Source organism: Astatotilapia calliptera, chromosome 7 (genome assembly GCF_900246225.1).
Source record: "Astatotilapia calliptera chromosome 7, fAstCal1.2, whole genome shotgun sequence".
NCBI lineage: Eukaryota > Metazoa > Chordata > Actinopteri > Cichliformes > Cichlidae > Astatotilapia > Astatotilapia calliptera.
The window spans coordinates 14,726,296-14,789,122 of NC_039308.1; the positions used below are offsets into that span (position 1 = coordinate 14,726,296).

General features: G+C 42.1%; 2 protein-coding genes across 6 annotated transcripts; one reads left to right on the forward strand and one right to left on the reverse strand.

The window, feature by feature from the left end:
• Positions 1-6,397: 6,397 nt before the first annotated feature.
• Positions 6,398-17,830, forward strand: egfl7 (EGF-like-domain, multiple 7). 4 transcript variants are annotated; one of them, XM_026173302.1, is made up of 9 exons: positions 6,398-6,607; positions 9,813-10,070; positions 10,625-10,747; positions 11,682-11,794; positions 13,435-13,530; positions 13,614-13,826; positions 15,506-15,582; positions 15,907-16,069; positions 17,319-17,830. In XM_026173302.1, exons 2-9 carry the CDS (start codon positions 9,991-9,993, stop codon positions 17,336-17,338), a joined length of 885 nt encoding a protein of 294 aa, XP_026029087.1. In that variant the 5' UTR covers positions 6,398-6,607; positions 9,813-9,990; the 3' UTR covers positions 17,339-17,830. The 4 variants fall into 4 exon arrangements, with proteins under 4 accessions (XP_026029087.1, XP_026029091.1, XP_026029090.1 ...); XM_026173305.1 differs by lacking the exon at positions 6,398-6,607 and adding an exon at positions 6,627-6,646; XM_026173304.1 differs by lacking the exon at positions 6,398-6,607 and adding an exon at positions 7,316-7,854.
• A 2,753-nt stretch (positions 17,831-20,583) lies between these two features.
• agpat2 (1-acylglycerol-3-phosphate O-acyltransferase 2 (lysophosphatidic acid acyltransferase, beta)) lies at positions 20,584-36,281 on the reverse strand. 2 transcript variants are annotated; one of them, XM_026173307.1, is made up of 6 exons: positions 35,821-36,280; positions 29,589-29,722; positions 23,400-23,575; positions 23,194-23,289; positions 21,861-21,933; positions 20,584-21,741 (listed from the first exon to the last, which is right to left on the reverse strand). In XM_026173307.1, exons 1-6 carry the CDS (start codon positions 36,003-36,005, stop codon positions 21,584-21,586), a joined length of 822 nt encoding a protein of 273 aa, XP_026029092.1. In that variant the 5' UTR covers positions 36,006-36,280; the 3' UTR covers positions 20,584-21,583. The 2 variants fall into 2 exon arrangements, with proteins under 2 accessions (XP_026029092.1, XP_026029093.1); XM_026173308.1 differs by having other exon boundaries at positions 21,635-21,741; positions 21,861-21,898; positions 35,821-36,281.
• Between the last annotated feature and the right edge of the window lie 26,546 nt (positions 36,282-62,827).

Sequence of the window (62,827 nt, forward strand, 5' to 3'; positions counted from 1 at the left end):
CTGTTAGAGGGAAACCAAAGACTATGTTTCCAGTTGGTGGCGATATAATTTAAACAGGTATGTTTAAAGCAATGCTGAGCGAACTGTTAGTTTAAATTTGCCTTGGTTTGCCCTCCATAGATGCTGTGAATGGTCACATTTATCCTAAATCAATGTCAGGGACAGTGCAGCTTTAGATCTTGTGTAAAAACAGAGGCAGGCAAGAGCTCAAATAGATGTAATGTTGAGACTGTTGTGCAGAGTTTCCGAGGTTCAGCTGCGGTTTGACATAAATCTCCCCTGTTTGATATGCCATAACTGCTTGTCAGCCATCTGTGCTTAGTTAGAGAGCAAGATACCTTTTTAATGAACCTATCATTAAGACTTTAGGCGAAAGCAACAGCATTCAGCTGGTATTCCCTCTGTGGTTTGCTGATGGCTCTGTAAATACAATATTTCAGACAGCACTGTATGTCATTACAGAACTGCACTGCAAGACTGCACTCTCCCTCATAAGCTGTGGTGGTCCACTTTAATGCTCAGTTCACATCAATCAGAATCAAGTTGTAACCTGACAGAAAGAGCACGGCGGGGGTCTCCGAGGTGGATTCTCATAAAACTCTCATCAGTGCAAGAAGTCATTCTGCTTCACTGACAACAGTTGAGTTTTAACTCACACTGATACTGTGTTTTGTCTGCACCAGCTAAAAAAAAGCAAACCAACTCCCCCTCCAACCCCCTCCCAAAAAAAACCAAAAAAAAAAACGTCTGTGGCCTGCTGAAAGGAAAGTGCCTAAAAGGAGTGCGTCGCTTTCTTTTTAAGTGCACCATGATTTTTTGGACTTTTGTTTGCAAAAGTTACAAAAGAAGTGCAGTTGGTAAAACATTTACCACTGAGATTTTGCTAATCTGTAGTAAACACTGGGAAGCGCTGATGGGAACGTATCGACAGAATCATCGGTTTACTTAACCTTAATTCAAATATGCATGACATATTATTATATACATGACATTAGCATGTTGCTAACTTGTTGAAAGTAAGCAAGAGATTGTGTAGCACATCTTAGGAAGAAACCGCCAACATGTTGGTGGTCTTGCCTTTAATGAACCGTGGACTTTGTCTCAGCGCAGGAACAGATGGCTGCCTGGCTGAGCAGAATCCCCCCCTCTGCTCCAGCCTGATGTCACTCAGCCTTTTTGGTGCAATATCCCTCCACTCAGCAGTGCAGACAAAATCCTTGTGGCTGTCATCAAAGCGGCTCCAGACTGGCATCAAAATCTATAGAATTGACTGACTTGGCTTCTTTGGTTACTGCAAGAAGGGAATCGATTATGTTGAGCCTCTAACTTTCAGAGCAGAGCTCACCGTTGATGGCAAAAGTTCAATTAAATTTTGCCCCAATTTTTACAGCGGAACAATAAACAGGTAGCCAACTAGTAGAATTGTTCTTGACCCAAGTGGAGCTTTCATACCCTTTTATTTAGTGCATCTATAATCTGGCCTGAACACTTGCTCTAAGCTACAACCCTGACCATGTTAGTGTAAAATTTAAAAACTGAATACAATTATTATGAAGACAGTTTTAAGTCTATAATATTGAAAATTGTAAACTTGAAATGTATCAAATATCCAAACTCAAAACTGTAATTTTAAAAAAGGCTCATTTGTATATAACACCAACAGTTATTTCAAAAACATTTAGATGTGGATCTAAATTGTTACCACTGTGTTCTATACTTAACAACTCTTTGTAAGTCTTTGGAGAATTTAAAATAATGTGGTGTAGAGTTTTACTTAAACAGCATGGTCATTCTTAAAAAAGGCAACTTGGATTTATGGATGTAGCAACAAACCCTGTTCACTGACAGCAGTTTTCAGACATGTCCCTGTCCTCCTTTAGTGCCTGTTCTAATGCACTTTGGTGCCTGACGATCACAGCCATTAATTATTGGGTTTCAGCCTTGATTTGAGGGTCTTTTCTGACACTTTGAATTTATTGGACCATTGATAATGTTGAAAAATGCTATTTACTGTTGAACCATGTCTCCACACATCTTTTTTTAGGCCTATTAGTTGCTATATATCTTTACACACCTTTTCTAGTCTTGTTGCCTCTGCCCCTTTTTGGTGCTGGCCTAAAATTTCTCAATTACAACATTTCTGTTTGTCCTAACAAGAAGACAAAGATAGCTAAGGTAGTAAGCATTATCTGATGATGAAACTATAAGCACGTCAAAATCCTGCCAAAATATCTAGTTTGCTCTTTTCTCAGTAAAATATTTGTACACAAGCAGCATGAATTAGGTAGAATGCCATTCAAGACTTTAAAGTCATGTAGAGGAATCCTAAAGACTTAAGCAATCTCATCTTGTCCTCTAGCCAGGAAAATGTACTCTTTAGAAATCTTTATGAGCAGCACTCTTTGGAAAGAAATTACTATTTTAATGTAATATTCTGTAAAGATCATGCCTATTCATCCAAAGAGAAAATAAAAAGCGCTCCTAACGCTCCTATTTCTGCAAAAGTTTGAAAAAACAAAACAGAAGGTAAATCTAAGAATAGCGGAAAAAAACCCATCAGTAAAACACCAAATACATCATTAGAGCTGGCAATGGTATCGTGGATCTCATATCCAGGACATATTAGCATTTCTCTTCATAAAACATCACTCCTCGCTGTGACACCTCACCTAGGCAATAAATATCTGTGTGTGAACTAACATTAAATCATGCTGGATGAATGGAGAAAATATTTTAGGATTTGTGCGGCTAAGCAATGACAGCACCCACACTTAACACACAACAAGAACAAATGTTGGATCGACTTTAAGCCACAACTAACATGGCCACTGTTCAGAATATCCTCAGAGCAGGAGAATGTGATTACTACGGTAAATAAACCAATCAGACTCACGTGTGTTTCTGGGGAATGTGCTTAAAGTCCACACTGTTGACAGACTGACACAGAGAGCTGGCAGGAGGAGCAAAAAATTACTCTATGAAAAAGAGGCCATAAAAGGGGGTATATCAATCAGGCCAGAAAAGAAACATGAAAGCAACCCTTACAGAATAACAGTATTATTTGACACCTTTTCTGCAAAACAGGGCAAGATGAAGAGATCTTCTTGTGGCTGATCTAACAAATAGTGGTCTTTTTGTTGAAAACACACCAATTCAATTCAGTTCAGCTTTATTTATATAGCACCACATCACAACAACAATTGCCATACATTGTAATGTCAAGACCGTATAATAATTGAGAGAATTATTAGATAACCCCCTGTGAGCAAGCACTTAGCAACAGTGGCAATTAAAAAGTCTCTTTTAACAGGGAGAGGCAAGTAACTGCAACAAGAAGTTGGGGGTGATGGAAAAAGAAGAGATCAGAGGATAAACAAATGAATAAAATAAATGAACAAATGTAGACAATACTCTACAGGCCTATGCCCTGTTTCAGAAATTAAATAAAGCGGTTCCCAGATCTCATTTCTAAAGCACAACAGTGAAACCTTTTTCTTTAGAGTTTTTTTTAAAGTGACAACCTAATTAACTTATTTCAGTAGAATAGTGTACCAAATGTGTTTTTCAGTGGACAAATACCAGAATATGCCATATTTTAGGAAGTGATTTTTAAGGAACCATATGGAAGTTTGCAAATTTTTCATGAATTTTTTTTGGGAGATCTCACAGAGTAAATAGAGTTGTTAAGAAGGACTAACACTCGATCAATATTTTCCTGAAACTTGTTAGAACTAAATAAGACAAATTTTTCACGAGATATTTTATAGTTTTGTTGGGTCTGTAAGAGTTCACAATCAGTCTGAAACTATAGTGTGATATAGTCTGGCTCCGGAACAGAGGAAGCACTGAGACCACCAACATGAAGTCATTAACACGATGGTTTTGGAGGATTGCATGCTTTGGCTTTGGGGGTGACAGGGGAGTGATGGTACTAGTGGCAGGACTTGGACAACAGGATGTCCTGCTTGGCTGCTCAGCATGGAAATCAGAGCAGAGACACTGGCTGCACCTCTAGTCTTGTTCAGCAGAATGAATCAGCAGGGCTTTGGCAAAATCAAATACTTCGCAACTCCTCTGTAAATTCCAAGGTTATATTAACACAGAGATTGGAAATAGAGAAACTATGTGAAACTACTGCATCTACATACTGTCATACTGACTATTTAACAGTAAAACCTAAAACACAATCAGTCACTACTTTGGCGTCCCTTTTCTAAAATGTTAGATCTCACCCTAAAAGTGGCTTTTATGTTGATTATGTTGCTCCACTGGCACACGACACTGATTAAGGATGACGCAAGCTTTAAAAAAAAACTTGAAGTAAAACTTGAATTTAACACTTGGTAGGAAAAGGAATCGTCTCCACACTTACGTTTCTCTAAAAGGTCTGCATGCTTTTGCGAATGGCCTAACAGACTAGCAGGCTTGCTGGGAGCAACAACTCGCTGCTCTTTTAATAATTTAGATTTTCCTTGACTCCCTTTTTAAGAAGTATCTGATGTGCACGTATTAGCCGTGTATTCTTGTAAAAGTTTGCCCATTACTCCCCATTCTCTGCATTCATACTAACGCAGCTTTCTCCTCAGCACTGATTTGGAATCTGTGTTTTCAAAATGCAAGTAATAAGTTATTGAGTTAAATGAGTTATTGTCGGGGAACAGCTGCCCTCTTGTTCATGCCCCATCCAGGGTCACTGCTACTGCCCTTTAGTAAAATCTGTCAGGCCTTCTTTGACGCAGATCCGTTTCCTGTCAAAGTGAGATTTTTATTGTTCCAAGGGAGCAGGCTCCAGAATCTCACTCCCCCAGCCTTTTCCTGTTTCCTTTTGAAGAGGAAGTGCTGCTTTGCTTCTTTTTTTCATCCCCCCCCCCCTCCCCCCACATCTTCTCTGGGACAAATCTGGAACAGTAGCTACATGATTTTGCTTTTGTCAGCCAAGTCTTGATTTCAAAGAATGAAAGTTCCTTAAAAAAAAGAAAGGAAAAAAGAGGCACCCTCCCACTTTGTTACACAAGCCTTAATATACAAACACACACAAGCTAATGCGCTGACAAACAAGCCCACGCTGATTTTTGCATCTTATTCTAATGCGCCCCCTCTGAGCAATCAGAGCTGAAGGTGCATGCTCACCTGCGACCCCAAAGTCAAAGGTTCCCATGGTGCCTCAGCACGTAGGCTCTTTGTTATCGGAGAAAATAGTTCTTTGTATGCTGGGAGGGTCTGATTTAGTCAATATAAGCTCTTGAACAAACACTTAAAAAAGGGCCAAACATCCCCATTGCATAACAAAGAGAAACAAGCCAGAACACAAATACATATTTTTTAAAAATCAAGGCATTTATCATTAGTGCAGAAGGAAAGTTCCGGTTTCTGCCACTTAAAGCTCACCCTAAATGCACACACTGAAGTTGTCTGAGTGTGCACGCACACATAAATGCATGTGCAGCAGAGCAGCTCTGCACACTAAATCCTTCTCATCGGATTTGTCAAAGTTAAACTCAGTTTAAATGAGAAGGTTGAGGAGCCTGTTGCTGATACAATGTCAGCTGCAGCCACCGAAATGCACTTTGGTTCAAATGAGATTCCTATGAACACAGGCAGGAACACATCCAACACGCTCCAGGAGCTTTACAAGACTGAGCGCGGCGATTTAACCCAACAAACGAATGAGTTCTCACACGTCAGGCAAACAAACAAGGATTCAAAAAGTGAATCACAAGGAAGGAATTCTAAAGATGGGAATTCTAAAGTGAATTCATGCATCTGGAAAATGTCAGGAGAAGTTTGGGGTTTGCAGTTTATCAAACTGTTGGTCATTACTGTGGAGGTGGGAGTGAGACATATAAGGGAGGTGATCAGGAAAGTCTCTTTTTTTTCTTAATATAATAATAGTGGTCTGACAATGAGTTACAGGCTACCATTTGTCCCACTGCACTGCACTGATCTACAATGGATGCATGCAAGCAGGGAAAAGAATCTACTTACTTATCATGTAACAAGCTGCAATTTCACAGATTTGATCTGGCAGTGACCTTAAACAGTTGTAAACTCGACTCTACCCTCTAATGGAATAGTAGTAAGTGCTGTTGCACTGGGCCTAGTGCGAGCTTCACTGTTCTCTATATTTGCATAGGCAGCAGGAGGCCGTGAGGTGAGAAGACTGGAGGCACTTGCCTTAAAAAAAAAACTAAAAATGTCACAATGGACGTGGTGGTGGGGGAGAAAAAAAATGCTTCAAAATCAGATTCGCCAAGCGGTTTGAGCAGGATGGAGAGTGTTTGTGCATGAGAGGGGGTTTTATCAGCGGCAAACACTCACAGGAATTCCGGTTTGGGATTGTCCATCCAATTCCTGCGTTCCACAGGAAGCTTTGCATAAAAAGCAAGTGAAATACGCCCAAAGACATTTCATTTGCCGCCAGTCGACTCAGAGGGAGCACCTCGAATGAAGAGCGAGGGTTTTTTAATTCGATGCACCAACGCTAGAAGCTCTTAAAAGAAACTGGCACCATGGAAATGTCTCGTTACCCGCCGGTCCAGCGGCGCGTGCTCATGGCCGCCGCTCAGCCTGCGCGCGCACACGCACCTGACGACCTCATACTGCAAGGGTAAGATTTGTGCCTATTTCAAAGGTCACATTCCTGCAGGTAGGACACTGCATTAACCCGTGTTTCAAAGTTAATGATAGTTTTCACATACTACAAACAGTGGGCTCGTTACTTTTCAGCTCACTCACAGGAAGAAGGGAAATTCGTAAGGCTAGCTAGATAAAACAACCTAATTCAAATTCAGCATTGGCTAGCTGTACTGAGAAGAGTTGCTTAGCAAAATTATCCATGTTGTTGTTAAAAATCTATACAGGGTTAAAAGTGCCGCAAATCACAAGAGAGTAGTGTATTTTGCGGATCTGTAGGATCACATAATTATATGTGTTATTGCACCGTGTGTGCTTAACTATCGTATAGAGTAAAACTTCAAATTGGTGGGGTTTTTTCGTTTAAAATCACCAGAGTACATGCAAATACCGAATCACGGGCCTGTACAACTTACATACATTAAAAGAGTAATCTGGTAGATAGACCAGGTCCAACACTTTCTGACCTGGATGAAAAAATACGCTGTTTTTCATCAGTGTGGTGACTTTCTGAGCTCATTTCCATTGGTTGGGTAGGGGGGGTGGTAGCCATTTGTTTTCACATAACAGGGTTGTAATGTTTAAAGTCTCAATAATAGGTTACATGATTTATAAGTATTGTTGATATAGATTTCCTTGGACTATTTTATTTTTTCAGCTTTAGCAGTTAATTAAAGGATTGGATTATTTTGTCCCTGCAATGAGCTGTTTGCGGAATAGGAAACAGCGTGATTCTTGCTTTGTGCAAAACAAAGAAAAAATATTTATTCCAACAAATGTATCGTTTCACAAAAGCAGTGGACGTATGTGTGTGTGAGACAGAGCAGGAGGAGTGATCCCAGCACCCAAAATCTGCCTCCTTGTGATGGGTAAATTGCTTGAAGGGAGGGGCAGCGTGCCTCTCTCGGGTCTCTTTACCAACCAGTCGGCAGTCGATAGTTTATGAATGAAAAAGCTGAGTAGTCTACCTACTGATGTCACACACGAGTGAACCCCCCCCACCCCCCACCCCCAGTGAAGGCAAGAGTGAGCTGCGGGACACCCAGCTGGAGGAGTGGGAGGAGGTCCTACCATCGCCCCCCATGCTCTCTGACAGTCCGAGCTCTAGGACAAACCTGAGTACTGGCGGAGTTTTATCACTGGACTCTCCCCTCACTTGGCGGAATATAAGGAAACTTTTATCAGACCTCCGGCTGTTTCTCTACTACCAGCAGTGTACAAGTGTGTGTGCTTTTTAATTTTTTAAATTGTTTTGCGGGAGTCATCTTAGAGGAGCTGATAGTTTATTGCACGGTTTGTCATTATTCTTATGTATCCATGCGGGCGCCCCGGAGTTTGGCTCGTGTTTAATGGTGTGTCCGGCATGCCCGCTTGTTCTTTGATGTAGGACTCTTTGGTTTTTCTTTGTATTTATTTCCGATTCTCTCGTGAAACCATGCGTTTAACGTGACTCTGTGTGCGTGAGAATAGCGCGGAGGAGAGAGGGTCTCTTAGACTTTATATACAGTGCCTGTAAAACAGCGCCCTCTCGCGGTGAAATTAAAAATGGTCCGATTGCTTTTTAATGTGTCAGTAGGCCAGGATTGATTATGCTTTGAAACATTTGCATGTGCATATACAAACACGGATTAAGTCTCTGGTGTTCCTGATGTACTTCCTGACACCCAAAAGACTTTAAAATAAAGCTGATAAAACTCCAATGTCCTAACCGACATTAACTTTTTGGACAAGTGTTTCCCCCTGTGGCGATCTTCCCCTGCCAGTGTAATGATGCTGAATCGTTAACACATATCATCTTGAAAGTGGCTACCTGCTGCACAGCGTCCTGCTCTCTGAAGTGATTTGTGAATGAATGCAGGGCTTTAGAAGTGCATGTCACGTCTTCAGGCACAAAGCCAGCCAGAGATCAGAGAGACATGCAAACTGTCATCCGTGGCTTAGTGTCACCTCCAGGATAACTGAGGACTCTCCAGCAGGCTTCGGTCCTGAAAACTGGTGATACCGCCTGGATGGATTTAATGTGCTCTGAGAGATTTCCCAGGGGTTTAGTATCGGCTGTGTTAAAACATGCCTGTAGGCTTACATTAGGGCAGGAGCGGGTCCAAGCTGACTGTCATGCACTCTGACAGTCCTACTTGGGAATGGGTGGCTCAGTCTTTCTTTTAATCCTCTACAGTATGTTATAATCTAATATGGTGTGAGGGTGGATGAACATATCTGTGAAATGAGAGTGCTCTGGCTTTTTTGTCTTTTACCCTGTGACCTCAGAGGCAGGGCAGGTGCAGGTCATCGATGCCCCTCTATGTTCTTATTGGATGCATTCAAACATCTGCCTAGCAGCGAGATCTCCAATATCTTTCCAGAAGGCTTTTCTGTGTCGTTGGGAATGTCAACTGGACATTTAGGGTTAGCGCAGAAATCCAAATGTACAGTGGGAGCAAATGAACTCTTTAGATACATGTTAGGTCTTTATTGCTGTTTTCTCATTGCACCCTGTTGAATAACTTTTAGAAACATTCACTGAGAAAAAACCCAACAGCAACAACTTTATTTGTGATATAAAATACAAATCAGGGATGTTAAAAGTTGAAAGTAAAAACTGAAAAGAGCTATAAACGATCCATTTTTTTAATTGGGATGTTTCCAGATGTGAAGTCTCCCATTTTTATTTGACACAATCGCGTGTCTCTTTTGCCCAGACCCATACTGCTCAGCTCAAGCTGCTCCCTGCCGTACAAATGTGACCACTTTCCAGTTTCAGCTAGTTTTTTTTATTTGCTACTTAATGACTTCCGGGTTCAGTAATCTGCTGTTTCTCAGGCTTCCCCTTTACCTGTCCTCAGCGACCCCACTAATCATAAGTGACAGAGCTTCTCCAGACCCATTAACATTTTCTACACAGATTTAATGGGTGCTAATCCTTTTTTGAAAAGGAGTGCAGAGGCTCTGGTGTGGTCGCCTGTAGAAATCTGCTAATGCAGACATGACACAGCTGACACTGACACCAGAGTCCTTCCCTCTAGTGGTCCATGGCTTCAAAGGAAGTAGGATTTGCTCTGTGGCTGCAAAAGAATGAACTGTATTCCATTTAAGTTTCTTTATTTATCCCCTTGTTCGCATAATTTTTTGTTCCGTTTTATTGCTTTAACACATCCTCTCCCCATGCCCTCTCCTTATAGGTAGCTGGAGTGGTCCTCCTTGAAGGAAACACATAGATATTCAGCGTGAGGAGACTTTGGATTCAATCCACACCCTTCCCCCCGTCACCCCTTCTTCATCCTCCTCTCCTCTTCCCTCCGACTGGCACGGAGAAGAGTCCAAGAGACCCAGCGAGGGAACGTGGGAAAGAGGAAGACGATGTACCAAATACTGCTCCTTTCCTCCTCCCTCTTCATCCTTCATGTGATGGCCACTCCCCAGTTCTTCGCTCACCACGGGTAATAGCTCACTTAATACTCTTCATGTGTTTGTAATGGCCTGTCATTTAGTCAGTAGCTCTGTCCTGATTTCAGCTGCAGATCTCCCCTTTAGCTGTCATTCATACTGTGACATTCTCAGCCAATGTGAATGTATACAGGTTGGTCAAATGACCTCAGTCTCTGTTCCAACTCTTAGATGCACATCAGTATGGGCAGGCTCATTTTGTCCTTTTCAGTTGATTTGTACATAGGCCAAAATTAACTGAAAGGTGAATGAAAGGTCAAGTGGCAACTTGGAGGTCGAAGATCAGCTCTTAACTCGGATACATTCAGGAGTGATTACATAGGTCATTCAGGAGCAATTAGACTCCAATCTGGAGTTTTTCATGTGAATTGGGGACCACTTAGGGCTTAAATATCTCAAACTGTTTGAACTTGGGTCTGGAATGACTTAAAAGCTGTAAAAATGTCTCCATTTAAAAACCAGCTCAGCTTCCGGTGCAGCTGGAGCGCCTACAAATGTGCACTTCTGGTCAGTTTTTAACATCAAATCTCACGTCTGCCTTTCACAGGAGAAGGGTGTGCGGCAGAGACCTCCGTCACAGTGTTGTCACTACGACAGAGTCGTTCGTCCAGCCAGTGCACAAGCCCTACCTCACCCTGTGTCAGGGGCATCGCCTCTGCAGCACATACAAGTGAGACAAACTCTCTCAGCCCTCCATACACTGAATCAGCACAAAGACACAACAACTAAATCAGACATCTACAGCTTTTTGGGGGAGAAAAACCAGCCGAACTGCACGGTCAGTTTACATCGAGAGTCAGCCTTTATCTGAAGATGTTTAGTTTATTAAGGAGTAAACAGTGCTTGACATGTTTAGGAAGGGAAAGGGTTAGGAATACAATCATAAATAGATCTTGACTTCACACAAACACACATATACACATACATGTGCATTTTTCACAGAACTGGGTCATGGTGGCACATATTTGGGTAGAATCTAAATATCGAATACTTTGTGTAACGACGGGAAATGAACTGCTTGCCCACAGAGACTGGTCGTGTTTATTTTGGACTCTATCTCCCTCCATACTTCTCTCTCTCCCTTTTTCTAGCTCTGACCCCCCCCCCCCCCAACCCAACCCACCCCTACATTCTCCCCATTTTTTTCTCTTTAACTCCTCTTGCCACCAAAATGGAGCTTCACTTTAAAGTATTTGTAACTTGTGTGCTCATTATGTAGACGATTACAGCCCTAGAAAATAGTTCCTTGTTTTGTTTTAAGAAAGCACATCCCAAACGGGTTCCTTTAGCTTTCGGTTCATCACCCCCTGCAAGCTAAACATACCAAGCTCTCAGCAGGCTGCAGCAAATGCTCTGATTTTCGATACGATCTCCAGCCCCTCTCTCATCTCTGACACACTCTTGGAAGTCAGTGGTCCGTGGTTCAGTATTCCACCAAATTACCATCCTCTCATCAGCATTCCTGCTGTGTGACAGATCCTGGAAAAGGCCTCACAGGCTGAACCCCACACGCACAGACACACACACTTACAGATGAGAGTGATGACAGCATGAATAATTAGAAATGCCTAAACGCTGTGGGTGTCTGTACTTCGTCTCCGCAGGACTACGTACTTGGTGGCATACCGACAGGTGAACAGAGCAGCTTCTCCTTTGCATTTCTACCCAGATTGCTGCCCGGGCTGGAGGAGATTTTACTCTCACAACTGCAACCAAGGTATTTCAGTGGGATGTGATGAGTTTCAGGGTTGTTTACCTCATTTTCTTTCCCTGTGTAGCATCAACTCTTAATAGAGAGTTTAGAAAAATGCCAATTTGTTTTCTTGCTGAGAGTTAGATAAAGAGCTCGATCCCACCTTTATATGTTTAAATGTAATATGAAGCTGTAGGCTACAGCTAGCTTAATGTAGCATAATAATTAGAATAATGAGGAAAGAGCTATATTAGCCCAGTTTAAAAAAAAAAACTGGATCAGCAGAAATTCCAGGAAGTCAAAGGCCCTGTCCAAGCTCCAGTCTTGGAGGCAGTTAATATAAAAAATACAAGTGACAAAACTGCAGTTCCTCAAATGTCCACTTTAGGCTTGCTTTTAAAACTCCACATAGATACCCAAATTTAAATGTTCACATTTAGAGCAGAAATAAGCGTATTTACATCCCGCTACACTATTTGTAACTGATTTCTTACTCTATTAGAAGTGTAAGGTTGGTAAGGCTTAAAGTTTGCATTATTTGGGGTGTGGCAACTTTTAGTGACAACTGTCATGGCTGCCTGCTAGGCTTCATCTCTGCATTTAAGCTCTGTGTTTATGCTCTGTGTTTATGCTGTTTTTGCCTTTTAGAGCATTTTATTGAATTTAAATAATAGCAAATCATATGGGAAGTCATTCTGTATGTTAAAAAGTTGCAGTTACCAACACAAATGCAGAGTTGAGCAGATAGCTTGCTAGCAAGCTCTCTGCAGATGGAATGCAGCTACATTTTTTTTGTACAATATTAACTCATTCACTGCCAGCCATTTTCAAATCAGGTAACTCCCCACTGCCAGGGTTTTTGAGAATTTTACTCATTTTTGAAGAGCCACAGAAAACTGTGTGTTATGATCATATAAACGCTGAACCTACCAAAATGAAGAACAGACTCTCTTCTTTCATCCAAAAAAAAAAGCTTGTTTCTACCATTTTCCATTCTTTAGTAATCAGCTGTAGAAGAGAGGTGGGTTCCACCAAAAATGCCTGTTTTGACCAAAAAAAAGGGAGAAAACGAGCTTTTTGTGAAAAATACATTTCAAGCAGAAAAGTGCCTTTGACACTAATATTTCTTGCTTTGTGACACCTCTAACATATAAAATAGTTTTTCACTTCTATAAAACAGAAATAACACTGAGAAAGGTTATGTTTTATCAAAACAATTTATTTACAAATATATGAAAAAATAAAATTCACTGACAAGCTGCCCGAGGTTGTATTCTGGCCCCTCCCATTGAAAAACGTAATTGACGTCTATAGACGTCAATGGCAGTGAATGAGTTAACTGGTTTTTTTCTGAAGTTCTGAGGTGGTGTATGTTTTATTGTTTGTATTAATTTGCTTTGATTTATTATTTTGATGTCGATCTTTTTGTCTCTGTCTCAGCAAGAACATCTGTTTCATCTCAGTGAGAAAGTGAAACTGCATATTTCCTAGAACTTAGACAGGTCACTTGTACAGATTAAAACAAACTACATTAAATTTGACAACAATTAAAATGTTAGAAAGCCAGGCTAGCATAAACCAACCCTTGCTAACTGTGATACCATGGATCCATATACAAGAGTGATCTCTTAACCAAATGATCGCTTCATAAATGTCTTTCACAGCTGTGTGCGGACAACCCTGTTTGAATGGCGGTACCTGTTTAAGACCCAACCAGTGTGCTTGTCCATTAGGCTGGACGGGACACCAGTGCCAAACAGGTACATGTGCTCATACCATTTACCTGCAAAGCCACTCTCGGGTGTCTGCGTGTATATTCACAGTGGTCTTTCTTGCCTGTCAGATGTGGATGAGTGCAGTGAGCGGCAGCGGTGCGCCCAGCAGTGCGTGAACACAGCTGGCAGCTATCGATGTGCATGCAGAGAGGGCTTCGCCCTTGCTGGAGACGGCCGTTCCTGTCAAAGCCTTCCTCCTCCATCTCCTCCTCCTGCCACTCCTACCTCCTCATCACAGAGCAGCCAGGCAACAGTGGGTGTGAGTCATCACACTGATGCAGGTAAATGACCAGGATAGGAGTGTGTCTAATTTTGTGTTACGCAGCAGCAAAGTGTCTGGACAGAAGAGAGGAACATGGCCAGCTTCGCGGTCCATTATTACTTTTGGTACGCGCTATGCCACTCTCAACTCGTACCGTGAGTAATAATGCACTGCGACTGGTGCCGACTCCAGACAGATGTCTTGCGGTCTGGCCCCGTGCGGCGAGACTGGGACCGATTGGGCTTTGATAATGACTCCTATGAGTCCTGTGAGCAAAGCAAACATCTGCCTCTAATAGAGCTCCCGTGCTAATACAGACATATTTTTATCCCACACACTCCATTAGCTCTCTTAAAAAAAGTTTAAATGTTATCTCCTACCAAGAAAAAGTCATTTTTCCCTGTGTGTGCTTACTGTATCTTAGCAACAACAGAAAAATACAAACCCCCCCTCCCTCTCCATGTCTAGAAATGTGGTCGTTGACCCGAGGATGTTCCTTTTAACTCCAATTCTGTGTCAACATTATCTGCTCTCTCAGAAATTTATGTAACATGAAAGTTTAAAGAAGACGTACCTCATCCTGAGCTTTCAAACTTGGGGGATTTTTTTTTGTGAGTCACCACATTGTTAAAATCCAAAAGGAGAGAGTGTCTCCTGTACTTGCAGAAAAAGAAATATTTCTCTGTAAAGTGTGTGAGATTGCCAAATTTCTCAGGCTCTGCTCCAGACTCCCTTCTGTTTATCGAGTTTCACACTGAGCGAGTTTTCTCTGTTCAAAGGAAAGTGCTCGTCTCCGTGACTCGGCGTGATAGATCAGTGGAAGCATTGCTGAGTCTGCGAAAAGGACAGAAAAACACTCAGAGGAAAGGGAAATAAAAAGCCAATATGACAAATTTTTGTACTTTAAGAAAGCAATGTGTTCTGTGTCAGAGGCAAAAATAATTATTGCAATGTTTTTGTAAGATGTCTTTCCTGAGACAGTTTTCTGTTATTTGTGTTCATATGCACATATCAGAGTGATATTATGCCAGGGGTGTTGGACTACATTTCTATGCTGCAGTCTTTACCCCCCCTCTCGCCTGCATTCTTTTCACCCTGTTCTTGGCCAACACTTGTGTTCTCATTCCAGCCACATCAACCCCGTCTGCTGGGGGCCATCGCCAGCTCCCCCTCCCCTTTCTTCTCCTGAACCTCCACCTCTTCATCACCCTGTTTCTCAACTTATTCTTGTCTCAGTAATGGGCCACATCTGGCACAGATCGAAGGCCTGCAGCAGACACATTCCCCTTCGAGTGGAGACAACCAGGCTTTTCCTCACAGTCAAATCACAGGAGGAATGAATATTTGCCTGTATGTTTCTCATGATCTGTCTTTGAGCTTATCTACTGGCTTTTTGGGCCATTCCCCCCTCTGTGCCCTGCATTCCCCCTCTCTCTCAGCAGCCCTGCCGTCTTCTTCCTGGTTTATACTTTGGAGACATTGCAGTGGTCATGAATCATTCGAGGAGGGACTGAAGGGGGCTTCCTAGATGCTCCAAGGAATCCAATGCAATATATACTCTGCATCATTCTCACGCATCATCACATCCATGCCCTTACCCCTCTCTCTGTTCTGCTCCTCATCAGTTTGTTTCTACAGATTCAGACTGAAGTCACCACACTCTGATGTGTATGTCTGCATTTTTGTGGTTTTCTATAGATGGAAAGTTTGGCTTGGTGGAGAATGTGACAGAGGAGGTACAGAGCCTGAGGAACCGAGTTGAGCTCCTGGAAAAGGTACACAGGAAAACTCAAGAACACATGTTCAACCATATAAAAGCCACCTACTCTGATACCTCCCAGTCTGGCTCACCAGGAAAACCTCTGAGCCTTGTGTGTGATCTGACGTCTTAGCTGCTCTTTAATCCCCCAACCAAAGATTTTTAGATATGCCAGGCCTGCACAGTGGCTTTTTAAAACTTGCACGAGTTTACTAAAATCCTTCTCATGTTAAACAATTATAAAGAGCAAATGGATGAATATATAAAATAACGATGTGTAATGGTCCTCATGTGGAACATTTTTCTCTTTTTCCTAACTTCCTCTCATCTCTCTGTTAAGAAGCTGCAGTTGGTGCTGACGCCCTTCAGCAGCTTCTTCCCACTGTCATTGGATGAGGGCATGTCGGAGAAAACCACCTTGCTATCCCACTCTTTCCAGCAGCTAGATCGCATCGACTCCCTCAGCGAGCAGATCGGCTTTCTGGAGGAGCGCCTTGGCACATGTGAGTGACTACACAGACTGACCCTTTTTATTGTTCATAAGTTAAAAGCCAGTATTTTGTTGAACTCCATGGGAACTTGGTTTCCTGGGAAAGTAGGATCTGTAACAAAAAAAGTCAAATTAAAGACAAGAGGCCACACAAAATCTCAAATGTAATAAAATTCACAATCCAATCCATCAATATAATACAATCTTGTGCCTCTAATGTAATAAGCTTTGATTATGATGTAATACAGTAAACTGTACAAGCTAAAAATGACACATTTGCTCTTAAAGTTTAACCTAATTAGGCACAGCTGAAGCTCATGGACAGCCATGTTAGACAAACTACGTTGCAGAAATGTTATAATTAATCACAAGTTGTGTATTGGTTATACGGAACTGCAGTCTATCCAACTATCATAAAAAAATACAAACAGTGGCTCTAAAGGAGTAACCAGGGGTTAAATTCAGTTTTAGTATATATCACTGAATCACAACAACAGTCACTAAAAGGTAAAAACGTATCAATGATACAGAGAAAACCTCCCATGAGCAAGCACATGGAAAAAGTGGGAAGGAAAACCTCGCTTTTAACAGGAAGAAACCTCCAACAGAACCAGGAGCAGCAAGGAGCAGCTGTCTGCCACAGCTGGTTTGGGCTGTTGGGAGGGAGACGGGATGTAAAAGACAATAAGGGATTTTTGGAGAATGGTGTTCTGTTGAAGAGCTGCTGAAACAGCGTTAGCCGTGCGGCAGACATGCCGCTTTTTATTTAAACACTCCAGTCTCTGCTGTGCTCACTAAAAAACACTTTCTTGCTACTGTGCAGCCACACGAGCCCACATCCCATTCGGCTTAACAACCTGCACCGTCATGCTGGTATTTTAAAGTAGATGAAGAATAAATGGCATACAAGATGAAGACAACCAAGTCTTCTATCAAATTTAACTTGTTTTTAACCAGAATATATTCATCAACATTAGTGTAAATGTTTAATTATATAAACAAACTTAACCAAATTTAGATTGATTGCATTTTAATAATAGCTACTTCGGGAATCGAAACACTTAAATAAAAGCATTTGAAACCAACCTCTTTTCTATTCTTTGAAAAGGTCTCCCGAGCCAGGAATACAGTTCTATTTTTTTTAAAAGTATCGTTCTTTTAATGGAAATCCTGTCGGATAGCGCCCAGTGTTTTCAATCATATTTCAAAATCCACAGTTATAAACATACTTGTGGTAAGTCTTTTCATCTTCTTCCCTGCAGGTTCATGTCAGGAGAATTAGCCTCTGAACAGGGCCACCATTGTTCCAGTAAAGTTACCTTCCACGCAAACCTGCCAGACTGGACGTGCCAAGACTGCTGGCATTTGCAGCAAAGAGATTGCAGATGTCAGAAAGTGCCTCGGTCCTCGTTATGCCGTGATGTAATCGCCTCGGAAATCATTTGAGATTTTTACTATTCCTGACAGATTCATTTACTTTTCTCATTGAATCACTGTCACGTTGTTGATTTTCTAACAGTACCTGTGGTAGGGGGAAGTTTCACTATTACACCACCCCAGGAACGTCTCAATTAAACTCCCCTGTTAGAGTCAGAGGTCAAACTTGCTACTTAGTTTGTTTTTCACCAGTGCAGCTTTGTCCCAAAGTGACCTGGGGCATCTGTATTTATGTATTTAAATTATGATTACTTGTAGGTCTGTCTCAGTGCTCCAATAGACATTTATAACTAGTTTTGTAACATTTTGTAATAAAACTTCCTAATCAAAAACACGACTTACTGATTAATGTGTGCAGATATGTGAGCTTGTCTACAATGCTGATGGAAGAGTGCAATTACAAACCTGCTGACCTCATGTGTGTACAGGAAATACTGCAATCAGTGGTAAAAGTATTCAGATACTTCCAGTAAAAGCACACCAGGAAAAATGGGATTTGGAAAAAATATATATATCTACAGTCCACATTATGAGAAATGATGCTTTACATAGATACAGTTTTGTACAATGATTGTTTTCTGTAGATAAATGGGATCATTGCTTTAGAATCAGAAATCATTCTAGAAAATTCATAATTCCCTAAAAGTACATCAATGCAATGTCTTTTCCCCCCTTTTTGCTCCATGAAATTAAAAGGTTTTAGGTCTCAGAACACTTTTTGTGCTTCACAGTGCAACATGTCTGCAAACACGCAGTCAAATGTCACAGAGTTAATGTGGAATATTAATATGAAGTAGCAGAAAGTGAAAATAGAAACAAAGTACCTCCAGGTCGTTATGCCCCAACTTTAAGTCGGAGCGTAGTTTGCTGCAACTGTACGAAGCTTATGTGTGGATCTGGTCTGATGGTGTGCGGTGAACTTTGAGAACTTCTAGAAACAGCTGGAACAAACTAAGTTCTGTCGTGCCTCAGATTAAAGCCATTACTGCCGAGTCTCATACAGTAAGTACCTTTTCCACTGTTGATTTTAAAATGAGTCCCAGAGGAGGGCAAGACAGGCATTTCAGTACACGACCAATTAAGAAAAAACAAAAAGAATTTATTTACTTAATGTTATGCAAGGCATTCACATTTACCCAGAATATGTGAAATCAAGAACACTACATTAAATATTAACCAGATACTTATAATGGGCATCTATACCATGTGTGCATATGTACACACATACAATAAAGGGCCACACGCGCGCACGCACACACACACACGGCTCTGCAGGATGTCAGCTCTGTTTCTCATATCCATCTAAATTACACATTAATAGCTTTGGTGAAAACAAACTTTTTTCGCCCACGAGAACTCGGCATGAAAAGTGCTTTAAGAATACTTTGAATATTTTCCAATATCTTACATATTAGTTTGTAAACAACGGCCCTATTGGGGGGGGGGGGGAGACAAAAGATTTTATATATATATATATATAAATTTAAAAAAAAAAAAAAAAGGGGGGGGGGGGGGGAATTAAACAGGCAGGACTGTTGCAGAGCCTGTTAGCCAAAGCTAACAAAATCACAATCTGTTGTACAAAACACCCCCAACACACACACACACACACACACACACACACACACACACACACACACACACACACAATGAACAGGGAATAAATGGATAGCACACTCCACTAAATAAATGTATATGGTATAGATTGTTTTTGGAAAGAAACCGATTTGGTAGAGTGCTTTTTGAACATTCGAAACACCTGCTGCAAAGGTATAAACTGGTCTTAGACAGCCCCCCCCCATCCAAAAAAAAAAAAAAAAAAAATAGAAAAAAAGAATAGAAAAAAGAAAAATAACAAAAAATGATAATAATCATAAAATAATAGGAATAATAATAATAATAATAGAGAACAGGTTGGTGAGTTATTAGTATTGATTAATAGTAAGGGCTTATGATCCAAACTGGATTAGGAACTTGTCTGAAATCAGACTCTCACATGTCATCAAAGCAGGGCTCACTAAGTGCACTCAACTACGAACAGCAACGCACGTAGCAGGGCATACTACCAAAGTATCCATAAATCCATTCACATGAGCTCCTCAGGAGGTCAGTGCGCACAACAAGGTTAGACTAAGCCTAATGCCTTGTGCTCAACCCAATAAGTCACCTACATTTGATGCCAAGTACATGCAAAGCAACGTCACAGTTTTAATAAAGAAAGCAAAAGTCATTTTTTTCAAAAATTGCAATTAGTAACAAACAACTGTCCTGAATGCTGTGGTACATTCTCAGATTGTGTTTGATGGGCAGAATTAATAATTTTTGTGGCTGCACTCTGAGCGAAGTGAAACTAAGACCTGGGTGTAAACGAAAGCGGTTCAGTCAGTGGTCCGAAGACATTTTCAGTACAAATCATACAACAAATCCATTTTAACCAAAACTCACCCAATGATGCCAACAATCAAAATTCAGGCCAAATTTTTGCACTTTTTCCTGTTTAAATAATCTAATAGTTTCCAGTGAGGTTAAATAATCAGAACATCATAACTAAATATAATAACTTATTCTCATAGGATTTAAAAAAAAAAAAAAAAAAACAGGCTTCCCATCACACCCAATCAACATAACACATCTTCAGTCATTAGATCCTTGAGTTTGTTAGTACTTTGGGATTCCTTGATTTAATCCTAATAAATGAACAAATACTAGAGATCTAAATCATCTCATAGGTTTCCTCCCCCTGTTTATGGCAAGAACTGCCTTAAATAATTTCAGGGGTCACCAGTTAAGTAGACCGTAAGGAGATAGTAATTAAAAAACAAAAACAAAAAAACAAAAACAAACAACAAACAACAACAACCCAAACAAACAAACAAAAATAAACCACCCCACGCACATTGGAAACCTCCCAAAACATCTTTGTCATGGCACAGCAGGTAGCTCGCACTTTGGAACAGTAGTAACGTTGAAACAGTTGGACATTGCACTTAAAGAATTCACTTCTTTTGACACTTTGTATATGAGTAGGAGCATAAAGGTGATCCTGAAAAAACAAAACAACAACAACAAAGCAAGAGTGTGAAATTAGAGTTTGAGTTTAGAGCACTGCTGGAGGACACTTGCTGCAGACCGGTTGCTTCAATTCATTTTTGGAGAGAGAGACAAACTGGAAGAATGTACAGGGATACACCAACATACGACACTGAGAACTGATCAGTTCACTGAAGTCCATAAATCCAGTACAGATGGGTGCTGTTGTTATACACGGTATCTTGCATTCCTTGCCTTCTGACATCATGAAGCGTGTCATGGAGCTATTGGTCATTGGGTTGATGAGCCAATGTGGATACAGAGTTCAATCTAGAGCGACAGAGCTATAGAAAGTCGTGGGTGTCCTTTCCTTCCACACGCTCCGCACTTTGTGGAGACCCGCACTCATTTTTGTCTTTGGGCAAAAGACTGGAATGCATAAAGGGGAGAAACAGAAAAGAACTAAAAGCGAAGAAATGAGATGGGGTACTTTGATTTTGTGTATGTCTGTTTAAGCATCCGAAGAGAACTAAAACCAAGGCAGCATGAGAGGAAAACATAAATATCCACTGACATTTATGATCAGGAAAAAAAAAAAAAACACCCCGCAAAGTTTATCTGCTGAACAGAAGGCAAAACGAACAAAAGCAGGTGAAGATAAAAAACCAAAGAAAAGTAGAAAACAGCAATAAAGTAAGACAATAAGAAAGCTGAGATTTCCAAAGCAAGGATGAAAGGTGGACAGAGCCATCCAAAAGGCATGCATGAACAACACACACCCAGACTGTTCGGCTCGCCGTCCGTCACTCCGCTCACAAAGTGCAGAGCAGCTGCTGCTGCGACAGTGAGGGTCAGGACTGACTGTGCTGTGTGCTCAGGCCAGAGGTGGACCGGACCAGGCGTCAACTAGACATGAAGAGCTTTCGTCACAAAAAGACTTGTGTCACATTGTTTCCTGAAGGCGGTGGGACAACCTGGGGCGGAGAGTGGGGGGGCCTTGGGGAGGGGTGGATCTCAGACATGGGGCTGAAAAAACAGAGGGCGGGTGGAAGATCAATGTTCAGTGCCTTACGGGCCCGTTGCTCCGGGTTATGGAGTCAGAGATGTCCAGGAAGGCAGCGCGCATCAGGTCAAAGGATTTGTCAGACAGGGATGCCACATCGTCTGAAGTCATCCCCTTTGTCTCAATCTTTGGAAGGATCTTCAATCTGATGATTCCTGCAGGGGCAAAAAACCCCAAAAAACTTTAGAGTCAGGAGTCTCGGGGAACATCAAGCTGTTGTTTTAATGTTATTGTCATTTGACCCAACACAAATTAAAAAGTTGAGGACAGTTACCTGATTTGAACTGCTTTTCTTTCCGTAGGTAGAAGTTGCTGTAGGAGGAGAAAACGACAGGTATGATGGGTACCTGGAAAAAAAAAAAAAAAAAAAAAAAACGAAGGCAAAAATAAGAAAAGAGACAGAAAAGAAGCCCTAAAAGGAAATGCTTTCTAAACCAATCAAAAAAAGGCCGAAATGCCTGATTAAACCAGCAGCACATTTCTTCAAACACACACAAACTCAGCATGACACAAGCATTCTCCATCTCCTCCACTCCCGCTAATAGAGGCCGAGTTGCTCTGTCTCAAGGCCCCGAGTGGCCCTTCAGCGGGGCTGACTGAGCCAAACGCGGCTCCCCCTGGGGGCTGTCCTGTTTCCACTCAATCTGGCCGGCCGGGTACGAATGAAAAGGCTGGCCTAACTCAGCAGAAGCAAATGCAGAGAGAGAAACAGTCTCAAGTGTGTAAAAAAGAAGAAGAAAAAAGCCATCAGGGAAAGATGAAACAGACTGTATTCAACACATTTCAAATGGAGTTACTCCGGCACTTCAAATGCAAACAAAGTGCTTTTGTTAACATCCACTAAACACTGTTTGGAGAATGCGTTAGCAAGCGCTCTAAAGCGTAAGAACCTCTTACCAAAATATTAATGTGTTTTCTAACGAGGAGCAGCAGGGCTTTATTTTTGCAGACTCTGGTGCATATCTGAACCCGACTGATATCGATCTTCAGCTGCAAGTTACAAAATCTGGGTTCACACATGCACACACCGTTGTAGCTTCATGGCTAGGTCTCATTCGAGAGTGTTTTTCTTTTTGCGTATGTGTAATTTATCCCACCTTTCTGACCCCGAGTGTTGCTATGAAAATATGAATTAACTGGAGAACAGAGACCTCCCACCTGCATGCACGCAGAGATAAAGCTCATAAATTTGCACAGCTGAGCTGCAGCCATTCTGAACTGGAGGTCATGTCTGCTGCTGTCCCACCAATCACTTTGTGAGAGCGCACTAGCATTGTGTCAAACACAATGCCGAAAAAATATCATAGAAAATGACCTGGCTGCAAGCTGTGCTCTCTACTAAATTATGATTTCATAATTTAGTCTTGCCCCACATAAGTCTGCTAGCTCCCCCACATGTCTGGAATCGGCCCCCTCACTATTGGGAACCCTAAGCTGGCAGAAGCTTCCTGAAATACCAACAGAATCATCACAGCCTGACAGAGTAAAGAGAATAAACAGGATGTTTACATGTATGGATGAAGCAAAAAGCTAGAAGAGCTCTAACGCTCCTTCACTCTACGTACAAGGTAAGATTTAAGATCTTTAAAGCAAATAAATAAACCTACTTGTGCCTGCACTGCCAGATGGAAAGCACCCTTTTTGAAGGGCAGCAGGTCGCCATTTTGGTTACGGGTTCCCTCTGGAAATACCCACAGACGAATCTGTGAAAGTCATAAGACAAGGTTGATTTAACCAGCTCACATTCTCTAACAAAGACTACAACAGAACCTTGAGATGAAGATGTTTCTTGTGTTAACTGGAGGCAGGTTACCTGGTCGTCCAACATGGTTTTGGCGGCATCAGCCATCACGCTTTTGGCATCGCTCGTCTTCTTGCGGTTGATGAAGACGATCCCGCCCAGCCAGCAAATGAGGCCCACTGTACCGGCATAGATCAGCTCCTTCTTAGCAATTGTGGTGCAGCGGTCTGGTAGGATCTCCATCAAGCCTGAGAGACAAAACGAGACTTAACCGTCAGGATCATGAAACTTTTAGAACCATCACAGCTACTGTATGTACATAGTGGGGTTTTTTGGTTTTGGCAAAGAAACAACAGCTCATCATTTCCATTTCCAAGATGTCTTTGTGCAGTGTATGAGAGACAACTGTAGTACAAACAGGGCTTGGCTGTACTTCCATGTAATACCACTTTGAACCGCAAGATGGTGCAGTAAGTCCAATCTGCTGTGTCCAAAATGAGATATACCAGATGTTAGCTCAATACTTGTAAAGAGTTCATGATTCTATCACACTCACCCGACTTATTTTGGCAGCTAGAAGAGCACAGAGACTGCAGTTTCTCAAAATTAAACATATTTCAAATGTCCATAAAAAAATAAAAATGTAATGCTATACTACAACCTAGTGAAACGGTGACACCTTGTGGTGACAGTTTTCACAAAAACTACTTTTAAAACTAAAATATAAAAATAATAAATTAAAATAAAAGTTAAAGACATTGCATTTAAGCGCACAGCTTTCTACGAGCAACTGCTTTGTAGCTTCAAAGTTTGCTAATATGACAAGTTACAGAGAGTCAATAAGAACTTGTACTATAATAAATTGTCTTCCTTTCAGTCATTAAATAATACCCCAAATGCAATGCACTTATACCATAGAGACTTTAAACATACGCCCTCTCAAAGCAGAGAGTCCACCTCCACGAAGAGCTGGATATGAACCCTGATAAGTGGTCAGAATGGGATATTTGTAGCACCGCTACATGTCTGAAGTGGCGCTTTCTTAGAAGGGGATAACACCCAAACTGAAATCACATGTTTCTGCCTTTTGACTGGAGCTCATTCAGAGAAGGATCAGTGACCAGATGAAAACATCCATGCTTTGGCCTCTTTGTCTTATCTCTTTATAAGATGTTACTCTGAAAACAGCAGGTGAGCAGATGCATTTAAACCAAGCTGAAAAAGCAGCTCAGAAAGGTGAAGAAACTAATATAACATCTGCTCTAGGATCAGCATCTCCTAATGGCTGGGGTGAAGCAGTCGGCATGGCAACTTGGACGCCAAACAAACCGCATGCTGAGTTTTGTCAGTGCTAATTAGACGCCTAGCTCTCCTCCTGCTATCACTACCCTGGCCTTGAGCCTGCCCTCATCACTCACCGGTGCTGAAAAACCCTCTCCCCCACACACTGATGGAGAGAAACCGTCCCTCAACACTCAGGTTTAGAACAGGGAAGAATGAGATACTGTTAAAAGACATCTCAACTATCAACAATACAAGCTGAAGAAAATAAATAAAAGAGGAATCGAAGCCTTTCTACAACATGCTTTTGTTTCCGACCAGTGTGTAGCTCAGACAGGGTTCTGCGAGGCCTACATTTCATTCATACAGTAAGTGATCAGTATGTAAAGAATGTTTAAAAACCCATACCAATGTAACAGGTTCTTTCTGTGCCCGTGCTTTGTTTCTTCACCAGGTTTTGTATTATTCAGCTTGCTGAGAAGCAAACAGCATGTGATCCTGTATCAACAGAGGTTGTGAAAACTGTTCTGTTCTGACAAGCACTGTGTACCAACACAAAGCTGGAATGCAGTAATCTAACAATTGGCCTAGTTTTAACATGCCTACTGCCTGTCTGACAAACCAGAAAAGGTGACCGTTGCTTAAGTAGGTGGGAGTGTAAAGTGAGATACACCTGGAAGGCCTTAACATTCGGTTCCAATAAGTTGTGAGTAGCCTGTGCAGACTTTCCCTTAATGAACTGAGCTATAAAGCTGTAGATGGTGGCACAGCTAAAGTCTTGCTCCACTGTTTGCTGGCTGAGAAGAACTAAACTGTGACAGGATGAGACCAGATCACAATCTGGCTCCATCACGGCTGCCGCAGACAATCTTGCAGTCTGATCACAAAGTGTTTTCGCATGGCATAACCCACAATGTAGCTGTCATTATTTACATATTCCCCAGTTCCTGTTTGCATACAAAGGAACGAGCGTTAAAATTGGAGTACGGCTCAGAAATAGTAGCTACTTAGATCCAGAAAAAAAGGAATTGTTATGTATAACCATTGTGACATAGAATAATGATAGTAGTAGGGCTGGGCCATATTATACCGTTCCCGGTAATACCGGTATAATGTTAGGCAACGATAGGAAAATGAAATATCGCGATAGAATGGGAGTAAAACGCGCATGCGCAGTGCCTTTGTTTTCATACGCACATGGCCGATTGTTGAGTGAAACAGATGAACCAGAATTGGTTTGTAAAAATGGTGCAACTTCAGTGATGTGGAACTGGTTTGGTGTTTGTCCATCAGATACACGACAAAGCACATTTTTTTTGCAGAACATGCAAGCGGCCGTTGTTATTGTCGTATTTGTCGGACTAAGATGCTCTTAAATCTGGGAGTAATCTGGGTCCTAAACTCAGTAAGATTCAGGTGAAACAAACACTACAGCATCACTGAGAGTTAAAAACTATCTAAATTATTTCATCTTTAATAAAACGATCAGCATTGCTGCTTTACCAGGTGTAACTATGAAGTTTAACTTCCAGGCATCCATTAAAACAAAATTGATTACATTTAACGGAGTTAGAAGTTAGCAGGAAGCTAGCGGAAGTTAGCTCGCTAGTTTCGCTAGTTACCTAAGCATGATATTGCATGTTCTGACTGAGAGATTTCTGAAAAAATTCAAACGTACAGCTCTGCTATCACTACCAACATAAATGAAGATAGGAAACTAAACAGCAGTGACGTTTGTAGGGTTACTGAAGTTGGGCTAGCTGGTATATAATGATGTGCTACGTGATCGCTAGCGACACAGCTATGTTAGCATAACATAAACAGTGAAGCTGGAGGACGAACACTAACACTTTTCCACTTATAAAAGTTAATGTTAAGGTTCCTCATGGTTGGAGACAAATGCAATCGCATGGCAGGATGCTGTAAACGGACCAAACTTCAGTCAGGAGAACAACTGAGATAATCCATCCACAATACGAGGTTAGTCATTAATATACTGCAACAACATGGGAATAGAGCAGCTGTTGCCAGAGAATTCAACATTAATGAATCAATGGTACAGAAGTGGAGGAAGCAAGAAGAATGAGTTTAATAAAGTTTGATTTATCTGACTGCTTTGTTTCGCTTAATGTGCCTTATAATCCCGTGCACCTTATGGTCCGAAAAATACGTACTGCACACTGCAGTTTAATGTTGCAAAGCACCTCTTTTTAACTTCAGTGGATATTATACATGGTTATGCTCAGGATATGTCAGCCCATTTCTACTGGAAATGCCTTTTGGTTAAACTGTCAGCAAGGAATTTGCATTTGCACCGTTACATTTTTATAAAGCTTTAATGTACATAAAAACCAGCTTCTTGTTTAAGTGAAAATAAATGGAAGGTTGTCTTTTTGCACTAGTAATGTTGTGGAGTTGTATTTTGTCTCGCATCAATTATATCGTCGGTTATATCGTTATCGCAAATTTTCAAATATATATCGTGATAAATATTTTTTGCCATATCGCCCTGCTCTAGATAGTAGTATATGACTTTCAAAAGGAGAGACCAAGGATAAAGTTTGACACAAAAACAAGTTGCATCTGGTACTACATGTGCAGGAACTGAGCCAACTGCAAACATCTGTACCAGTTAGCTGGTTGCTTTTGTGCTTTCACACAGGCTTGAGTTTAGCTATCACTACATGCTGACCAGAATACAGGTGACATGAACTCTTCTGATATTCAAGATTCGTTCTTGTATTATTTAATATGCATATTTTGTGGTTTTGCCAGCGGTTTGCATGAAGAAGCCAACTTGTCTGTAGATACCGGGGAACTAACCACAGACTGGTAGTAAAACTTGAAGAAGAGCGATAAACTGGAGCTGCAAAATGCCTCCAAAGTAAAGTTGGGCCACTGAACACATTTCCAAAAGCACAACATTTTCCTATTTTCAGTTTGTGTTTACAATTCAAATTTTCTTAACTGCTTGGTGAATAGTTGGCAACTGTTTGCAGACAAGTTGGCATCATCCATCTTACAAAATGTACAGGTGACGAGAGTAATCTGCTAGTGACCAGCGCAATCACAGTAATCCTAAACCTCTTTGTGTTCAATTTCACCAAGACACAAAAGCGCCTTCCTAAAGCCAGTAGGTAAATACATTTTTAGCCCTATTGGGTCCCTGATTGGTCTCTCGGCCTGTGTGATTGGAGCAGACATTAAATTAGCCATCAGTCGACGAGGCTCAATATCAGCTTTTCCTTTCCTACTTTAGGTCATGAGGTAGAGATTTGTCACATGTACCGTATATTAAGGTGGGATTCAAAAATTCCCATGGTTGGAGCTTAACGGTAGGGCTGGGCGATATGACCCAAAATTCATATCTCGATATTTTTTAGCTGGATGGCGATATAAGATATATATCTCGATTTTTCTTTTTAAAGCCATAAGTTAAGAACAAAAAGAGAGTTCTTAGTCACAATGTGTCCCAGATGTCACACGGGCACTTTTATTTACATACAGCGTAGATATTACTCAAAAATAAATTATCAGCATATATTAAATAATCATGGTCCATAAATAAAAGAAAACAATGTTGTTTTTGTGCATAACAAAAAGCTCACAATTGTGCAGTCAAAATGTAAACTAATAGACGCTGAGCATAATAACAAAGAGACAGATTTCACAGCTGCACCACCTCTCTGAACAGGTGCCATTTGTGGTCCTTATACACACACAGTACGTATCACTCCGCGAGGCTCCTCCCCGGTAGCCGTAATCCTCTGACAATCCATCAAGCGGTGCAGCTCCATAGCTTAGCAAAGTCATATTAAAACATTTTTTGACAGATTGCTGAGCGCTGTGTACCACATAAAATCGGTTCGCGGTCAGTAAGCACAACCAGAATTCATACATAAGGCGCACTGTCGATTTTTGAGAAAAGGAAAGGATTTTAGGCCGTGCAGCCCCTCTGGGCTGCATGTCGTTAGCGTGGTTAGCTCGTTAGCGCGGTTAGCTCGCTAACACGTTGACGCCATCCAGCCCCACGCACGGTAACTCGCTAACGGAGATTTTCCGCTTTCATCTTGTCATTGCCTGCAGGTGAAGCTATGGGGGAGGGGGAGTTGTGTTCAGTGCAGGAGAGGCGAGGCCGAGTAACGTTGCGTAGAGACAAAAGTGGACGAAAGAGAGGCAAACCTGCGACTCCACAAGTATAATTATAACGTAACATAGACTATATCGATATAAACGATATTGTCACATCTTATATCTCGTATGAAAATATATCGATATTTTTAAAAAACTCGATATATCGCCCAGCCCTACTTAACGGTACAATTCTTCCATCTGGGACTCATGCATCTACTGCAGAGGAATGCTGCTCCTCCAACTAAAATGTTCAGGACCGCATGCATCATATCTGGTATCAAGTTGCTCAGGATGAACTGGACTCACTGTAAAACAACTCTTCCCTGGTGAGGATTCTCTCTTTTTCCTACTCTTGGTTTGTTTTCTTGAGTCTGTAGGGCTTAAAAGCACAAAAACTACAGCTGAGACAAATCTGCCGTCCGCATGACTGCCTTGCTTCATTCTTCCTCTCAGATTAAAAGTCGGTGTATAGTGAGAAACAGATGAGACACGCTGTCACTGCTAAACTTTCAACACGTTTCAATCTGATGTTTATGACCATTTATAAGTAGAGAGTTGAATGTGTTTCAAATAACCTTTAAGTGTGTCATCAAACAGGCCTACCTGGTGACAGAGCAGTAAAGACATCCTGCATGGGTGCAAATGCCCCAAGCAGGATCCCAGCAATTCCCAGCCAGCTGGACCTTTACTGCACACCCTTCTCTTTATCCACATGCCCTTTCTATCTGCTTCACCAATTATATTTTTTGCTAAAATGCCAAAAGAAATTGATTGTATGACTGTATTTGAAAGCATTTAAATCAATATCAAAAACGTCCGTCTTCAGAGAAGCACTAAGAGACTCACCCAAAACATCCAGGGAGCTCTGGTGGTTCGAGATGACGACATAGGGACCCTCGGTCTGCAGATGCTCCCAACCGCTCACTTCAAATCGAAGACCCAGCAAATACTTGACGTGTCGAACCATGAAACGGATGATCCTAAAAGAGAGAAAAAGGTTAAATACAGTGAGTATGTACTGGTTACTTATGATGCCAGTGTATTGCATATTACTAACCAAAGCCCTGTGAAAGGTAGAAACAAAAGCGGAATGTGTCAGGCAATATAATCACAACTATCTTTAAACACATAGGCTAAATTAATCATGTTCAACACCCCTTTAAGCATTGTTTTTTTTCCTGGTTGGGGAAATAATTACTTTCACCAAGTATAACGCTCCAGTAACCATTGACAAAGCAATGTTCATCCACCTGCCTCAAGACAAACATTACATAAAAGAACACACAGGCTGTGATTAGTCAAAGTAGATGCACATTTTTATTTATCTGAACATTTAATTTTTTTATCTCGTTGCAAGATAGTCACTATCTGTCTTACTCTGATAGGCAGGTAGTGAAGAGTTCGTTTATCAGAGCTAGTCTGCTGACAACAACAAAAGCAGCCGTCTTTTGACCTTACAATAACTCACAAAACTATAGGCTTCCATGGGAGCGCTCTCCAAGTATCACAAAAAAGTAATCTGTTTGCAGTTAGGGTTAAAAGAAAAAAAACATGTTACAAGGAAATTTTACTAGAAACTGTCAGGTAGGGCTGCACGATTAATCGTTAGAAAATCGCGATCTCGATTCATACTTCTGTGCGATCTCATTTCCAAATGACAACGATTTAAAAAAAAAAAACAACAAAAAAAAAAAACGACGACTGTACCGCATTTTTATCCGGGACGTAATCTGCATGAAAACAAGCGCTCACTCTTCCTGTTCAACAAATGACAAGGGCGGAGCCTTATACCACGTGATACAGAAGCTGTGCTAAAATTAGCAGGGAAAAAACAACGGAGAGCACGTCAGAGATGACGAAAAAGTGACAGGAGAAAATCCGTCCCGGTCAACCACCCAAACATCAATAACGGGAACCTTATACAGCGCTTCCCTATACCCGTCGAACTCCCGCAGGCACAAAGAAATTTTGGAGGCTATTACTTATCACCTGACCAAAGATATGGCTCCCATCAACACTGTGCAAAACCAGGGATTTAGGAAAATGATCAACACCCTAGACCAACGCTACACAGTGCCGTCCCGCAACTATTTTTCTATTGTTGCACTACCTGCTCTATACTCGCAGCGTCGAGCAACGGTGGAGACGGAATTTCAAGCAGTACAACATTTTGCGGCAACAACAAAACGTGAGACATTTGTTGTTTTTATGATTATTTATTGTTTTTATGTTCAGTTTCAACTGTTGCGAAGTTAATGTGCAGTTAATAAGTGCAATAAATATTTATATTGGAAAAGAAGCGAAGCTCTCAATTTACCGGTCGATCTACGTCCCTACCCTCACCTATGGCCACGAGCTGTGGGTAGTGACCGAAAGAACGAGATCGCGGATACAAGCGGCAGAAATGAGCTTCCTCCGAAGGGTGGCTGGCCTCTCCCTTAGAGATAGGGTGAGAAGTTCGGCCATCCGGGAGGGGCTCAGAGTAGAGCAGCTGCTGCTCCACATCGAAAGGAGCCAGCTGAGGTGGTTCGGGCATCTGACAAGGATGCCCCCTGGGCGCCTCCTGGGTGAGGTGTTCCAGGCATGTCCCACCGGGAGGAGGCCCCGGGGCAGACCCAGGACACGCTGGAGAGATTATATCTCTCGGCTGGCCTGGGAACGCCTTGGTATTCCCGCGGATAAGCTGGAGGAGGTGGCTGGGGAGAGGGAGGTCTGGGCCTCTTTGCTTAGGCTGCTGCCCCCGCGACCCGGCCCCGGATAAAGCGGATGAAGATGGATGGATTGGAAAAGAAAATCGTGAGAGAATCGTGACCTCAATTCTAAGCCAAAAAAAAAAAAAATTGTGATTCTCATTTTATGCAAAATCGTGCAGCCCTACTGTCAGGGCATTCGTGACCTGAGGTTCGCTGATGCAATGAGGCAATGGACAAGGAAAAAAAGGGAAGAAGAAGAAAAAAAATTCAACAGAAACAAGGTTTTTTTTGGGCTGCACTGTGCATGATTACTCAAGTTCAATAATGACGTGATTACTGTAGCTATTTGTTAGTCAGCATGTGCTTGTTTATAAATGTGATTTGATGATCTAACAAAACCATTTTTTTTTAAAGCTTTTCTTTCCCCCTTGCAACTATTAAAAAGCCTGAAACTGTCTGATCCACCAGATGAGATCTATTGGGACTTGTAAAGCTTAACCTTTATAGACACAAACATGATAACAGCTCTGACCTCTGTTAAGACAAATCCAAGGTGCCCCTTGGCTTGGAAAACTTTCAGTGTGATTCTTAACAACCATGATGTGCTCAGGCAGAGTTCACACATCATGCAAATGCTACTTTACATTTGCAGCTGAACAATCATACTCCCATAACATTCTCCATGCTAAACTGTACCACTAATTTTGGATAGCAAACTAGCTGTGTGACACACTAAAACTGGCTTCTGTCAATAATCTGAATGAAATTTCTCCGAAAAAGAGCAGAGGCACTACCAATCCGGCCTCAGGAAGAGGCTATACATAATGCTATACATAATACTATACATAATACTATACATAATACTTACAAAAGAGACCTTGCTCATCCCTGAATCATATTCCCTCTGTTTGCTGTCACAAAAACAACAAACTATCCTTCTTGTAACATGGGGTAGTTTTCTTGCTAAACCAGCTATTACAGGAACCAAACTCACCTTCAACTCTGCTTTCATTTAAGCTCAGTTTCATGACTGTACACAAAATGTGTCGATGGACTAAAACATCTACCTAACTACTTAAAACCATCTTTGAGCAAGTTTCAGCCATAACGTGCATCTGATGCCACACATACTCATTAAAACTACACCACTAATGCTAATAATGTGCCATGAAGGAGCAGCTTTAAGGATTTAGGCACATCCCAACTCAATACTGCCAACTCGAAAGCAGGAGTGTCAAACATAAGGCTCAGGACCTAGAATTGGTCCAGCAAAGACTCCAGTTCGGTTTGCTAGAGGGCTTTGGAAAATATGAAGGGCAAAAATTTTTATACTTTTAACTGTATTTTTTTTTTTTTTTATAAATTTCACACCCTTTTCTGCTGACAAAGGCCTCACATGCAGTCTTTTAAGAATTTTATAGTGATTCTACTCTACACTTTAAAAATAAAATAAAAAAAATAAAAAAAGAACTACCAGATTATTCTTTTTTCAAATATACACTGGACCTAGTTTCTTACTAAAATATAGCAAAAAAAAAAAAAAAGTCTTGAACCACAATTCATGTCTTTAGATTTTGGTAGGAAATATAGGACATAAGTACTGTATTTACTGAAATGTGCAAGCATACATGCAACTACAACATAAAGAGTAAAAAATAAAAAAAAACTGAGTTTGCACAATTCTAACAAGCTGCAAAGTTAATATTTGGTATGACCAGCTTTATTCTTCAACACAGCCTAAACTCTCTTAGACAATCGTTCTTCACCATTTGAACAATTTAAAATTGGTTCTTTGATAAGTTATAATGTGTGGACATAACAGGTGCCCTTTTTTATGTTTTAAGCAACCTTCAGGCAGAACCATTACTCAACCACTTCTAAATAAAAATGCAACACAGTCCGGCTCCTTATAAGCAAAATATAAAGTAGTAAGTGGTGGTACGCTATTTCTCAGCACTATCTTCTGATGACTGTAGTAGACTTTGTTTCCACTTGCGCTTGACTGGTAATCTACAGGAAAAATGTTGTTAACCTTTAAACTAGAGTAGTCTTTTGGTTATCTTACAACATAGTGGTGCAGTGATAACACATTCGGTCTGAAGTAAAAGCCACAGGTTATGCAACGATATAGTGTTGCAGCAACTCTATGTTCAAGGGTAATGAGTGACCGCTGTTGAATTATATTTTATGATCAGTCCACTAAGCATTTACTTTGGTTCACTTCATTATCTGCAACCCTGAGAGTGCAATCAAATTTGAACAAGAGGACAAATCATATGCAATGTGGCCACTCCAAAGGTCAGCCTGACCTGTTTTGCCAAAATGTAAAACTGCCAATCTTATTGAGTTTACTCACAAGTTTAAGGTGAGTAGGTTGTCCAAAGGACAGGCATCTAATCACAGTCTCAGGGTGACAGAGCTAACAATTACTTCCATCAGAAATACTATGGCAAAAAAAAAAAAAAAAAAAACTGGTTGTTTTCAATACAGTAAGTTGAGTGGCAATATTACTCCTTTACGAAAAAGACAGGGCCACTAATCTCCCACTGATGTTCGACACCATTACACAGCACAGAACATGAGCTCATGCAATTGTGAGTGAGAAAACTAAACCCGTCCTTTATCTGTTGTCATGAGATCCTACCTAATAACTAACCCATACCCAGAAGTAGCCATTCACATAAGTGACAGATAAAACAGTTTCAATTAAACGTAAATTAATGGATGTGTTTCAAGAAATGAAAGCACAACCCAAGCTGTAACTTGATGCTTTACAGATGTTATTGAGTGAGCGAACTCAGGGATACCTGCTGTGGCCTACAGGTTTAATTCAGAGGTAAAGTGACTGGAAAGCAAGTCTTCAGGCTTTGGTGTAACAGTAAATTTAGGTGACAGAACCCTCTGAATTACAATGCTCTCTCTTCCAGTCCTGTCTGCCGTGTAAAATATCCATCCAAAAAGTCTATTCATTCATCTAAGGTCTGACCTCAGTTCGGTCACTTTGTCACAGACAACCGGTCCAGATAACCTCTGCACTGATAGAACGGTACACTGGTGCAACATGACACCACTGGCACAGCTAACATGACTGTGACATTGTTATTCCTGGAGCACTGAGGCAGTAAGGTCTGCTGTTGTAACCGACATTGCTGCTGTCAGCAGTTCAGGGCCAAGTGAGGTTGCATTGAGGATGGGTCTCATAACTATTCAGTAACCCAGCTCCAATCAGGGGAAAGTGCCATCTGGCATCTGTCTCTTCAGGGTAATTACTGAAATGCAGTCATTTGTGTGCAGCAAGCCATCACCACTGACTAGATTTAACCAACCACACAACAACACCCCCTACAACGTGAACACCAACACTGAAGATGCGTTACATTCCTACAGTAAGGATCAGTTTTGGTGACTGATTTTGGTGTCAGGTGTAAAATGTTTAACATTCTGCCCCCAACACAGATGTAAACTGAGGCAGATAATCAGAATCGTGTTTATTGGCCAAATATATGTGCACACACATACAAGGAATTTGGTTCCGGTAGATGGTGGCTCTCAAGCACAGCAATGTAAATCACACACACACACACACACACACACACACACACACACACACACACACACACGTGTCTATATATACACATTACACATACATACACAACGCTGTGTAAACCAACTATAAATAACTAATCTAAACTTATATACATAAAATACAGAAATGAAATGAGGTGGAATAAGACAGAAATATAAAGTTAAATCAGCACTACTAGTAACTATGGATTCAATAAATGAGTCACTCCTTTATACACACACACACACACACACACACACACACACACACACAGATTTAAAGAGACAGGACAACTTGAGCGGATACAGTGCTGGATTACACGTTCAGAGGGCACAAGTTAGTGGATACTTGTATGGGTTGGGATTCTAAGAAAGTGCCTGCAGAAAATACATTGAAAATATCCGTCATCTAAAGATATTATTGCTTTTCTGGCGTTAAGATTTACCAAACATTAACCCAGCATGAACGCAACGTCACATTAGCGCCCTGATTTTTAGCTAATGTCCACACGCCGCTACTGCCAATGTGCCAAGCGAGCTAATAGTAGCATACGAATGATAAAGAAAACTGCATTAGGGATTTCTTCATTTTCTGCTTATTTATTTATTTCAAATTTCACACAGTTTGGCAGGAAACACCTCCTGCACCACATTGCTGTAACGCCAACTTAACTCCTCGCAACAATGAGGCCATTATTGTTTTTGCTGAGAGTAAAAACCCAAATGCTTCAATATAAACAACCACGGTTGCTAGCCAGCTAACGAGCTAGCGAGGGCTAGCTGTCAGACGGCGCCGCGAGCGACATTTCTGCAAAACTCACCTCATGTTTTCAATGTCTCTGCCTCCGCTCTTTAGTATGCACAGAGGTATACCGATGAGGGCCAAGACCATCATCCAGGCCACGTAAAAGAACTTTTTGAAATAAAAAACAAACGTGCTGCTGGTGCACATCAGGAGCGGAATAATCATGAGCAGCAGCAGCGGTATCATCCACAGCACATCCATAGCGAAACCGCCGCAGAAACTAGCAGCAGCACTGACTCACGCGGGGTGTTTCTGGATGAGGAAGCCGCTAACGGTTTCAGCCAGCTACGGTGCAAGGGACGGAGGGACGGACCGCAACCCCGACAAACATTTACACAGTGAAGTATTCCCTCAGGAAACCACGGCAGCAGCTGTGCTTCACTCTGGCCCGACAAAATGAACATGAAGCGCTGCTCATCTGTTGCTAAATGGTATCATGAGGTGGAGTCAAATCGTCATCGGTTGTGAGTTTTTCTATTTCCGGTTGCTTGACCACTAAATGGTCCGATGTCACTAGAGATAGTCAAGTATCGACAGAGATTTGGGCGTTACAAACCACACATCAATTATTATGCCAGTAGGCGTTTAAACTTGGAAATAATTTCTAGGTACAGCCACAGCTTTCCTATTTATTTATTTGGTACGAGTGCATGTTCACAATTTTTTATTCAGTCTCCAAATGGTCATCCTTACTTACAGTAGTTTCACAGCCGATTACAGCACACCATGTGTAATTGGATTAGCAGTGATAATCCAGTCCTCAGCTATAATCTGACACTGTCCGTAGCGATGATCGTGAAGTTTCAGCGACGTCCAAGAGCTCTGCTTGACATGATTTGGAAGATTAGGATCAATCGGTCATTAATCCTAATTTAATATCCTAAGCAAGGACTTTAAACTTGGCACTAGAGGCAGTAGCAAGGCCTGTCTAATTTGCACTTTGTGTAAGCAGTGAATAAAATGTAATGTGTAGTCTTATGAAAACAAAACTGTGATAAAAAGATTAATGGAATATTTTGATCAGCATGTTTTTTTGTTTTTTAATTGTTTTTTTTTTTTAATGTCGACTTTATATTACCCACAAATTAAATGACTTAACTGTGTTTACAAGTTGGTAATGTTTGCTTTTTCACTGGTAGGGTATGATGGTGTTTAAACTGGAGTTTAAGCAAACACACTGGTCATGGGTGAAATATTCAAACAGAAACCACAGGCTCACTCTTTCACTGTAAAAGATGCATGTATAGACATCTGCACACTTATACAGTGGGGCAAAAAAGTATTTAGTCAGCCACCGATTGTGCAAGTTCCCCCACCTAAAATGATGACAGAGGTCAGTAATTTGCACCAGAGGTACACTTCAACTGTGAGAGACAGAATGTGAAAAAAAAAAAAAAAAAAAAAAAAAAAAATCCATGAATCCACATGGTAGGATTTGTAAAGAATTTATTCGTAAATCAGGGTGGAAAATAAGTATTTGGTCAATAACAAAAATACAACTCAATACTTGTAACATAACCTTTGTTGGCAATAACAGAGGTCAAACGTTTACTATAGGTCTTTACCAGGTTTGCACACACAGTAGCTGGTATTTTGGCCCATTCCTCCATGCAGATCTTCTCGAGAGCAGTGATGTTTTGGGGCTGTCGCCGAGCAACACGGACTTTCAACTCCCGCCACAGATTTTCTATGGGGTTGAGGTCTGGAGACTGGCTAGGCCACTCCAGGACTTTCAAATGCTTCTTACGGAGCCACTCCTTTGTTGCCCGGGCGGTGTGTTTTGGATCATTGTCATGTTGGAAGACCCAGCCTCGTTTCATCTTCAAAGTTCTCACTGATGGAAGGAGGTTTTGGCTCAAAATCTCACCATACATGGCCCCATTCATTCTGTCCTTAACACGGATCAGTCGTCCTGTCCCCTTGGCAGAAAAACAGCCCCATAGCATGATGTTTCCACCCCCATGCTTCACAGTAGGTATGGTGTTCTTGGGATGCAACTCAGTATTCTTCTTCCTCCAAACACGACGAGTTGAGTTTATACCAAAAAGTTCTACTTTGGTTTCATCTGACCACATGACATTCTCCCAATCCTCTGCTGTATCATCCATGTGCTCTCTGGCAAACTTCAGACGGGCCTGGACATGCACTGGCTTCAGCAGCGGAACACGTCTGGCACTGCGGGATTTGATTCCCTGCCGTTGTAGTGTGTTACTGATGGTGACCTTTGTTACTTTGGTCCCAGCTCTCTGCAGGTCATTCACCAGGTCCCCCCGTGTGGTTCTGGGATCTTTGCTCACCGTTCTCATGATCATTTTGACCCCACGGGATGAGATCTTGCGTGGAGCCCCAGATCGAGGGAGATTATCAGTGGCCTTGTATGTCTTCCATTTTCTGATGATTGCTCCCACAGTTGATTTTTTCACACCAAGCTGCTTGCCTATTGTAGATTCACTCTTCCCAGTCTGGTGCAGGTCTACAATACTTTTCCTGCTGTCCTTCGAAAGCTCTTTGGTCTTGGCCATGGCGGAGTTTGGAGTCTGACTGTTTGAGGCTGTGGACAGGTGTCTTTTATACAGATGATGAGTTCAAACAGGTGCCATTCATACAGGTAACGAGTGGGGGACAGAAAAGCTTCTTACAGAAGACGTTACAGGTCTGTGGGAGCCAGAGATTTTCCATGTTTGAGGTGACCAAATACTTATTTTCCACCCTAATTTACGAATAAATTCTTTACAAATCCTACCATGTGGATTCATGGATTTTTTTTTTCACATTCTGTCTCTCACAGTTGAAGTGTACCTCTGGTGCAAATTACTGACCTCTGTCATCATTTTAAGTGGGGGAACTTGCACAATCGGTGGCTGACTAAATACTTTTTTGCCCCACTGTATCTATATAATGGCTCACATGTTCACAGTTGAATTTTTTAACAGTACAATTTATTGTCAGAAATACAATATATGACTTTCCAAGTTAAAGAGGGTAAACAGTGAAGAGATTAAAGGTCTTTTAGTGATATCTTTAGTACGGTACCGTACTAAATGTGTACGGTATAACTCCACTTGATAATGTAGCAGTGGTTATGAGTTCATCCATTTGGACGGGTAAAGCAAGGTGGACACGGTGGAAACTGGCAGTCTGAATGTGCAGTGGAACCACTGCTTAGGAAAGGTGGCATGATTTTGCAATTTGCAATAGAGCTGGAGGTTATCCAAGCTCTCTGTTGCACTAAATACACACTGAGGTTCAAAGCACAGGGGAGATCTGGTGATTCTAAATTGGTATAGATGTGAGGTAGATAAAATGCCCCAGATAGTAAGATGACATTAAACTGATGCAGAGTTTTCATCCACATTATCATTATAGTCAAGATTGAAATCTCAGTGCTATATAAATGTTGGATCAATGTTAAAATACTGATGAAATCTGACAGTGTATGTGTATAACAGTGTGATTTAGTTGAAAAGTTGTGGCGTTCTAGTTAACCGGGAAATAAAAGCTATTATCAGTTAGACTGTTCCATTGCACCCCTCGCACAGTGGTACACCCCATCTGTACATATTGCTGAACATGCAATACATTGACATATATTGTAGATGTATGACTGTCACCATGGTCATTATTAGACACATCAAAAATGTCATTAACTGAAGTTAGATTGCTAACGTAACTGATACTTCAGGCGGATTATATTAGCTAGGATGAGTTAGTGAAACAGAGAGACATGTCTTAGGTGGAAAATTTAAAATCTGACCAAATTATGCCCTTTCCTTAACTTTTTCATGTCCTTCAGTCACTTTTTGGTTTTGGTTTCTTTTGTAGATGAGGCAACTCGGCAAATTGAAGCAGTAACAGTCTGTGAGTTCTCCTTTAACTATAAGTAGCTCACAGTTAGGATGATCCAGACCAGAGAAGTACATCATTCAGTGCAGGAGTGAATTTACCAAAATGATTGTAAACTAATCTTGATTTCATAAATTAAATAGCCTGATGTTGTCTTTTGCTGCTTATATGTTAGAGCCTAGTCTTTAATAGAACTGTTAAAATGTTTTAATCAACACCATTACATCATTAATTGTAATATTAGATAAGTAAAATACATTAATCTGAAGTATTTTAAGTAATTTGTTTTGTTTAACATCGGTTGAATTTCCACTTATGTCCTCTTGGTCTTTAGTAGTTACTTTCACATTGTTTTAATATTAACTGAGGGTGCAAAAGTGGTCAGAATTCAATGAAAATTAAGTTGACAGCGTGGCAGACCATCAGGGGACTCCACATACACCCAGCAAGAAGAAAAGTGGGAGGAGTAATGTTTCTGGGTTCTAGGAGATGTTTTGGCACCTTGTGAAACCAGTTGAGTGAAGCTCAGATTAAAGTTGGAGGAAAATGTGATAAGTTCTCGTGTCATCCTTACATAACTCCATAACAGTATAACTCTGATTTAATGTATATTAAATTTTTGTTTGCTTTCTGGGGTGACTAGTAACAACAGTGACGATTAGTTGCCCACGTTAAATTATTTGGCTGCCATGAGCAAATTTGACAATGGAAAAAAAGAACCACAGTAATGAAATTACAACTACTCACACTCATGTGAATACAATTCCCAATTGCATAAAATACAATTCACACCAAATCATATTGTCCTGGGTTACAATATCCTATTAAACATTATATAAAAAACAAATGCATATTAGTACTGTCAATAGATAATTAATTGCACAATTTTCTGTAATTAATTGTGATTAATCGCAATTACTTGATCAGTAGCCCGGTTGTAATTACATTTTTTCAACTTTATATTTAAGCATGTAACTGAAATTTATGCAATATAATGAAGTAAATGCAGAATAAACACAAAGAATGTATGCTTAAATTCAAAGAGAATTTGAATAGTTTTCTTCAGTCTTTTAGCATAGGTTATCTCCTGTGAAGTACAACTGTTTAAAAAACCTATATTAACAGGTAAGTATATACTAATATATTATATATACTAGTGCTGTCAAACAATTAAAAAAATATAATCAGATTCATCACAGGGTTACTGTGGATTAATTTTGATTAATCACGATTAGATATCATCCATTTTTATTCTATATTAATCGCATTTCATTTTGCATGAGCAAACGATCGAGAAAAAAGGGAAAATTTAGGCACTTAATATGTTTATTGAACATCTTGAACATTCATGTTAACAAAACACTCTGTAAACATTTATCCACTCTCTCTCTCTGTCACTCTTTGGGGAGGCACTTCAAGTCTTTGAAAGGAGGAACCAAAGCTATGTAAAGAGCGTGTTCTCAACCAGTGTTGGGAAGGTTACTTTTAAAATGTATTCCACAGAATACATGCCCCAAAATGTATTTTGTAACGTATTCCGTTACGTTACTCAATGAGAGTAACGTATTCTGAATACTTTGGATTATTTAATATATTATCATGATGTTTACAACTCGATGAATATGATTTATTACTATTACTGAAGGTCCGTGGCTCCGAACCGTAGTAAAGGGACCTCTGGCTAATACGTCGGGTTCGTGTCGGGCTCGTAGCTGAAAACTAGCTTTACTTTGTTGTCTGGGTCAACTTTGCTAGCGAGAGACAGAGAAAGCCTGAGCGTTGAAAGCCTGCTCCAACGGAACTTACTGTTTCGGAGGAAAACACGAACACGGTGTACAGTCGAGTCTTAATTAGTGATGGGATTTCCGGCTCTTTTTAGAGAACCGCCTCTTTCGGCTCGGCTCACTAAAAAGAGCTGGCTCTTTCGGCTCCCAAATGGCTCTTCAGGTTGTTTTGTTGCTTTAATTAATTTACTATTAACAACAATATAAAATTATGCACAAAAGGAATTACTAATGTAAAAAAAAAAAAAAACGGTGGTTTTATTTATAAATGTTTATATATAAATATATGCGGTGGCCCCTAGAGACAAAGCACTTACAAACTCCAAAACACATTTCTAGCATGAACTGAACTTCCAAAACAGAGCTACCTAGATCACTTAAATTACACAGTTGAAAGCATATTTGTATTGTTTGTGTATTTATACACAAGCACTCATATTCTCAGAGCATGTGCTGACGAACTGACCGGAGTCTTCACTAAAATCTTCAACCTTTCCTTGTCATCAAACACCCAAACGTCCCGCCCTGCCTCAAAACCTCCACCATCATCCCCATCGCCAAGAAGACAGCTGTGGCCAGCCCAAATGACTACAGGCCTGTTGCACTTACGCCTGTAGTGATGAAGTGCTTTGAGAGACTGGTCTGTCAGCACATCAGGGCGGGTCTGCCTCCCACTCTGGACCCCCACCAATTTGCCTACAGGACAAATCGTTCCACCGAGGACGCTATCACCATAGCGCTCCACACTGCGCTGAGTCACCTGGAGCACCGAGGAAGCTATGTGAGAATGCTCTTTCTGGACTTCAGCTCAGCATTCAATCATATCATCCCGGAGATCCTGGTCCAGAAACTGTCTCACCTGGGACTCTCCACCCCCATCTGCCTCTGGATCAAGGACTTCCTGACAAATAGACCACAGTCTGTCAGACTCGGCCCCCACCGGTCCAGCACCATCACACTCAGCACCGGGTCTCCACAAGGATGTGTTTTGAGTCCCCTCCTGTTTACGCTCTACACATCCGACTGCTCCCCTACCCATCTCTCAAACACCATCATAAAGTTCGCGGATGACACCACAGTGGTTGGACTCATCTCAAGGGGGGATGAGTCGGACTACAGAGATGAGGTCAACAGACTGACTGAGTGGTGTTCAGTTAACAACCTCCAACTGAACACCACGAAAACTAAAGAACTTATCTTGGACTTCAGGAGGGGCAGAGCAGACCCGGCCCCACTTTACATTCACGGGAACTGTGTGGAGAGGGTACGCTCCATGAGGTTTCTGGGCGTGCAGATCTCTGATGACCTCTCCTGGACTGCAAATACCACGGCGGTGGTAAAAAAGGCCCAGCAGCATCTCCACTTTCTGAGAGTGCTCAGGAGGAACAACCTGGAGGAGAGGCTGCTGGTGACATTTTACAGAGCCACCATAGAGAGCATCCTAACGTACAGCATAACAACATGGTATGCAGGGTGCTCAGCTGCGGACAGGAAAGTACTGCAGAGGGTCATCAACACAGCCCAGAAGCTCACTGGCTGCTCTCTGCCCAGCCTGGAGGTCACTGCAAACTCTCGGTACCTCAGCAGAGCTGGCAATATCATCAAGGACCACTCTCACCCCAGCAACCAACTGTTTGAACTATTACCGTCAGGCCGACGGTACAGGTCACATAAAACCAGGACAAACAGATTCAGGGATAGCTTCTTTCCCAGAGCTATCACCGTAGTAAATAAGCACAAAAACAATTGAACCTGCTTAACTATACCATACCGTCACTGCCATTATATTATGCTGCTATTCATACTGTCATTATATTAATGCTGCTATCCTGTATATATCTTACTTACTATTGTTTGAGTACTTGCGATTATTTTATTGTACTTTTTATATTTTACATTTATATTTATTGTTTATCTTGCACCAAGGGAGTGGCACTCCAATTTCGTTGTACTCTGTACAATGACAATAAAGGCTATTCTATTCTATTCTATTCTATTCTATTCTATTCTATTCTATTCTATTCTATTCTATATATATTCAAATAAATAAAAGTGTATATATGTCTGCCTCTAAAAAGGCCCAAAACATCATAAAAGACACCTCACATCCTGGCCACTCCCTGTTCGAACTGTTGCCCTCAGGCAGACGGTACAGGGCAATCAGAGCAAAGACTAATAGACTCAAACACAGTTGTTATCCAACTGCAATAACACATCTGAATACTACAAAAAAATGTCCATCACGCCACTCTTGTGTTAATCTATGCACGGTCTGAAGCATGTGTGTGGGAATGTATGTGAATGTTTTACTGTTACATCTTATTAGTATTTTAAGTATTCTATCTATTTTATTTATTGAATTTTGTTGTTTTGTTTGTATTTTGATGTTGCTAGGGATGATGCAATGATCGGGGACCATTCTTAATTTCGTTGTTCTCGTGACAATGACAATAAAGTTTCTGATTCTGATGCTGAAATAATTTTTAAAAAAATGTTCATTTACCTGTTACTACCACACATCAAATCTGGTCGTTGGTACGCCTGGCTTGTGTAGCCACTGGGTAACAAAAGCTCAACACTGCGCCGAGCATCCTGGAACACTTCTGTTGTGTTTTGTACGTGTTTTGGAGTTTTTACATGTTTTGGAGTTTGTACGTGCTTTGTCTGTCTCTAGGGGCCACCGTAAATATATTTTTATTTATTCACTCCACATAAAAAGTCATAAATAAATCATATAATACAAAAACCAACTATTTACATTTCAACTTTTAACTATTTACATTTCAACTTTTAACTATTTACATTTTCAGCATTTTCCTTTTAAACAAATTTAAAGTGAAACAACACAAAACACTGCAAACCACAACACAATTAAATATAAATAAAAATATGAAAACAAAAAGAAGATGCACATTCTCTGTCATATGGGCCTGCATGAATAAACTTTCTAAATCCTTTATCATCCGCAACTAAAAATAGTTGTGGATGATTACTATACCTTTCTAATGTGACGTTGTTGTCCCTGGCTCTCTTCCTCTCTCTCTCTTCCTCCCGCTACTGCGAGTGTAACTACTAACTACCGCCCCTCCCCCCTCCTCCCAGCGCAAAGCACAAGGCTCGCATGCGGAGTGAAGCGCAAAAAAGTGCGAGAGAGAGAGAGAGAGAGGGTGAGAGAAAGCTATTAATCAGGAGCTCTATGGGAATCTCAGAGACACTGAGAACAAGAATCTGCAGCTTCAAGTAAAACTTGATGAAGCCCTGGAGAAAAACAAAGAGTTTCTTCAAGAGAAACAGCAACAGGAAAAAATGCACAAAAAGACACAACTTATTCTCCAAGACTTAGAAAGGAAAAATCTACAACTACACGCATGTTATAATGAAATGAAGGAGAAAATCATGGAACTAGAAGGAGAAAGGGAAAAACTGATAAAACAATGCTCAGGCATGCAGTACATTTTCAATGAAATGCTAAGCAAGAACTCAGAGCTTGAGGAACTTAATAACATCTTAAAATACAAAAATGATGAAATCCTGAGAAAGAACACAGAGCTCGAGGGACAGAATAAGAACTTAAACTACAAATACAGTGAAATCCTAAAAAAGAGCACAGTGCTTGAGGAACTTAATAACATCTTATAATACAAAAACAAGAAAATGCTCAGGAAAAACACAGAACTCGAGGAAATTAATAAGAACTTAAAATACAAAAACAATGAAATTCTGAGAAAGAGCACAGAGCTTGAGGAACTTCATAACAACTTAAAATATATTAACAAGAAAATGCTCAAGGAAAACACAGAACTCGAGGAAATTAATAAGAATTTAAAGTGCAAAAACAATAAAATGCTTAGGAAAAACACTGAGCTTAAGAAACTTAATCAGAACCTAAAATACAAAAACAATGAAATTCTGAGAAAGAGCACAGAGCTTGAGGAACTTCATAACAACTTAAAATATATTAACAAGAAAATGCTCAAGGAAAACACAGAACTCGAGGAAATAAGATAAGATAAGATAAGATAAGATAACCTTTATTAGTCCCACACGTGGGAAATTTGTAATAATAACAACGTAAAATACAAAAACAAGAAAATGCTCAGGGAAAACACAGAACTCGAGGAAATTAATAAGAATTTAAAGTGCAAAAACAATGAAATGCTTAGGAAAAACACTGAGCTTAAGAAACTTAATCAGAACCTAAAATACAAAAACAATGAAATGCTGAAAAAGAACACAGAGCTCGAGACACTTAATAACAACTTAAAGTGCAAAAAAAATGAAATTCTCAGGAAAAACAGAACTTAATAACAACTTGATGCGCAAAAAAAATGAAATTCTCAGGAAAAACAGAACTTAATAACAACTTGATGCGCAAAGACAATGAAATGCAGGTGCAAGAGCAAGAACTGGAGAAAACACGCAATGACCTGCACTTTACGCATGAGGAAATCCAGAGCAGAAATCGACAAAGTATAACACCGGAATACAGATATTCATGCTAATACAGGAGGCAAAATCTAAAGATCTGAAAGAAAAGAGTGAAGAAGAACAAGCAAAATTACAAGAACTAGAGGAAAAATGCAAGAAACTTGAGGAGGAAAATGCAATGACAATAGAAGAACTGAGCTCCAGGAACAGTGCCTGAAAAAGAAGGAAAAATGCTTCTGCTTTTTCAGGAGGAGGAGGGGCCCTTCTGCTTCCTCACTTGATTACACGAAGGCATAGCCTCCTCTTCATCCACCTCTTTTCTACCTCCCTTCTCTCCCTTTCTCCCCTAACTCTCCATCACTCCCCGTTTTTTCTTTCTCCCCTCCCCTCTTCATCCTTTTTTTTTTCTTTTCTTTTTTCCCCCCTACCCCCCAACTAGTCATGGCAGATGACCCTCACTGAGCCTGGTTCTGCAATAGGTTTCTTCCTTTTAAAAGGAAGTTTTTCCTAACCACAGTCGCCTAGTGCATGCTCAGAGGGGATTGTTGGGGTTTTCTCTCCTCTGTCTCTTTCCTCCTTTATATCCCTTTATTTTCATCTCTTCTCCCTTTCTCTCCTACCACCTCTCCATTTTTTTCTTTCTCTCCTGCTTTCTTCATCCTTTTTCTTTTCTTTTTTCACCCTCACTTAACTTTTCTTAACTAACAATAAAGGAAAAATTGGAGCTCGCCACGGTGGGAGGGTCCATACCAAGTGCTTCTGACCACTCCAACTGCCTGCAAAATAGCGGAGAGACCCTCCTGGATACATCAGAGCCACTGCAAAAAAGTTGAGGTCCCCGAGGATTCCACTTTCTTCACAGAAATCAGCTAGTAAAGGAAAGTCTCACCCTCACTTGGTTGCTTCAGTGGTGAGGGGGAAGTGCTGATTGGGCGCCCGTAGGGAATTGCTCGCACTTCAACCTCCAGCCGCCAGAGGTGTGGACTCGAGTCACATGACTTGGACTCGAGTCAGACTCGAGTCATTAATTTTATGACTTTAGACTTGACTTGAAAAAATGTTCTAAGACTTGTGACTTGACTTGGACTTTTACACCAATGACTTGGGACTTGAATTGGACTTGAACCGGTTTACTTGAAAAGACTTGATATTTTACCCCAAATATAAAATTTAACATGCATATTATATAGAGATTGAAAATGTGACGTCATTCACGGGTAGAATCGCAAAGGATTCTGGGAACTCGTGGCAAGAGGTACTAGCGCACGCAGGCTTTCAATTGAAATCAGTCACACAGCGATAAAAAGAAACACAAAAATGTCAAGAAGCTGTTGTATTATTAACTGCAATAGCCGGTCGCATGACAGCCACGGGAAGCCGACGGGTAAAGAGATCGGTTGTTATCGGATTACGTCGTTGAAGAGAAATTGTTCGAGCCATGTTTCCGAAGTAACAAAGACGCGACGGATGGCCTGGATTGCAGCCATTCAAAGACCAAATATAACGTCCCAGAACACTCCAGCTCACATGTTAGTCTGCTCCAAGCATTTACACGAAGATCAGTCTGCTGTTGTAGTTAATACGTCATTTTCACAACATAATTGGTGATATAGGTTACAAGCAAGTCTGGCGCTGAACAGAAATTGTCGCGCTATGCTCCTTTATTTATTGTGCATAAATAGTGAATTGTCCTGACACAATATTGTGTTTCGCTTCTGTTATTATGGTACATTGACAAAAACATATACTTTTATTCACAGGATAAAACAGGTTTTTTGTATCACTAATTGTCCAGTACGATTACAGCATACAGTATTTTTGTCACTGCTACATTTCTGTGATGCTACCAGAAATTATTTCCACTACTAATTAATTACCGTTGAGCTCAAAGGTCCTATTAATAAACGGTTAACAAATGTGTATTTATGACGACGATTTGTGAGACTGGTAAACTTATGATAGGTACGATGGTCTTTCGTTCTACACGGTGCATTTCAAGGTCCTGTACCCATCCGTCGGTAAACTGTACCTGGGCTTGTTGCAGTGACCTGAAGTTACTAAACTTCATGAGTGTATGCACTCACTCCAAGAACCGTATAATTATAAATATGCATATAAATATGCTACGATGAGATACCTGACTTCATCTAACTAGCAAATGTTGTCCAGGCTAAGTTGGTGATGCAGTTTTTTTTAATATGTATGATATTTTTGTCATGCGATTTTAAAGCCGGTCCTACAAGCGCATCCAAGAATAACATGCAGCTTATCTCAGAACTGTCGGTGAAAATTATTCTTGGAGCTAGGTTTAATTGAGCTGCATTTTAAAGAGGTGCAATTTCACAATTTGTGTATATTTTCTAAGTTCACTATTTTGTCATGTGTTGAGAAAAACACAGATTTAAAAATTACATGGTCTAATATTTACATTTGGCATATAACTGCAACATGCTTTTTTCGGGGTTTTTTTTAAAGACTCGAAAGGACTTGAAATTCAAAGTTTCAGACTTGTGACTTTACTTGGACTTTTACACCAGTGACTTGAGACTCGACTCTGACTTGCCTGACATTACTTGAGACTTGACTTGAGACTTGAGGATAAAGACTTGAGACTTACTTGAGACTTGCAAAACAATGACTTGGTCCCACCTCTGCCAGCCGCTGATCAACTCTAGGGCGGCCAAGTGACATGGTGTGACAGACCTGTGTGCAACCATGGGAAGGTGGACCCTCTTGGTTACCTTGACTACGACACTCACCCTTACAGGACCCCAGCTGACACCAACAACAGCCGAATCACGAGGCAGACAGAAAAGATGGACGCACGACAACTCCCACCTGAGAGACATGACGCAAGACCACATACACCCTTGGATGAACAATGGCTGGTACCGTTATATCCACGATAGGACCAAGGCAGAATCAGCAAATACAGACTGTTATGTCTGTTCTCATATGCCCAGCACATCAACACACCCCACACTATATGGTGAATATACAGCGGGGAAAATAAGTATTTGACACATCAGCATTTTTATCAGTAAGGGGATTTCCAAGTGGACCATTGACACAACATTTCCACCAGATGTTGCCATCAAGCCAAATATTGACGTCATACAAACAAATCAGAACATATAAGTATACAAGTTAAACCACAATAAATAAAGTGAAATGACACAGGGAATAAGTATTGAATACATGGAGATAACAAGGGGCAAAATGACATAGAAAGCCAGGAGATCACCTGAAATCTGTCAGTATTGATAGAGAAATCCTGTCCCCTATCAGTACTAATTGATATCAGCTGCTTTAGTCCTAATTGATGGCCTATAAAGGCTCCTCATTACCCAGAAGGCACACAGGAAAGACTTCATGATGGGTAAAAGCAAAGAACTCTCTCAAGATCTTCGTAATCTTATCGTTGAAAAGCATTTTGATGGGAATGGTTATAGGTGCATTTCCAGAATGCTGAATGTTCCTGTGAGCACTGTGGGGGCCATTATCCGGAAATGGAAAGTGCATCAGTTCACCATAAACCTGCCACGATCAGGTGCTCCACGCAAGATCCCTGTCCGAGGAGTCCAAAGAATAATCAGGAGGGTTCTCCAAGAGCCAAGAACCACTCGGACAGAACTTCAGGAAGACCTTGCATCAGCAGGTACTGTTGTTTCAAAGAAAACTATAAGCAATGCACTGAACCGCCATGGCATCCATGCACGCTCACCACGCAAGACTCCATTGCTGAACAAAAAGCATGTCAAGGCTCGGTTAAAATTTGCGCAACAGCATTTGGAGAAGCCTGTGGATTATTGGACGACTATAGTATGGTCAGATGAAAGCAAAATTGAACTTTTTGGCAGTCATTCTACACACCATGTTTGGAGAAGAAATGGCACTGCTCACCACCCCAAGAACACCATACCAACAGTCAAGTTTGGGGGTGGAAGCATCATGGTTTGGGGCTGCTTTTCAGCAAGGGGTACTGGCAGACTTCATATTATTGAAGGCAGGATGAATGGAGAGATGTACCGGGACATTCTGGATAAAAATCTGCTGCCATCTACCAGGAAGCTAAAAATGAAAAGAGGGTGGACATTTCAGCAAGACAATGATCCCAAACACAAGGCCAAGGAAACAATGAAGTGGTTTCAAAGAAAGAAAATCAAGTTGCTTGAATGGCCCAGTCAATCACCTGACCTAAATCCCATAGAAAATCTATGGAGAGAACTGAAGATTAAAGTTCATAAAAGAGGCCCAAGGAACCTTCAAGATTTAAAGACCGTTTGTGTGGAAGAATGGGCCAGAATCACTCCTGAGCAATGCAGACGACTGGTCTATCCATACAAGAGGCGTCTAGAAGCTGTAATCACCAACAAAGGCTTTTCTACAAAGTATTGAATAAAGTGTGTTCAATACTTATTCCCTGTGTCATTTCACTTTATTTATTATGGTTTAACTTGTATACTTATATGTTCTGATTTGATTGTATGACTTCAATATTTGGCTTGATGGCAACATCTGGTGGAAATGTTGTGTCAATAGTCCACTTGGAAATCCCCTTACTGATAAAAATGCTGATGTGTCAAATACTTATTTTCCCCGCTGTATGAACAACACTCAAGCAAAGTGTGCAGCCAGCTTCGCTGGCATTGGATTCCAACAGAGCCGAATCATCACCAACGACACAATCCCACACGCTGTTGGACTTAGTAATGGAACATGTGATCGACTCTTCTGGATCGATTTCAACGTGACAAACTGGAATACATCCATCCACTTCCCAGTGTTTCTGGACCAACTCCCAGGGAAGAACCACTCCATGTGTTATCAACAAGAGAAAGGTAACACACCCGTTGGAAACACGACAAACTGTGTCTAAACTGCAGGCCACGGAGAGGGCGCCCCTGTGAATATGAGTGGACCTTCTAACGGCACGTACTGGGTGCAAGGAATGGCCTGGCTATGTGGACAACGGGCATATTTCATACTGCCCCCAGGCTGGACAGGAACATGTGCTCCTATATTCCTGTCAGACCACACTTTCAGGATGACCGCAGTAAATACCACTTCTACAGCACACCGAAAAAGAAGGTCAACGTTCCCTAAACTTCAACCACATGACCCGATATGGGGAAGCAACGTACCCAAGGAATTCAAACTGTGGACTACCGGACAGAAAGTACTCCACACATTGTTCCCCTGGGTGGGAACCAGAAAAAACATGCCGAGGATCGAAACTCCGGACTACCGCTTTGGACTCTTCTTGAACGCTTCGTGCAAGATCAATGATCAGCAGAATCAGGAAATCAATGCATTACAGATCGCAGTGATGCAACATTGAGTAGCTTTGGACATGATACTAGCAGAGAAAAGGGGACTTTGCGTCCTCTTCAACAATGCCTGCTGCACTTACATACCAGACAATGTACACTCATCAAACATGACTGGCGCCCTGAACGCCTTGAGACGGATCCAGCAGGCCCAAAATCAGGACTATGTAAGTGATACAAGTGACTGGTTTTCTTGGCTTTACACTGGCTCCTGGCTACAGGTGCTAAAAAGACTACTACTGCCTTTTCACTGTACAATACTTTTTGTTAATAACCAACGGTGCAATAGACTTCAAAGCTTGAAATTAGAGCTGGGCGATAGAATGATAACGATATGTATTGCAAAATAACTTTTTCTCGATAGAAAAATTAAACTATTGCGATAGACCTCATCTCTCTCTCTCTTCCTCTCTTATAAAAAATATGAAAAGCCAATACAAATTAAGTAGCACAGAGCCGAACCAATCACAGCCGCAGCGTCACGTCACCTAACTTGTTACGTACAGCTCAAGTGCCAAGCCGCACATGTGTATTTGTTTGGGAAGCAGCCAGCCGCCGTGCGGCCGGGTAATGGAGGAAATGAGTGTGCCGACTAGAGAAAAATCAACCGAGAGCTTGGGTTGAGACCAGGTTACCGAAGAGAACACAGATGACAGTTCCAATGCCGGAGAGATTATCAAAAGGAAAGGCCAGAGAAGTTCCGTAGTGTGAAGGTATTTTGGCTATTTGAAGTTTGACAAAAAACAGTAATGCGCACTGTAAATTGTGCCGAAAGCATGTTCCCACAAAGTCTGGAAATACAACAAACCTTTTTTATCACCTGAAGCAGTGCCACCCACTAGAGCACGCTCAATCTCTGACTGAAAGCGCTAATTCGTCATCGAAAACAACCAGGGGAATCCCTGCGAAGCAGCAACAGTCAATTGAGTCGGCTTTCTCCAGCGTCTTACCATATGACAAAAAAGCTAAGAGACATTGCAACATAACGAATGCCATAGCTTACTGTCTTGCTAAAGACATGCTACCAATAAACACGGTCGAAAATGAAGGATTCAAGCAGCTAATTAAGGTAATGGATCCTCGTTACCAACTCCCTGGACATAAACATTTCTCTCAGATGGCGCTTCCAAAGCAATATTAAATAAGTTAGTCAATTTTGTCTCTTCTTCTGTAAAATAAACTTTAGATTTATTATAAAGATTTATTTTTAGAATTAATATTTTGTTTCTAAGTGGAACTGACAATTTAGTAGTCTGCTTTGTTTGTTCTATTTTGAAACTTAAATGCTTTAGCGGCTACCTTTTGTGTAGTTTGTAATATTTGGCTTTATTTTTGCCTAAACTGAAGCCTCATTTTAAGTACATCTGCCCTGTTGAACTTATTATGGGAAATAAATATTTAAATCAAAACAAGCTGCTGATTATTTCACATTTTACTTGTGAGCAACAGCACATTTAAATCTTACATATATAGTTATTTGGCTTATATCGTGATATATATCGTTATCGCCTGAAATGAAAAAAGCATATCGTGATATGAAAAAATCTTATATTGCCCAGCTCTACTTGAAATACTTGAAATACTTGCAATTCCCTTGTATTCTTATTTATTCTATTTATCCCTTTTGTATACTCTTATTTATATATGTCTCTGTATTTATATATGTGTATATATAGTATTATGCTCACATTCTGTAACTTCTGTCGGTGCTGTGCTATTTGGAAACTGAATTTTACAGTTAATAGGATTAATACAGTTCTATCTTATCTTATCTTACTCATCGGAGTTGGAGTACTTTTATTTTGTGTTTTTGGAACATGTATCCTGCCATGTCTAAAACTCATGATTAAGCGCATAATCGTTTTCACTGTAGCTGCATGCATACCCGTGACAAATGATGATGATGATGACCCCGACCTGTTGGAATGTGAAGACTTTGTGTGGTTAATGATGATGTGACAGAAAATGTACAACAAGATGTTACATACTGATATCTCACTTAAAAGTTATACTGACAACAGGAGGGAATGTTAAGGGAAAGTTGTACTGAGTAGCCAGTATAAGCTTTTAATGAAATAAGTTTATTTGTGATAGAATGCTGCATGATGATCTTTTCCTTGCTTAGAACTGATTGTCCTTTTCATTGCTCAGAACTGATTGTTCTTTATGAAACGTGTTCTGATATTTGTATCTGAATTTTCCCACAGCGATAGTAGGAAGTTGAACAAGCAGTTCTGACTTCGCACACACACACACGCACACACGCACAATCACATACGCACATGCTCACGTATCAACATTCCACTGAACAAATGTTTTTATTTTCCTTCTGTATAAATAAAAGACAAGTGCAAGAACAGGGCGCTGATCACAGGGCCCCACTCTCTGATGTGAGTGCTCTGTGAAACCCCCTTGCAAGTTAAAACTGCAGCGCCTGTGTGTGTCTTCACTCTTAGACTCTCAGCTGAAGAAGTGTCATTTAGAATAAATCTCTTGACACACCATCAACCATATTTTTACTTGTGTCAAATCAATGTCTTCATTCAAGAATAATTCATCTTAAGAATAAAAGCAACAAACAGGTGATAGCTGCATGTGTAGTGGGGCATCACATTTATGTTTTACATTATTACCAGTATCTGTCATGATCTCGTGGTTTGTTTCACTCAATAAAGAAAGGGATAGACAAGTAACACAGTTATGTTTCCCTTATGTAACAGGCCAGAATTTCAGCAGATGTTTAATACAAGAGAAACACATGCATAATATGCATTATTTAGACTGATGAAAAGCAGAGATTTTATACAAAAAAAAATATATATAAAAATGTGTAAACGAAGTCAACAAACACCAAAACAAAACAAAAATAAATGTCTCTCTCCTCCCACTTCCAGTTTGGTTTTAAATCCTGACTTATATCAAATACCAGTTAACCCTCATCAGTTTCTTTCAGCTCGAAGCCGACTGGGAGGTCGAGGCACGATGTGCCGGGAAAGCGGTGTTCCTCCCGGCTGTAGTAGGTCTCGACTTCCCGTTAGCTTCGAGATAGTGGGTGTCAGATCTCCGAAAACGTCGGAGCACTTTTGCAAATATGTGATGTCTTGTGTGTTGTTGTTGTTGCCGCGCTGAGCAGCTAGCTAGCGGCAGTGTGTTCTTCTCCAACTGTTAATAAATGGCTGTGCTCCCTGGCTAGCTCATGGGGAGCAATACCAAACGATACCTCCGTCTCCTCCATCTCTGAGCTCGCCACATTGGTGTCAGAAGTGGGATAGCTCACCCTCGCTGTAATGGAGAGAGACATTCAGAGGCTGGAGCAAGCTATCGAGGAGAACATTTCCCGCTTGGGAAACTGGCGATTGAAGAGAGAGGATGTGAGCGGCCATGTAAGTCCCCCGACGGGTCCCAATGGCGCGAGCGCGGCGCGAGCGCGGCGCGAACGCACCGCGGCGGCGGCCCGTCGCGACAGATGCTAGGGCAATGCTTCATGGGCTACCTCTGTCGACCCGCACGCCGAGCCCCCAGCCGCGAGCAGTTATGCCTACCACGCCAGTTAAGGTGCCGAAATACAACGGGCTAACCCCGCTAGAGCCCTACCTCTCACAAGTGCGGCTGGCCGCCAGACATAGTGGCTGGAGCGAAGAGGAGACTGCTACACACCTAGCGCTAGCATTAGAGGGAGATGCACTGGAGATACTCCTCGACCTAGCCCCGGCAGAGCAGCATGAGCTCCAGGCCCTCACCGCGGCACTCGAGAGGCGATTCGGGCAGCGGCACTCCACTGATCAGAGCAGAGAGCAGCTGACCAACCGGAGCCGTCGACCGGGGGAGAGCCTGGGCACCTTTGCAGCAGACGTGTTGCTGTATGCTCGTCGTGGCTACCCGGAGTTTCCAGCAGCAGCCCGTGAGGAGCTTAGCCTGCATGCTTTTCTGCGAGGACTTTTCCCAGAGCGACTACGCCAACACGTCCGCCTGGCCATGCCTCCGTGAGGCGCTCCTTGAGGCTGAAAGGGCCGAGCCGGTGCTCACCTCGCGACCTAACCAGCAGGTGCCCCCCCCCAAACTACCCCCAAATCAGAGCCGCAGACTGCGACGGGGAGGGGGAGGTCGCCGAGATTTCCCAGCTGCAACCCTCGGTGCCCCGGAGGCGTCCTCGTCGACCGACCGCTGCTACCGGTGCGATGAGCCTGGCCACGTGGCGCGTGACTGCCCAGCACCAGCCCCGAAGACCAGAACTACGCAGCCTCAGGGAAACGAGGAGGGAGCTCCAGCTTCCTGCCCCCCCTCCAAGGACGATGCACGGTGGTGGGCCGAGTTGGGCACCTCAAAGGACTCTACCTGAGCTGCTGTGTTGAGGACCAGCCGTGCCAGGCCCTGGTGGACACGGGGTCTACCATTTCCCTGCTACGACCTGGCGTGCTCCCTGAAACATCTGGGCCACTGGTGAAGGGTTGGTTGCCCACCGACACCCAGCTGATGACAGTGACGGGGGAGAAAACTGTTATGCGGGGGAAGAAACCGTTGCGGATCCGAGTGAAGGATCTAGAGCTGGTGCACGATTTCTGGCTCGCCGACATTCAAGACCAGTGCATAATTGGCCTGGATCTGCTGAGCCGCTGGGGGGCCTGCGTCGACACTGCAAAGCTAGCTGTCACTCTTGGCGCAGAGACTTTTGCCCTCCAGCGCGGCCAAAAGCAGGGAGCGGGGACCAGACGAGACAGGCATCAGGCAGCTGCTGGTCAGCAGATTTCGGATGCCGGTGGCTCTGGGTCATCTCCACCCCCAGTCACCAGATCTTCACTCACCTCAGCCTCAGCCTCTCAGCCCGACAAACCTCCTTCGACCGAGACCATCGAGGCTGTCGATGACCTTTGGCAGCGCAGTTGCGTAGGCCTCAACGTCGACCAGCGCCAGCGGTTGAGGTGCCTCCTGGACGAGAATGTGGACATCTTTGCCGCCAGTGACAAGGACTGTAGGCAGACGAGTCTGGTCCAGCACACCATCAACACTGGCTCTGCTCAGCCCATCAGTCTGCGTCCACACCGGCTGCCCCTCTCAAAACGGCAGGTAGCGGAGGAGAAGATCCGTGAGATGGCTGCGGCTGGGGTGATCGAGCCGTCCAATAGCCCATGGGCGGCACCCGTGGTTCTGGTGGGGAAGAAGGATGGCAGCCCGAGGTTCTGCGTGGACTTTCGCTGTCTCAATGCAGTCACCAAGAAGGACTCGTACCCGCTGCCGCGGATCGACGAGGCCCTAGATTACGTTACCGGCTCCAGTTGGTTCAGCTCCCTCGACCTACGCAGCGGTTACTGGCAGGTGGAGCTAGCCCCCGACGCAAGGCCTAAGACTGCATTCACCATTGGACAGGGGCTGTGGCAGTTCAGGGTCATGCCATTTGGGCTCTGCAATGCGCCAGCGACGTTTGAGAGGCTGATGGAGAGGGTGCTCGTGGATATCCCTCGTAGCCGCTGCGTTGTGTACCTGGATGACCTGTTGGTGCACAGTGGCGACTTCGACAGTGCACTGTCTCACCTGAGCGAGGTCTTGAGTGCCATCCGACGAGCTGGGCTGTGGCTCAACCCCGCGAAATGGCTGGAGGTCCTTCAGGGCTATGACTTCGAGATCCAGCATCGGCCAGGTCGACAGCATGGCAACGCTGATGCCCTCTCCAGACGGCCCTGCGAAGCCGTCGAGTGCCGCTACTGCCTGCAACAGGAGGAGCGGGCCCAGGAGGTGCTGGGGGTGGCTACTGCTCAGGCCACAGCCAGCAGAGGGGGGTGGCTCCCGTTGACAACGCAGCAGCTGAAGCGGGAGCAGGAGGCCGACGCGACGCTGGTTCAGGTGGGGGCCTGGCTGGAGGCGGCGCAACGCCCCGCCTGGACGGGGGTGTCGGGACAGGAGCCCGAGGTGAAGGCCTACTACTCCCAGCACAACAATCTGGAGACCCACGACGGCCTCCTGTACCGGAGATGGCGGGCCCCCGGTCAGGGCAGAGATCTCCTGCAGCTGTTGGTGCCTCGGTCGCTGCGGTTGCAGGTGCTTGAGCTGGTCCACGGCTCGGTGGGGGCAGGACACTATGGGAACGCCAAAACTCTCCGCCGCCTCAGGGGACGGTTCTACTGGTCTGGCTGTCGACGGGATGTGGAACTTCATGTGCACTGCTGTGACACCTGCACGGCACAGAAGGGCCCAACTCAACGCTCCACTGCTCCCCTTCAGCAGTACCTGGTGGGGGCCCCAATGGAAAGAGTGGGAGTGGACGTCCTAGGGCCTTTCCCCGTCACAGAGTCAGGGAACCGGTATGTGTTGATAGCTATGGACTATTCCACAAAGTGGCCAGAGGCCTACGCGGTGCCGGACCAGAGCGCAACGACGACGGCCGAGAAGCTGGTGGAGGAGATGTTCACCCGTTTTGGGGTCCCAGCCGAGCTCCACTGTGACCAGGGGCGTGACTTCGAATCGAAGGTCTTCGGGGAGATCTGCCGGCAACTGGGGGTGGAGAAGACGAGAACCACACCGCTCCACCCACAAAGCGATGGCTTGGTTGAGCGCTTCAACCGCATGCTGGCCACCCAGCTCGCCATTCTCACCAGCCACCACCAGCAGGATTGGGACCGACATCTGCCCCTGGTCCTTTGGTTGTATCGGACTGCGGTGCAGGAGTCCAGCCAGTGCACACCTGCCGCTCTGATGTTTGGACGGGAGCTCCGGACGCCTGTGGATCTGGTGTTCGGGTCCCCCCCCCCGAGCCGGAGATTGATGGTGGACTACTACAGGAGGCTGAGGGAGCGGCTGCAGGTGGTTCATGACTACACCTGCCAGGCCCAGGCCAACACCGGAGTACGACAGAAAAGAGCCTACGACACCAAGTGCCGAGGGGGGGTTTTCATGCCTGCCGACAAGGTTTGGGTGTACTGCCCGGTTCGCAAGAGGGGAATGTCCCCCAAACTCTGCAGTCACTGGCAAGGGCCGGCGGAGGTCGTGGAGCGGCTAACAGACGTGGTGTACCGTATCCGCATGCAGGGCCCGGGGCGCATGGTGGTGTTGCACCGGGACAGGCTCTCACCGTACCGACCGCTCGCTCCGGCAGACGGCGGGGCAGAGGATGATGGTGGCACCCCATGTTCTGACCCGAGTGACTTTTCCGCCGCCGGTTGTGACCAGCCGGTGCGCCAAAAGAAGGCACCTGGACATTTGCAGGACTTTGTGTGGGGTCATGGGGTCGTCGGGGACGACTGACCCCTTAGGTGGGGGCTATGTAGCGGGTCAGGGCTGTTTGTACAGTTATGTTTTGTGTATGGTGACGGGTGACGCCCTCTCGCTGCGACGGTGTGTCCTTCCGGGGTCAGAGGGCGCCCTGTGTGTTGTTGTTGTTGCCGCGCTGAGCAGCTAGCTAGCGGCAGTGTGTTCTTCTCCAACTGTTAATAAACGGCTGTGCTCCCTGGCTAGCTCACGGGGAGCAAGACTAAACGATACCTCCGTCTCCTCCATCTCTGAGCTCGCCACAATATAAATCAACACAAAATCACAGAAATCTGCACTGTCATGAACAAATGTTTCACAAAAAATTTAAGCCTAATTTTCACACTTTATCGGGTTAACCCTCAGGATTCCACGGCTCAATGCACTATTTTTGACTACTTTTAATTTTACCTTTATATTTCACCTTTAAAACGATTTGCCTTGTTCAGTATCATTCTTTCCTCATGTCTAATTTTACAATTATTTTTTTCATTGGCATACTGTATTAATACAACTGAACTACAATCACACAAAATCCAAGTAGCAAAAAGTTATATTTTGTTACTTTGAAAACCACAAACATGTTTAGCAAATTATTTTGATAATTTGAAATGACACTTAAGCACAGAATTTGCAAACAAAGTTATTATTAGTTACAATTATTTACATCAAAGTGTTTGGTGATATAAATGTACAGTACATTAGGGTATTTCAGTTCCACTTAAAGTTTTTTCTCTATTGCTATGGAGCAATTATTTAATTTGATGGTTTTTCATGTGTCTGTTACTAAATGTTTTACCAAAAGGAGACTTTTGGTCAGGAAACAGTTAAAGTCAGAACTGTCCCATCATGACACAAATCAATAGATTCATGACTTAATATCTCACTGATATTTATTTTTCATCCTTAGAAACGACCTACAGAAAACCTCTCCTCTTTCTGTATACCACACAACATATTACTGCATCATTATCAACAGGTAGGTCTGAAGTTTTCGCTCCTACAGTGTCAGTGAATTGAGCCAACACAGCCAGCAGATGGCAGTGCAGACACTCATATCATCATAAGCTGCACTTAAAAAAATATTTAATAAACTTAATAAAAGTCTTAATAATTGCAATTTTCAAAACAATTCAAGTTGTTCAAGTCCAATGAATAGTGTGAATAGGTTGGAAAAATTAAGTGGTGAACTGCCAGAGGTTAAAAGAGTAAGGTTACCCAAAACTGAAAAATAATCTACATTTCAGAATTATACAAAAAGGCCTTTTTCAGCTAACATAAAATGGGTTCATAATTTAAAGTTGTTAAATCAATAGAGGTTGAGCAAGCCTTGAAAGCTGGTGCTATTTCCAACTTTTCTGGATTACTTACAACCCCCTCTGTCTGCATTGTTGGAACACACTGTGGTACCATACCCTCGTGAGCATCAGTTGAAAAGTGTTTCACTGCAGAAAGTAGTGTGTTGCTACAAAAATGGTGGGGAAAAAAAGACAATTAAGAGAATTGAAGAGAGACATACCATCATAACACTTAAAAATGTAGGTCTTTCCTACAGAGAAATGGCAAAGAAGGTGTCAGCGAGTAGTTTCCTTCACCATCAAAAGGCACTCAGAAACTGGGGCAAACTGTGACAGGAAGAGGTTTGGCAGACCCAAAGCCATAACTGAATCAGAGGACAAGTTTCTGAGAGTTAACAGCTTGCTTGAAAGGCGTCTCACAGAATCTGCTTTTTATCTCCTATAGGAGAGATGCATTGGAGTGTCACAGGTTTGGTCCTTTCAGAGGCTGAAGAGCTGATGGCCTGAGGCTAACATCTATTGTCACACAAGGACAAAGGACAGAATTTAACTGGATGATTAACTGGATATGTCAAAACAGTCAAATCTGTGTGAAAGGGACCTTTTAGCACAGTTATTTCACACAACAATTTTGCAGAATAGAAAATTATTTATGTTATCAGACTTGCAAGCAAGTTGAGCATTGACTACAAAGGGACAAAGTAAAGTCGGACATAAAAACAAAAAAGGAAATTTACAATAAAAAAGTTGATGTGATTGTGTTTAAAACATTTCTAAACATATGAAAAACAGATTGTTTCCCCTAAATGACATTAAAAGATACGTGTAGACTTGATAACATTTTTATGATTATGTTCAGATTAAGACATTTGCACAGTAGTTGGGGTCTCTAAAGTTGAGCAACACGAGTTGAGAACCTGCTGGCTGAGTATTTTATAATATTGATTTAGACTGATATATTCAATTACTTTCTTATATAAAGATAAATAAAAACATGCAACACTTTATGGTTCTATAAGTCTCTGCAAGTATTTACATTTTCAAATGATCACATGTACAACATTGTCACTTGCCACTAACAATTTTTAACAAATCATGCACTATGTTGCACCATGTTTACACAGATGATCACTTATGTAACTATGTAACAAAGAAAAATCAAGTTTCTGATAATACTGAACTTGTCACCAAATCTGCAGCATTTTTTTTAAAAATGATCATATAGTACATTTAACGAACACATCTGTTTTTCAATATTTAAATCCAACTTTACCATGACATTGTCATGTTGCCACTGAGAACATCTGGTATTGCTTTCTTTGTATGTTAGTGGGGACCCTGGCATTGCGTGCTGTTCAAAGTGCAGCACCCTTTTTCTCTATAAATGCACAGAGAAAATGTTCGTCTGGACTTGTTGCATCATGTCAGCAACAATCTTATCTTTGTCTTGGAGCTCACCATTCAAATAGTCCAGTTTTCCAGTAATGTCCGTTAAAAATGCAAGATCAAGTGTCGACTCAGTGTCCTCCATCAGCGACGTGTCTTCGCCTTTGGATTGCAAGATGTTTTAATCATCTCCTCCTCTTTGCTGACAGCTAGCTTGTCTCCACGGCAACCGTTGCTGTGAAGACCAGTAGTCCTGATCTAAAATGACACACTTGTTGTTGTTTAAATTAAAAAAATAAAACAATCTAATTTAGACCAATGCAAGTGTGAGTTAAAAAAAAAAAAGAATAGCAACAAAAATCTTAGATGCTGCTCACTGCTAAGTGGCGCTATGGTGAGCTATTTTTAGAACAGGCCGCTGGTGACTCGTGGTCCTTGTGGCCGTGGGCACCATGTTGGTGACCCCTGATCTAAAATAATAAAATGTTTTGATCGAAATTATTTTGTGTTGTGCTCTGGAGAACTGTTATTATATGTTGATGTACAGTGATATAGTCCAAGAATATAAATATGGAGCTTGACAAGAGGTAACATTTCCACTTTAACAAGCGCAAAGGTAACAAATGAGACACGGCTTGTTTCATTCAAAGTCCCCAAAAACCGTGCACAATTAAAAACTACTTCAAAATCATCTGATCCTTATGAGTATTTTAATCCAGGCATCACAAACACGATCCCTGTTCTCTTTTTGTAGTGCTTTTCTGTTTTCTTTAAGCTGTGCTGATACGCACACTGGTTGGACTGGTGTGTCTCTATTTTCTGCCAACAGATGGGGGTGTTGCTATAGTAACGGAGGAAAGCATAGTGCGTGACTGAAATGTTTTCTAATAAAGACGATCGACATAAATCATCACAATAAATGTGATGGCCATTACAGGTGTCTGATTAGACCAATGTTTACGCCTGGATGATATGTTGAATATGAAAATAATTCCCTATTTGTAACATATAGTTATATTTATACTTAATTAGCGTATATTGTAGGGAACATAAAAATATCATTTGGAACAAGAGGGAGCAAGTATAAGGTGCTTTTTATTTGAGAACTAAACTAGTTTAGCTACCCTAAGTAGTTTTATGTATAATTGCGCTAGATGACGCAAACAACGGCCACCTGTCGCTACGCAAAGTTTTAAGTAGATAGAAAATATACATCAAACCTATAAGTATGTAACACATTGTGGATCTTGTGAGGTACATGTTTACATTAAAGGCGTTGTCGGCGTCATGCGTGATCGCCATGGCTCATCAGACAAGGAGTGGGGGGGGGGGGGGGGACCCTGACAAAAGACGAGAGAGAAAGTAGGGTTTGTTGGCCAGAAGTTACTCCGAAACCCTCTGGGACTATTCAATGCAACATCTGCCAAGGGTGGCGACCCCTTTCACACCACTCCCCTGCGTTCATATAGCATTTCTAAACGGGCTTTTCACCAGTGCAATGACACAGCGAGGAGAGTGAGCGAGCAGAGATATCGGTAAAGGCTTTATTGGACAACCCCGCAGTGACACCCCCCACCAGGCTTTTTTTTCTTCTCGGCTGTGCGCGCGCAGGAGCAGCTGTCATTGGCGCTTGTGCCCGCGCGCTGCATTTAGCGAGACTACCCTGTTTGAAGATTATGCTGCAGCTCTTGGCCATCTTGTGTCAGACAGGATGA

Bases quoted from the DNA above. Each gene is read 5' to 3' on its own strand.
- egfl7 (XM_026173302.1), top strand. From the start codon at position 9,991: ATGTACCAAATACTGCTCCTTTCCTCCTCCCTCTTCATCCTTCATGTG. The intron at 10,071-10,624 runs GTAATAGCTCAC...TGCCTTTCACAG, and splicing joins CAGTTCTTCGCTCACCACGG to GAGAAGGGTGTGCGGCAGAG. The intron at 13,827-15,505 runs GTAAATGACCAG...GGTTTTCTATAG, and splicing joins GAGTCATCACACTGATGCAG to ATGGAAAGTTTGGCTTGGTG.
- agpat2 (XM_026173307.1), bottom strand. From the start codon at position 36,005: ATGGATGTGCTGTGGATGATACCGCTGCTGCTGCTCATGATTATTCCG. The intron at 23,290-23,399 runs GTAACCTGCCTC...TGACTTTCACAG, and splicing joins AAACCATGTTGGACGACCAG to ATTCGTCTGTGGGTATTTCC. The intron at 21,742-21,860 runs GTAACTGTCCTC...TTGCCCCTGCAG, and splicing joins AGAAAAGCAGTTCAAATCAG to GAATCATCAGATTGAAGATC.